The 72,089-nt window shown below is 36.1% G+C and overlaps 2 protein-coding genes and 1 long non-coding RNA gene across 3 annotated transcripts; 2 read left to right on the top strand and 1 right to left on the bottom strand.

Moving 5' to 3' along the window:
* The first annotated feature begins 15,050 nt into the window (after nucleotides 1-15,050).
* Nucleotides 15,051-19,978, top strand: LOC123267912 (ATP-dependent DNA helicase pif1-like). Its single transcript, XM_044732799.1, has 2 exons — nucleotides 15,051-15,997; nucleotides 19,906-19,978. Exons 1-2 carry the CDS (start codon nucleotides 15,051-15,053, stop codon nucleotides 19,976-19,978), a joined length of 1,020 nt encoding a protein of 339 aa, XP_044588734.1.
* Nucleotides 19,979-21,186: 1,208 nt separating this feature from the next.
* LOC123267911 lies at nucleotides 21,187-26,453 on the top strand. Its single transcript, XM_044732798.1, has 4 exons — nucleotides 21,187-21,676; nucleotides 21,907-22,470; nucleotides 22,529-25,126; nucleotides 25,234-26,453. The coding sequence occupies exons 1-4, from the start codon at nucleotides 21,187-21,189 to the stop codon at nucleotides 26,451-26,453; spliced, it is 4,872 nt and encodes a 1,623-aa protein (XP_044588733.1).
* Nucleotides 26,454-62,811: 36,358 nt separating this feature from the next.
* Nucleotides 62,812-71,728, bottom strand: LOC123267380. Its single transcript, XR_006510023.1, has 3 exons — nucleotides 71,643-71,728; nucleotides 67,367-67,371; nucleotides 62,812-62,823 (listed from the first exon to the last, which is right to left on the bottom strand). It is a non-coding gene; the product is annotated as an uncharacterized LOC123267380 (long non-coding RNA).
* Between the last annotated feature and the right edge of the window lie 361 nt (nucleotides 71,729-72,089).

Here is a 72,089-nt window from a genome sequence, read left to right as displayed (position 1 = left end):
TAGAAAATTGAATTTTCTGTAAAATTATCATTCATATTTTTTCTTTAGGTCTTTAGGTAGTTGTTTACGAGATAATGAGAGAAAAAACAAGAATTCTATGAAAAAATTCGGTTTAGCGGTCCGTACTACCCCAATAGTATGAGTTACGACTTCGCGACAATGGACACTTTTGTAGAGCATTTATTTCTGAGAAAATTCCGGTTTTGGACAAGATTATACCATAAAATGCCTGCAACTTCCCGCTCATTTCGTACCTAAGCGCTTAAAATTGCATTTATGATGTTTTTGAGCTCTTCGAGCTCAAAAATACAGTTTCTGTGTTATTTTGAGCTCTCCGAGCTCAGAGAGATAGCTTTCCTATGCTTTTGAGCTCTTCGAGCTCAAAAATCTTATCAAAGTTCGATAAAACACGATTTTTAAAATTTTCAAACTGCTATAACTTTTAAATGAATTAACCGCTTGCACGCGGTTAGCGGTAATCGGTGTAGTTTTTTGAGCTCTATAAATAATTCTGAACAAAAAAATTGATCTGATGAAAAATTTCGGAGTTATTACAAAAAAAAAAAACACTTTTTTCGATTTTTTTCGACAACGATATCTCACGAACGCATCAACCGATTCTGACACTTTTCGTGGCGATCGATGCGGGTTTTCCAGGTTAAGAGCTTATTAGTTTTTGAGGTCGATCGGTTCAATCAATTCGGAGATATTTAAAAAAAATGAAAAAAAAACAACTTTTTTTTTTCACTTTTTTTGCAATTTCTCGAAATCTACTGGTACGAATCGGTTCCAACTTACAGGAAATCTTAGTTTGGCGAAGACCTTTCGAATGACACCAACTGCGATCAAATCGGTCAAGCCGTTCAAAAGTTATAAGAGGTTTACACACACACACACACACACACACACACACACACACACACACACACACACACACACACTCGGGGCAGAAGAGATACTGCTACCGGGCGCGTCTCCCCGAGCGGATGGGAGAACGCTCGCTGTCCTTGGATGACACTTAATCTATTAGTTGATGAGGTACAGCGGGTAGGAGCCAAGCAAAATAACCAAACAAAATAAGCTCCCGTGGACAAAACTCCCCTTTAATGGGTTGGTCACACTAACTGACCTAGCAAGACGATTGGTTCCTGCTGTAACTCACTGGGAGTGTCCGGAACCTGTATCGTAGTTTCCGACGATGCAGGCCACGGCTGATGTGAGCTTGCTCTGCCGAGGTGAAAGTTGCAGCAGTGGATCAGGAGCCAGCCACTTCGGGCCTTGATCAGGAAGTACGCAGTGAGTGTTAGAGATCGGAATCTTCACCGCTCCGAGCGAATCTAGTCCGTCCGTGTATTCCGGGACTGGCTAAGTGTCAGCTAGGCCTCAGGGAACTGGGGTAGGAGTACTATCTCCGAGGGTACACCCGTTCCTAGTTATGGCAACCCGCTCCACTCCGTACGATGCGCTGGTAAATCAAAAAAGTATGAGTAGAAATATGGAAACAAACAAGAGTCAAAACGGGGCTCACGCCCAGCAAGCAGCTATCGTAGCAAGCGCTGAGATGAAGAGGGCACAAGCGCTGGAACACCTTGATAAGCTTACTAGAGAGCTGCATGAGTTTGTTAAGTCTAAAGTCAACATCCACAAAGAGATCAAGACGAAGACAACCGGTGTAGTCAACGCCCTTCAAAGGTTCAGAACACTTGATGACGGATGGCAGGCACAACAACGGCAAACTCCCAATGTCACACCGAAGAAGAGCAGACAACCTGCCGCAGACACCGTCGAAGAGATGGACACCGGTGCCGAAGGCGATGGTGAATCTCTAACAGAAGACAGAAGCGACACTGGTGTCAGGTCTGGGAAGAGGAAAGACCGTAACTCTCCTGACCCAACGGTCAACCAAGTAATGAAGAAAAAGGACACAAAACCAAGTCCTCCGAAAGAAGTGGCGGCACGGAGTGCCAAAAATAAGGAGGTCGACGCGTGGCAAAAAGTAGAGTCGAAGAAGAGAAGGTCGGAGCAGGATCACCTCCCAAAGCAATTGCCGAAGGAGCCACGACCGGAACCTAAGCGGAAAAAATCGCGCAAATGGATCAGACCTGACGCGCTGATAATCCGCCCTGCCGAAAAAGAGAAGTATTCCGAGATATTGCGCCGCATAAAGCGTGATGTCCCAGCAGACCAGGTTCGAAATACCGTCGAGAAGATCCGCAGGACAATGACCGGAGATATGCTGATCACGTTGTCAAGGAAAAGTGCTGACAAAGGCCAAGCCTTGCAGAGGACCATCACAGGAATTCTTTAAGACGATGCTAAGGTAGTCTGTAAAGGTCCACAGGAGACCATTGAGATTCGAGACATCGACGAAGAAACGACGAAGGAAGAGATCCAGGCCGCCCTGAAAGAGGAAGTTGGAAAAGATCATGAGATACCTCTAGAAGGAATAAAAATCCGTAAGGCTTTCAGAGGTACGCAGACGGCTGCAGTCACTTTACCTATGACCATCGCGCGAAAATTAGTGGAAGGAACCGGCAAGATCCATGTCGGGTGGGTTAACTGCCGAATCAAAGCGACGACGAGACCTATCCAATGCTTTAAATGCTGGCACTTTGGACATGTTGGGCCCCAATGTAAAAGCCAAGTAGACCGATCTAAACTCTGCATCAGATGTGGACAAGAAGGGCACCGTATCGCGGACTGTAAAAATTCTGCCAAGTGTGCAATATGTGCTGACCAGCAAGGAGCAAAGGACGTGGCTCACCATGCCGGCACCTACAGATGCCCGGTATATCAGGAGGCGCTCCAGAAGTTGACGAACAAACAAGCATGAGGATATTGCAGCTCAACCTCAACCATTGTGAAGCAGCGCATGACCTGCTCATGCAATCTGTGCGAGAATTAGAGCTGGACTTGGTACTGATAGCAGAGCCATATAAACACCTGAGTACCCAACCCTGGGAATCTGACAGCACATCCAAAGCTGTCATCTGGTCATGTGGCAAGCTTTCTTTCCAAAATACAGTCGACAACAGCAATGTCGGCTTTGTAGCAGTATCAGTAGAAGGCATCCGCTTCTATAGCTGCTACGCACCACCTAGCCTCTCCATTGTTGACTTCACTGATTTCCTGGATCGACTAACCGAAGATGCGAAGCAATACCATCCAGTAGCGATAGCCGGAGACTTCAACTCCTGGGCAGTTGACTGGGGCAGCAAACATACAAACGCACGAGGGAAAGCACTACTGGAGGCCTTTACTACACTAGATGTGGTTTTGCTCAACAGTGGTGATACGCCGACCAACACCAAAGGTGACGCAAGCTCAATTGTAGACCTCACTTTTGTCAGTAATAGCCTTGCCAGAGGCGACTGCAACTGGAAAGTGTTGGACATCTACACTGCCAGCGACCATCATGCGATATTCTGGGAAATATCAAGCGACCAGAACCCCAAGAGACCAGTCAAGCAGTCTAACATCGTTGGTTGGAAGGTAAAATCTTTTGACCCAGAAGCATTACTAATAGCCCTCGATGGTGATCCGATCAACACTGGATGTGCAGAAGAACAGACTAAGGACCTGATGAGGAGAGTAACACATGCTTGTGATGCCAGTATGCCTCGTAAACGTGGCATAAATTCGAGACCTTCGGTGCATTGGTGGAACGACCACATCAGCGTCCTCCGTAAAGAGTGTCATAAGAAAAGAAGAATCTCTCAGCGCGGCTATCAACGGCCCAACTCAGTGGAGCTGATCGCAGAGTACAAAAAGGCGCGTCGTGAACTGAATAAAGCCATCAAAGAGAGCAAAAGAAGATGCTGGAAAGAGCTTATATACGAGGTGGATAAAGACGTGTGGGGTAGGCCTTATAAGGTGGTTATGACCCACCTGAAAAAACAACAAATGCCATCACCTACGTGTCCTCAACTTCTTCAGAAAATCGTCACTGCACTGTTTCCACAGCAACGCAACTACGATTACCAGTTGGCGCCAGGCAAATTGGACGACATCCCACCTGTCACTGAAGAAGAACTGCTGGAGGCTTGTAACCGTGTAGGGAATAATAAATAATAGTTTAAAAAAACTAAAAACACGCTTTTTATAGAAAACCAAACTAAAAAATAGAAAATAAATTTTAATAAATTTAAATTAAGAATAGTGTTAAAAATTTCAATAAATATAAATTAATAATAGTGTAAATAAAAAAATGTATTTTATTTTAAAAAAAGCGTGGGGTGCTTTTTAAGATATCAAAATGATAATCACTCTACTCATATCTGTCAATAAAATATTTATAACTATTGACACCATGCACCCCACGCTTTTTTTAAAATAAAATACATTTTTTATTTACACTATTATTAATTTATATTTATTGAAATTTTTAACACTATTCTTAATTTAAATTTATTAAAATTTATTTTCTATTTTTTAGTTTGGTTTTCTATAAAAAGCGTGTTTTTAGTTTTTTTAAACTATTATTTATTTTTTACTTTTTAGTTTGGTTTATTTATAAAAGCGTGATTTTTTAGTTTTTTTAAACTATTATTTGTTGATTATCAAAAATATTCAGGCGCGCAAATTACCCACGGAGAGTTACATACTGACAAACTGACATACAAGTGAAGCTAATATAAAGCGTGTAAAAAACCTACGGAGGAAAACACCTGGTTTCGAAATATAACTTCGGGATGGTCATCAGAGGATTCCGGGTTGATGTACGGGTTTATCTGTGCCATTCCCGATGAAAACCTACGGAGGAAAACACCTGGTTTCGAGATATAACTTCGGGATAGTCATCAGAGGATTCCGGGTTGATGTACGGGTTTATCTGTGCCATTCCCGATGAAAACCTACGGAAGAAAACACCTGGTTTCGAGATATAACTTCGGGATGGTCATCAGAGGATTCCAGGTTGATGTACGGGTTTATCTGTGCCATTCCCGATGAAAACCTACGGAGGAAAACACCTGGTTTCGAGATATAACTTCGGGATGGTCATCAGAGGATTCCGGGTTGATGTACGGGTTTATCTGTGCCATTCCCGATGAAAACCTACGGAGGAAAACACCTGGTTTCGAGATATAACTTCGGGATGGTCATCAGAGTATGACTTGGAAGGTCATCACCTGGGTTCTAGGTTGATAATAATCAAAATTTAAATAATATCATTATGGTAGTCTCTTTATGCGAAGGAGAGTTACATACTGACAAACTGACAAACTGACAAACTGACAAACTGACAAACTGACAAACTGACAAACTGACATACAAGTGAAGCTAATAAAAAGCGTGTAAAAAAGCGTGTAATAAAGCGCCGGGATTGGACGGAATCCCTAATTTAGCCTTGAAAACCATCATAAAGGCAGCTCCAACATTATTCCTAGACGCTTATAATGCATGCCTCAAGGAGGGGACTTTTCCTCGTAAGTGGAAACAGCAACGATTGGTACTGTTACCTAAAGGGAAGAAACCACCAGAAGAACTGTCATCTTACCGACCACTTTGCATGCTGGATACGGCGGGTAAGATACTTGAGCGCATAATTCATCAACGAATAGATGCAGTAGTCGACCCACTCCTGGCAGACAACCAGTATGGATTTCGGAAAGGACGATCAACCCTGGACGCGATCAATCTGGTTGTTAGCACGGCTAAAGAAGCGATCGCAGGAACCAGATGGAAGGGTGGCACAAAGAAGTATTGCCTGGTGGCGGCATTAGACATTAAAAACGCCTTCAATTCCGCCAACTGGAACTGCATCATGCAAGCTCTTCGAGAGAAAAACGTTCCAGAATACCTGTGTAGAATAGTGGCCAGCTATTTCACCGATAGAGTTCTTAAATACGACACGAAGAATGGTCTAAAAAAGTACGATATTACAGGAGGTGTACCCCAGGGCTCTGTACTTGGTCCACTGCTGTGGAATATCATGTACGATGGCCTATTGAGATTGAAATTGCCAAGAAGTGTAAAACTCGTAGCATATGCAGACGACGTAGCCGTAGTAATCGTCGCTAAACACCTTGACGAAATTAACAACATGTTCGACATCACCTTCGAGCAAGTCCATCGGTGGATGAATACGGTAAACCTGCATCTGGCTACACACAAAACTGAGGCAGTGCTTATATCCAGCAGAAAAGTGTTAGAGACCATCAAGCTGAAAGTCGGCGAACAAGAAATCACATCACAACCTTACATCCGATATTTGGGAGTGATACTTGATGCCCGTCTCAACTTTAAACAGCAAGTGGAACACGTCAGTGCCAAAGCGTCAGTAGTGAGGGCTAGTCTCGCACGATTGATGCCGAACGTCGGAGGGCCAAAGCAGAGCAGGAGACTACTACTATCATCAGTTGTCACAACGGTGCTCGCATATGGAATATCCATTTGGGCAGACGCGCTGAAGTTGCAAGAATCATGGAGAAAAGCTGGACCAGTATATCGACTGAGCGCTGTAAGACTAGCCAGTGCATTCCGCACGATATCAGAAGTAGCAGTGTGTGTCATTTCCGGAACTCTGCCGCTTAGAGTTCTAGCTGAGGAAAGACGGAACCTTTACCAACGAAAGAGGTCAACCACACTAAGTGCCGAGGAACTCAGAGCTGAAGAACGGCAGAACAGCATCGCACGATGGCAATCGCAGTGGGACGCCGCGACAACAGGGAGATGGACACACCGTCTCATACCAAGGATTAACGTTTGGCTTAACCGGAATCACGGCGAGGCCAACTACTATCTGACCCAGATGTTGTCAGGACACGGCTGTTTCCGGGAGTACCTTTATCGCTTTAAGCACGATAATTCCCCAGAGTGTCCGTCTTGCCCAAGAGTTGCTGAAAATGCGGAGCACGTTTTCTTTGAGTGCCCTCGTTTTAACCCACAGCGTGATGAGTTAGAGAAGATCCTGAACAAGAAAATCACACCAGAGTCAATAGTAGAAGAAATGCTGTCATCCGAAGCTGCCTGAAACGCCACAAGCACGTTTACCACCGAAGTGCTTACAGAGCTGCGTTCCATTGAAAGAAAAAGGGCAAATGACAGAAACTAGAAGGAAGGAAAAATAACACCTTAGCCACCAGAAGGAATAGCAGTAGCTAGATCCTCCCCTCACGAAGTAATGCCTGACGGCGGTTTCCATGAGGGATTAGAGGAAAGAAGAAAAGGGGTTTAGGGTTTAGTGGGTAGGGGCGTTAGCGTTGAGTTTTAGTATGACGCTGCGTCGAGTCGCCACATATCCAGGCCGAACAGCTATGCCTGGAATCCGTAAAAAGGATTCCCCCCCCTAAGATAAAAAAAAAAAAAAAAAAAAAACACACACACACACACACGTCCGTAGGTTCTGCTTTTATACCCTACATGTGTTCTCCGGGTAGTGCGAAATGAATAACACCAACAACAATATGGAAATGTCACAGAACTTTCAAACATTGTCTACAGTACAGGGGTTAGATACCTCAGTGCCGGGGAGGGAAGGCGTGCAAACGGGCCTGAACTCGTCGTTATCAAGCGACCGTTACGACAGCGGAGTGGACCCCATGGCTCTGCTGTCTGGAAATGCTACAGGGAGAACGAAAAAACTCCGGATGGAAGAAGATGAACAGCGATTAAAAGTTCCTCCTAAAAGTGGAGGACCTTTTGCTCCCGTCAATATTCAAACCTACCGAGGAAGGATTAACTCTGCACTGACCGTCACTGGCCAACAGTCGCCAATGGAGCAGCTTGGCAGCAAGATCGAAGAGTTAGCTGACTTCATCAAAGACAAGAAGAATCTCCACCATGAGATCAGGAAATTGGTTACCTCCATCACTACGGCATATAGGCTGGCCAACAAATCTCCAGGCATGTCGGCGTCATCGACCCAAACAACCCTAGGCCTGACCAAAAAACCACAGCCACTCTTGGTCACTCCTAAAAAACCACCACAGCAAGGAAAAGACAACAGCAAGAAGAGGCAGCTGTCCACGCTCAGCCCTTCTTCAGCAATTCACAAGCCAGCATAAAAAAAGACAGCCCGGGATGATACCTGGACCAAAGTGACTCGGCAAAACAAGAAAAAGAAAGAACAGGAGCCAGCGGCTCAATATGCTACAGCCCAAAACCAACCAAGCAATGGTGGCTCCAAGAAACCGAGGAGAAAGAAGACAAGAACTAAGGCTGTGCTTTTCCAACCAGCTGAAGGGCAAACATACGCCGATCTCCTCAAAGAAATCAAGGCCAAGGTAAGCCCTGTCGAGACGGGCGTAGACATAAAGTCTATTAAAAAAACGAAATACGGAGGCTTTCTCCTTGAAATGGCTCAAAAGACCGAAGACAGCGAGGCTTTCAGCGAGGCAGTAAAGTCAGCCACTGCAAACATCGGCACGGTCAAGACGCTAACACCAACAACAACGATCGAGATCCTCGACTTGGATGAAATCTCTACCGAGAGCGAAGTCCGTGAAGCACTCAAACGTGAATTCACTGACAGCCTGGAGGTCAAACGGGTAAATTTGATAAAACCGACATCACGAGGAAATCGGGCAGCCTTCGCGAAGTAGACGATGCCTCTTTATTCAATTCGCCTTCTGCGAAGTAGACGAGGCCAGTGCGATTAAGGCCCTTGACAAGGCCCGTATAATGATCGGTTGGGTGAACTGTCGTATACGCCAAATTGCAAAAGTAACACGCTGTTTTAAATGTCTTGGTTTTGGACACCAAACACGTCAGTGTGCAGGACCAGACAGAAGCAGGTGCTGCTACAAATGTGGCGGAGAGAACCACAAGGCCGTAAACTGAACGGAGAAGCCAAAATGCTTCCTTTGTGTTCCGGACAAAATGCCCAGGATGGTCTATACCATATTTCTGGCACTAGAGCTTACAAGGCATTTCGCACAGTACTTGCAGAAGCCACGAGAGGGCATAAATGACACGCATACTACAAGGCAACCTGAATAGGTGCGCCTTGGCGCAAAACCTGCTGCGCCAGCGTGTCTTTAAAGATAAAATCAACGTCTGCTTTATCTGCGAGCAATATCTAAACATCGAAGGTAAAACATGGTTCGCCGACGAAACTGGCACGGCAGCAATTTGGATTGTGAACACAACGAACGTTACCATCAGCAACAGCGAAAGTGGAGCAGGTTTTGTCTGGATTCAAACCCCTACAACCTACTTCATGAGCGTCTATCTCTCACCTAACGAAGGGATTAGTGTGTTCCGACAGAAACTGGCAAATATAGAAGATGCGGTCACTAAGTTCGACGGCGAAGTCATCGTAGCCGAAGACTTCAACGCTAAATCGGCTGAGTGGGGCGCTGCTTTCTCCGATACTAGAGGTTACGAGGTCGCTGACGTCGCGGCTAGACTCAACCTCATAGTGCTGAACACCGGAAGTACCACGATCTTTAGAAGACCAGGGTACCAAGAATCCATTCTCGACATTTCGTTGGTGACTCCAAGGACTACCAACATGATCGAAGACTGGACTGTATCCGAAGAATACAGTGGCAGTGATTACCAGTTCGTAACATTAAACGTCGGATTGGTATATGCTCCGGTTTTACAACGCGAACTTTCTAAGCGGAAGTGGAATGCCAAGAGGCTTGATCCAAAGGCATTGCGAGCTTCACTTGCACGAAACTGGTCTATCCTTCAGAACAACCCGACTCCGGATACCTGCAGCGAGACGGAAAAGGCAGTGCTAAATACCATGAAGGAGATTACTGCCACATGTGACGCTTCTATGCCGCGGCTGAAAAATCAGAGTTTTCACAGGCCGGCGTACTGGTGGTCAACAGACATTGCAGAACTTCGCAAAATATGCCGCAAGCTACGTCGCCGCGCAACGAGAGCCTCGAAACGCTTCCCAAGCCAGGACTTGTATTCAAAAGAGTACAAGTAGGCCAAAAAGACGCTAAACCGAGCCATCAAAGCAAGAAAAGCGATGTTATGGAAAGAGATCTGTAATGATCTCGACAAGGACATCTGGGGTAAAGCCTACCAAATTGTCACCAAACGACTTGGAAAGGCTTCACCAGAAGCGCCGAAGTCTCCTACCTTAATGGACAGCATTGTAGCGGAGCTTTTCTCCAAACACCTGCCGCGGGAGATGAAACACTACGCAAAAAACAGCGAAGTAACACCCTTCACAACTAAGGAACTACAAGCCGCGGCTAAGACACTCAAAACAGGAAAAGCACCTGGACCTGATGACATCCCGGCATCGGTGATCAAGATTGTAGCCCTGGAATACCCAGACATACTCTTGAACACCTACAACGCATACTTGGTAACTGGCACGTTTCCCGCGGTCTGGAAGCGGCAGAGATTGGTTCTCTTTGCCTTTGCCAGAGTAAGTAGAGCTAACAGGCTTTGCAGACGACGTTGCGGCCACTATAGTGGTAGACAGCGTAGAAGAGGCCGAAATGCTAGTTCGGGAAACTATTGACGCTGTCGAGACTTGGCTTGATAAGCATCACCTGAAACTTGCCAAACAGAAAACCGAGATGGTCGTTTTGACACGTCAAAAATGGTTCCCAAAACCATTCGCTGTGAACATGGAAGAAACAACACTGACGTCAACAAGGGCCCTGCGCTATCTAGGGGTAATGATAGACGAGAAACTATTTTTCTGCGAACACCTCGACAGTGCATGCAAGAAAGCCAGCAAGACAGTGTCTAGCCTAGCACGAATTATAGCCAACACCATGGGACCAAGAACAAAAAAGAGAAGAGTTCTTCTAGAAGCAGTCCACTCGGTACTGCTTTATGGAGCGGAGATATGGGCAGACATATTAAAGCAGAAGACCTACCGGCGAAAGATAGCAGCAGTACAAGGGCAAGGCGCTCTCAGGGTTGCCTGCGCCTACCGCAAAGTTTCCGAAGCACTATATTGGTCATTGCGGGAGCCGCGTCCATCGACCTATTAGCGTTCAAAAGAGCAAAACTATATGACGCTAAAAAAAGTGACGAAAACATGAAGGACGCAAGAACAAGGATAAAGGCGGAAACGCAGCAAGAGTGGCAGGACCGATGGACATCGGGAGAGACGGGCAAATGGTCGGCGCACCTGATTCCAAACATCAATTGACAGGACATGGGCAGTCCAATGCCTATCTTTTCAAGATGGGTTTGCACAGCACACCAACGTGCAAATACTGCCCAGACAAAATTGACAACGCCGAGCACACGTTTTTCGAGTCCATGTTTTTCGATCACATGTGATCGGTGGGAGGACGACAGAATCAGCACCGAAGAAACAATATGCACCACGCTCTCCCCTAAGAGCTTGGTAACCTGCATAATCAAAAAAGAAGAAAACTGGTCAGCTGTCGCAGCCTACGCGCAGCGTCTTTTAAAAGAAAAAATCACAGAAAGGGATTAGAAACCAGTAGTAACAAGAAGTAGGTGTCGTGAGACACAACATGGACTGGATTGAAGTAATGCTAACGTGGTCCCGATTCAGTCTTCCCTGTAACATCTATGGGGAAAGGAGAGAGGAGGATGTTTTGTCGATATTGTTGCAAAATAAAATTGATTTCTGAGTCCGACATACCCAGACAAACAACTAGTCTTGGCACCAACACCAAGTCCTGGCATACGTAAATGTATTTTACGTCCTCTATAAAAAAAAAAAAAAAAAAAAACACACACACACACACATGTATATATATACGTACAGACGTACGGACATCATCGTAAAAATAGTCAGGGAAGCTTCTTAGGGCTTTAAAACGTCGAGATCTGTTGAAACCTCGATTTTTGCAAAACGGGGTAAAACCAATATCTTCCCGATTTTTCGAAAATCTTCGATTTTCTTAGCGGGTAGTTAAAAATCTGGAAAACGGTTGACCCTAAAGGCCTTCCCTGCAACTTCCTGCTAATTCCATAAATAAGCTCTTGAAATTGCACTTATTTCGAGCTCTCTGAGCTCATAGAGTAAGCTGTTCTAAGCTTTTGAGCTCTTAGAGCTCAAAAGTCTAATAAAAATTTTATAAAACAGTATTTTTTGAATTTTCAAACTGCAATAATTTCTAAATGAATGAATTGATTTTCACGCGGTTGGCAGTATTCCACGCAGTTTTTCAGAATCTATGATATACTTTTGAACACAAACTGATCAAACCGAAAATCTATATTGTGATAATGATATCATTATGACGTAAAAGTGATGTAAGTGCAAAACCGGAGAAAGATCGGATTTCACTAACTACAGACCGATCTGCATCCAATCAGCTATTGCTAAACTATTTGAAAAAATAATTCTACCTCAAGTAACATCAGCTTTCAAAAACATTATCACATCCAAACAACACGGATTTATTAATGGCAGATCCATTTCAACAAACTTGTACCTATACGTAAATTACATAATCAATGCCATGAACCAGGGCCTAGATGTTTATATATTATACACTGATTTTAGCAAAGCTTTTGACCTGGTCGATCATGAGATATTGTTAGACAAACTCCACCACTATGGAGTTACTGGTACTGCCCTGAATTGGTTCCGCTCATATTTAACGGGTAGATCTCTGCAGATGAGAGTGAATGGTCAGATCTCTGATGAATACAGTGTGAATTCTGGCGCTCCTCAAGGCTCTCATCTAAGACCTATACTTTTTAACATCTTTATCAATGACATAGCTGACAACCTTGATTTCGAATACCTACTATATATTGATGACATGAAAATATTCAGAAAAATAAATAGCGAGACTGACCATCGTATAATTCAGCTGGATATTGACAAATTGCACAGTTGGTGCCATAAGAATAAACTCAACTTGAACATCAATAAATGCGCAATAATGATATTCACCAGATCACATGGCTACAGGACGCATAATTATAATATTAATGGACAACAATTGCCGAACTCTTCCTCGATCAAGGATCTTGGGATTACCTTCGATACTAAACTTACTTTCTCAGTACACATTGACAAGATTGTCTCGCAAGCTTACAAAGTTCTTGGGTATATCCTCAGATCCGGGAAAGACTTTAAAAACAACCACACATTGGTTCATCTTTTCAACTCCTTATTCAGACCGATCCTTGAATACGGATCAATAGTATGGTCTCCTGCTACGAATATAATGATAAGTAAAATAGAAAAAATCCAATGCAAGCTCTGCAAATACATTGGATACCGTCTACGTTCAAGGAATATTGACGATATTTACAGTCAGTACAAGATAAATAGTATGCAGAGTCGTAGACAGTGCGCTGACCTAATCCACTTTTACAAAACAATCAATGGACATCGACTCTCCTGAAATCTTGGAACAGTTTAGTTTCATCTGCTCAAGACCAGATCTGAGATCTCGAAGGCTGCTGTACTTAATAAAAACAACAAAAAACTACGTGTGTTATGGACCAATAAACATAATTGCGGACTTAGTTAATTATCACTGTACTGATTTAGATTACTTCGGCGGTTCACTCTCCTCCTTTGCATCTAATGTAAAAAACTTATTACTACTCCATTAGTCTATTAATCTGTGCAATAACTTCTTATCTTTATATTTTTTCTAGTTCATGCACAAAAATAATGCTATCTAATCATTTAATTATTTAATCTTGTAAAAAACTTATATGTATATAGCCGATCGGCGTTTATTCTATTTGAAATGAATAAATAAATAAATATTATAGACCATTTTAATAATTTTCCGGAATTTTATTGGAAACAAAATATAATTTCGTACTACAATGTTTGTCTTTTAATACATGTAATTAATATTATTTTTGAATAAATATTAATTAAAAAGATATTTTCACTAGGTTAAATAATAACCCTTCAGTACCCTCGCTATGAGAATTTTTCTCACGCAACAACATTCAACTTATAGGATGTCGCTGCAGTGCAAGTGAGACACTAAAAAGAACGTGGGTACTGAAGGGATAAATAATGAAATATTTTATAAGAAACATATATTTTAAATAAATAATTGAAATATTTTATAATTATCGATTGTAAACTATTGATACTTGGCAACTCCAAAATTAGTTGATTCAGAAAATCTTAAATAATATTGAATTAAATTCATATGATAATTAATGATTTTATATTTATACGGTATAGCTAAATTTTTACTATAATAAAACCTTTCAGATTGTTTTTAACATTTTTCTTCGATTGTTTTTGCATTTTTAACTTCCCGCTAAGAAAATCAAAGATTTTCGAAAAATCGGAAAGATATCCACAGATTCGGTAGAATCTGGCGCAAAGTTCCGTTCAAATCCATTGTAAACGGAGCGCCAGACTACTGAGTGTGTTTACCGTAAGCAGAACGATATTTTAAGGTTGCAAAATGTTATTCATTCTACAGACATTTTTTTTCTTCAATGATACTCTATAATAATACGTTAAATGTTATATTATCAATATTAATTAATAATGGTCTTTGAAAATAATAAATTATATTTAAAATTAATTAAATTCACTGGCACAAACTATAGCGACCCAGATTTTTAGATCCTGACTTTTTTCTTATGGAGAAAGTGACATGCCACAGACTAAATAATTCGAGAATCCATGGTGATCCTTCTATAGATGGGAAACTACAGTTAGTAAAAGATATTTCACAGCTTGCACCTACACCCGCCAGGGTGCGCTGGAATTATTTCTACATAAACTGTAGCTTCAAGTGGATAGTTTGTTATGAAAAATGCAGCCAATGCGAGATTTGGTACCAATTGTCAATTTTTATTATAATTACAAAAAATACTATAATTCGAACAAAAACAGTTTCACTGTAAAAAATCGCGCCAAGTCCACGTTCATAAGACTTTTAAGAAAAAAAAATTTTTTTTTCTTTACAAAAAGATATAAAATGAAAATATTAAAAAATCCAAGTAACCGATATGATTGTATATAATTTTTGGAAATTAAAAAACATTTTGTTGTAAATTTAAAAATTAAAGAAATAATTTTGGAACGTACTTGGTGTGCGTCGTTGTGTATGTCAAACTTTTTTTCAGTCTTAGTAGATAGATTTTACGAATTTCATAAAAAGTAAAATATTTTGCTCTGTTATTTTGCAACCATAATATAAGATTCAATGACTGATGATATATTGCATCAACATCGTACACGGTGTAACGACCTAGCGATAACATTCAGCGACGATATGTACAATGAAGCATTGATTGCTATTGAGGATCTTTGCATTATCATTGCCAACTTACCACTCAGTCATTTCAGTATGAATTCGCCAAATCGAGGTGCAACTGATTTAATGAACACTGAAATGAATCGTGAAATGCAGTACAATACTGTAGAAACGGCGGCGATTGTTACTCGCAATGTCCCACTAATGAATGAGGAACAAAGAACCATTTACGACCGCATTATGCTCGCAGTTTCAGCAGGACAAGGTGGGTTCTTCTTTTTAGGTGCACCAGGTGGAACTGGCAAGACATTCCTTATTTCGCTAATTCTCGCGAAAATACGATCCAATAATGGCATCGCATTGGCCGTTGCATCATCGGGCGTTGCGGCAACTTTATTGGATGGAGGCAGAACAGCTCATTCAGTATTCAAGCTACCACTAAATATTCAAAATAACCCTGACTCAGTGTGCAACATAAAAAAACAATCGTCCATAGCCACAGTGCTGAAACAGTGTAAAATTATCATCTGGGATGAATGTGCCATGGCACACAAACATTCGCTTGAGGCGTTGAACAGGACATTGAAAGATATTAAAAACAACGACAAACTATTTGGTGGCACTCTGTTAGTTCTTTCAGGTGACTTCAGACAAACACTTCCCGTCATTTCAAATTCAACATCCGCTGATGAAATCAACGCCTGCTTAAAATCATCGACATTGTGGCGTAATGTTGAAATAGTACAGCTGAAAGTAAATATGCGCGTTCAAATGCTTCAAGATCCATCCGCTGAAACATTCTCAAAACAACTCTTAGATATCGGCGATGGAAAAGTCACTATAGCTGAAACTGGATACATAAAATTAGCGAATGATTTCTGCACAATCATTGATTCGCAAGATGCTCTCATTGAACAAATATTTCCCGATGTACACACGAATTACATAAATCTCGAGTGGCTTGCAGAAAGAGCAATGTTAGCTGCAAAAAATGTGGACGTTGACATTTTAAATCTGAAGATACAACAGTTATTGCCAGGGGACTTGGTATCATATAAATTTATTGATACAGTTTGCGATGACACTGAAGCTGTAAATTTTCCAACAGAGTTTTTGAACTCACTATATTTGCCAGGCATGCCACCACATAACTTACAATTGAAGGTTGGATCTCCAATTATTTTGCTTCGTAATTTGAACCCGCCACGGCTATGCAACGGTACGCGATTAGTCATTAAAAAATTAATGAAAAACGTTATCGAAGGCACCATTTTAAATGGCAAGTTTCGAATTGAAAATATATTGATACTACGAATACCTATTATACCCACAGATGTGCCAATTCAATCTAAGCGTATTCAATTTCCGATTAGATTGGCATTTGTAATGACTATTAATAAATCCCAAGGCCAAACAATGTCTGTTTGTGGCTTAGATTTGAGCACACCATGTTTTTCACACGGACAATTATACGTTGCATGCTCTCGAGTGGGTAAACCATCAAGTTTGTTTGTATTAGCTAAAGACGGGCTAACAAAAAATATTGTTCACGCTGCAGCATTAAGAGATTAATATTATGTAATTAATTAATTATATAAATAATTATTACTTTTAATAAATTAAAACAATTAATGTTTGGTGTTTTGTTATTTTTAAACAACATTCCCTCATCGTTCACAGTGCTCCAGGCCTTTTTCACTCATATTCCACATCCTTATACACTTCCAATAAGTTAGTAATATTTTTTCTACACTAGAAATTCTCTAGAAATTATTCACATGGCAAAACAACGTTTGCCGGGTCAGCTAGTATATAATATATATAATATATATATATATAAATATATATATATATATATATATATATATATATATATATATATATATATATATATATATATATATATATGCTATATATATATATCCTAGCGGTTTCTCGCCCGCTTCGCTGGGCGAATTGAAAAGGAAATAAATTAAATTTTATGTTTTATTTTTATTTATTTTTTTTCATATTTTCAATATCTCAAATTTCTTTTCTATATCTCATGTGTTTAGAAAATGCAATGCTTTTAATCTGTTACATTTTCGCAATTCCGTAATGAGAACAATTCATCGATTATGTGATCAGCAAAAATAAAATGTATGTAAAATTCTTAGTCCGTTGACTGAATAGCTATATGTAATGTTAAATTTTGGAAACGTTACAATGACTTTTTTGCCGCTGCCAAAGAGACAATTGTTGTAAGAAAATATCACTATTAAGTAAGAAAAATATTTAAATCCGTTGACCTTGGAGGCCATCCCGGTATTTGTCTGTTTCTCTTGAGATTCTATCAAATTTTATATTTGTAGTAACTGTATTTAAAGAATATGAATTTTTTGACAATTATCATTCCCGCACTCCTATGTGGGGGAGGAACTTCGTAAGATCCTATTCGAGATGATTTTTACATTATAAATAAAAGATTCCAACAAAACTTTGAGTCTATAAAAACTATCGATTGGAAATGAGAAATTTTCATTGTTAACGCCCCCGCAATCCCTATCGGAAGTAGAATTTTTCGGAATCCGTTTTGAGATGATCTCCTCATGACAAATGAAAGATTCCGAACTAATTTCAAGTTTGTAAAAGTTACAGTTTGAAAATGGAAATTTGAAATTCTAACACCCAGCCCCGCAATCCCTGTTGGAAATAGAATTTATTGAAATCCGTTTTGAGACGATCTCTACATGACAAATAAAAGATTCTTACCAAATTTACAGCTTTTAGAAGCTATATTTTGGAAATTAAGATTTTTTTTTGTCAACACCCACCCTCGCAATCCTTATTGGGTGTGATTCGTCGTTAAATCCGCTCTTAGATTATTTCTATACTACATGTAGAAGATTTTTACCAAATTTGGAGTCTATGAGAGCTATATTTTACAAACGGTAAATTTTCATTATCAACGCCCCCGCAATCCCTTAACTGAACTAGACATCATACACGAAGATTCTCACCGAATTTGGAGTCTGTAGAAGTTACAGTTTGGAAATGAAAATTTTAGATTTTAACACCCACCTCCGCAATTCCTATCGGAAGTAGACTTTATTGAAATACATTTTGAGGTGATCTCTACATAAGAGATAAAAAATTTCTACCAAATTTAGAGTTTTTAGAAGCTATATTTTGGAAATTAAGATTTTTTATGGTTAACACTCACCCCCACGATCCTTATTGGAGTTGATTCGTTGTAAAATCCATTATTAGATCATTTTTATATCACATATAGAAGACCTCTACTAAATTTGGAGTTTATAGGAGCTATAGCTTGGAAATTAAAAATTTGAATTGTTAACACCCACCCCCGCAAACTCCTGTGAGGTATCTTAAAATTCGTTCCTATATTATTTCTACATCTCTTAGCGAAAATTCCTACCCAATTGGAGTCTGTAGGAGCTATAGATTGAAAATTAAAATTTTTCATTGTTAATATCCACCCCCGCAACCCCCTGTGGGTTGAGATATCCTAAAATTCGTTTATAAATTATTTTTACATCACTTACAGAAAATTCCTACAAAATTTTGAGTCTGTAGGAGCTATAGTTTGGAAACTTTGAATTTTCATTGTTAACGCCCACCCCCGCAATCCATATTGGGAGTAGATTGTCATAAAATCCGCTCATAGATCATTTCTACATCACATATAGGAGATTTCTACTAAATTTGGAGTCGATAGGAGCTATAGTTTAAAAATGGGAATTTTCCATTGTCAACGCCCCCGCAACCCCCCTTGTGAGTGGAATTTCGTAAAATCCGTTCTTAGCTGACCTCTACTCGGCGAAAGGAATATTCCTACAAAATTTCAAATCTCTACGCCTTATGTTTCCAGAGATATCGTGATGAGTCAATATATAGGTGGAAATCTCTTATATATAGATATATATATATATAGATATATATATATATGTCAGTAAGTCAGGAATAATTGTTGGAGTATCAGAATTATCGTGTACGTTCATTTTTGTTATTACAATCAAATTAATATGCGGAGTTACAATATGTCAATTAATAAAAATGAGTAAAATAGATTCGTATTGCAGGAATAAACACAATCATTAATTATCACTTATCACTAACACAACAATACACAAAATACGATAAGATGTTAAATTGCTTTGCAATACACTCAGACTTAGGAGGATAACGAATTCGTGATCACCAGGACGTCTGTACGATCTCGATTCCAGAATAAGACTGTCTTCTCAAAGATTCTCAAAAAATATGACAACTGCATATTTCCTTTTCCCTTGGTAATTTATGATATCCCTATCGTCCTGTGACCACGACTACGTTGACAACCATGTGTCGACCTAGGTCTAAGCCTACCGCAATAAAACAATTTAGTTAAACTTATTTTTACAACCATACTCGAAGTAAGGGTACATTCTTTAATTATTGAGGATTACAAAAATATTACTACTCTAAAGAATATTCCCATCAGATTGCCAGAGAAATACTCCACTGTACTTTACTCTCCGACGTATATATATATATATATATATATATATATAAATACATACATATATAAACTTTTGAACTAATGGTATTTTCTGAACCAGGTTGACGAACTGAGTCAGAAAATAGCAAAATTTTTCAAAATTTGCGTCATGAGGACAAATACAATAGTTAGATTTCTATGAAATCTACTAATTACCCGGGAAAAAATCAGCATGCATGATAATACATGAGTCATGTATGATCATGCACGATTGTGCTAGGTAATACTCAATTTGTACTTTTAAACATGTGTTATTTCGCAAAGGTCTGTCATGACTATGCATGATCATTCACAACCGTACTCGACTGTGCATGACTGTGTACCATCAGAACTGTAAGTTCATGTATGAATCTGCATGTATGGCCTTGTATGGCCATACAAAAAACTTGCTTGATCATGCATGATTCATGCTTGGTAGAGCTTGATCATGCATAAAGTCGTTTAACACAGTGGGGACTATCATGCACGACTGTACATCCCTTGAACAGTCATACATAATTCATGCTTGACCAAGCTCGATCAGGCATGACCATTTGTGATTGAATAGAATAAGAAGAATGGCTTTGTACGATCATTCATGATCAGGCTTGGCCAAGCGTGACTTTTTCCGTGACCAAAATCAATACCACTGTTCAGTGAACAGGCCCACTTAGTGAGCACTACGTCACTGTGGGCTCCCCAAATTTACAATACGCACCTGACAAGCGCTCATTCCCGCTAATTTTCACACGCTTGCGCCAATCGACCGCTCGATCACGCCACATGTATTGAATTTTACTATTGGCTATCGATGTCGACATCAATAGAACGAATTATTGATTGGCTATCGCTCTCGCTGGACATGCGCATTAGCCTTCTTCTCCAAGTCAACGAGGAAGAAGACGAATTATCTTTATTATCTTTCGCTTCTACGCTTTCGCTGCATCAAGTCGCCATTAGTATTTCTTTACTTTCGTTTTTTGTTAATAAACCGCATTTCGCTTATTTTATAATTTAAATTGCTTAAATTAACCGCTAATTATTCGCTTTAATTTGTTATAGGTAAATTGTGTTAACAGTGCATTTATTTCACCGCTTTTTCAGTGCCGGCAAAGTGTTCAACCACGTGTCAACCGGCTTCGCTTTTGCAACCCACGCTGTAATTTACAAATCCGCTTTTATCTTAACAACCCGCTATTAAGAATATTAAATATTGAGTGTAATTAATGTAAATAAATTACTAGTGTTATTTTTGATAATAATTTACGCGTTTTAATTGAGATATCCAACCCTAAACCTGATCCCCGCTTTTCCGCTCTTTCTGTAATTATTCATTGGTCCCTCGAGCCGGATCAGGCTGGCTCTATCTCAATTAAATTAATTAATTATACCGCTAAAAATTGTGCTGTGTTAAGTGAAGTGTAATCCCGCTAGGAAAGGTCGAGTGTCAGGAGCATCGCAGAGCACATCGGGTGCTGCTCCTGGTAGTCATTCGTACACCGGTACGCTGAACTTTCCGCTTTAATTGACTGAAAACTCGATCTCGGTCCTACATTAAACACCGCAATGCAGTTTGAAACTGCTATTGCTATGCAAAAGCAGTACCTGGATGCTTTGTATGCCATGGTGGATCGCTTAACTAACGAGGAGCTTAACTCGCTTACGATCACCGCCATTGAGTCAGTGGCAACACAAAGCTCCAAGATTTGGCTGGACATCACTAACTTAAACTCGCTGATCTTTGAGACGTACCCGGAAGTACTTGAACACGAGTACCACGTCGGGAATCATTATACTAACGCTCACGCCACCTATGCAATCTTGGAGACCCGCATAGCCACCCGCAAAGACGTCATTCAGCAGGAGATTGATGCCAGAGAAGCCGCACAAACGCAACAAAACCTGGCTATGCACAGCACCGCCTTCTTGGGAGGCTCATCGGGTACTGGACTCCCAAAAATTAAGCTCCAGAGCTTCTCTGGAGACTTTAAGCGCTGGGGATCATTTAGTCAGCTATTCTCTGACATTGTTATTGACAATGCTCTTCTTAAAAACAGTCAGAAGATGCATTATTTGAAAACCTTCACAGAAAAGGAAGCCCACCAGCTTATTGGAAACATGTCATCCACTGATGATTCATTTGAGCCCGCTTGGAATCTCCTGAAGAGCCGCTATTCGAATCCTCGCCGCGTAGTGGCATCACATCTTGAAGATCTATTGGTAGGAGAGTCAGTTCCCGCACGATCAGCCGCGAAATTAGACGCCTTGCTTTTATCCAATCAAAAGCTTTGGACTCCATCAAGGCTCAAGGAGTTCCAGTTGACAACTGGGACTTAATGATCATTCACCTGACGCTGCGCCGCTTGCCACCCGCTGTAAGAGAGGACTGGGAGACTAGTCTTGGGTTAACTGATATCATGCCGACCTATACGCAACTTCACGAGTTCCTCAAGTCCAAAGTCAGAGCTTGGGAGAACTTGGAGCCAGCTTCTGAGCCCAAGAAGCAACCTGAAAATCATAAATCAGGTGGGTCCCGCAACGACAAACAACCGAAGACAAGATCTTCATACACCGCTGCTCAATACAAGGGAAAGCCCAGGAGAAATTGCCCGCTGTGCCCGGAGGAGCACTACATGCTGTTTTGCCCGACATTCAAGGCCGCTACTGTGGAGGAACGAATCGACATTGTCGAGAAATACCGCTTGTGCTACAATTGCTTGGGCCCACATCGTGTAGCTGATTGTAAGACTGCTCAGGGCTGCAGGAAGTGCAGTCTACGCCATCACACTTCTATTCACCGAGAAGTACCGCCTAAATCAGCTTCACCGCAACAAGTTGACACCGCACAAGGTAACTAAAAGTTCCATCAGACCGCTTATAACTCAACATTAACTGTTGATTATTTCAGATTCGCTTTCCGCTCAAGTATTACTAGCTACCGCCTTAGTCCAGGTCCGCCCGCATCATGGCAATCCAATCACCGCCAGAGTCTTGATTGATCAAGGTTCAGAGCTCTCATTTATGAGACAGACGCTCTTCAAGAAGCTCGGACAACCGCTACAGCGTGACATGGTCATGCTCAAGGGCATCGGCAATGTCTCCGCAGGAAGCTCACTAGGTGTGAGCACAATTGAGCTTCGTTCGCTGTGTACGACCGCATCAATGCATGTCAGCATGCATATTCTACCAACACTGACGGTAGATCTTCCATCGTTCGTGATCGCTGATCCGAAATGGCCGCATCTTGAGAATCTCAAGCTCGCTGACCCGCAGTATCTACAGCCACGCCCTGTAGATATTATTCTAGGTGCATCACCAGCCGCACAGATCATGAACGCAGAGATTCAACGAGGACCTCGCAATGCTCCTATTGCACAATCCACCACGCTTGGTTGGATCGTCTATGGGGCTGTCACCGCTAAACACGCTTCAACATCACACGCAGCACTACATGCGTCAGTAGATACTGAATTACAAGACGCTATCGCTAAGTTTTGGGAACAGGAAGAAGTTCCATCAGGAAGTTCACCGCTCAACACCGCTGAAGAAGACGAATGTGAAATTCACTTTCGTCAAACGCATTATCGACAGCCTGATGGACGCTACGTAGTGAGATTACCGCTTAAGGCCCTTGAGAGTCAACTTGGCGACTCTATCAACGCAGCTATGGGGTCACTCCGCAGATTAATAACTCGCTTGTCGCGAGAAAAAGAATATTCTGACATGTATCGTGCATTCATGGCAGAATACATTCAACTAGGACACATGGTACGAGTACCAGTCAACGAATTGCCCGCAAACGCTTATTTCTTGCCTCACCATGGGGTATTGAAGCTTGATAGTGCCACTACGAAGCTCCGCACAGTGTTCAATGGTTCCTGTGCAACATCTACAGGAATTTCATTGAACGACATTCTCCACGCAGGACCCAAAACGCAAATTGACATTTTTGATGTGATGTTGAGAATCCGTTGCAGCAGGATTCTATTCGCTACTGACATCACCAAGATGTTCAGACAGATTGAGGTCGACTCGCTTGATTGGCCGCTTCAGTGCATTCTCTGGATAGATGAGAATGACTTAATAGACGCTTACTGTCTCAAGACAGTCACATACGGAACCGCTAGTGCACCTTTTGACGCTGTACGTGTGCTTATCCAACTAGTAAAGGATGAAGGACACCGCTTTCCGCTAGCTGTTGCTCCAATGTTGAAAACACGCTACGTAGATGATATCTACGGTGGAGCAGACAACGAAGAAGACGCTATCAAGGCTGCAGTACAAACAAAAGCTCTGTGTGCAGCAGGCTGCTTCCCGCTTGCCAAATGGGCTAGCAATAGCCCACGGTTACTCGCTGAAGTAGCTCCAGAAAAGCAGCTGGATACACCGCTTAAAGAAATCAGTGATGCACCAGTAAAAGTCCTGGGCATGTACTGGAATTCACGCACTGACGCTCTCCAGTTCAAGTACACGCTACCGACAGAGACGCCCAAGACAAAAAGAGCTATTTTGTCTGAAATCGCTAAGCTGTATGATCCGCTAGGACTTCTTGCACCAATAGTCGTCAAAGCCAAGATCTTTATGCAAGATCTGTGGCTAGATAGAGTGTCATGGGATGAACAATTGTCACCATCACTCATTCACAAATGGACTGGATACCGCGAGGATCTTCGAAACATCGAATCCATCCGCATTCCACGCTGGAATAATATAGCACCTGGAGCAACTATGGAATTGCACGGGTTCTCAGACGCTTCGCAGAACGCTATGGCTGCCGCTGTGTATTTGAGAGTCACTGACGCTGATGGGAACACAAAAGTCTCACTTCTGTGTTCAAAAACGCAAGTAGCACCGCTGAAGACTATGACAATTCCACGCTTGGAATTATCAGCCGCATGGTTGTTAACACAACTGATACTTCATGTTAAAGAAGTTCAGTCACTTGGAAATGTCAGGATAAATCTCTGGACTGACTCCGCCGTGACTCTCGCATGGATTAAAAGTCCAGCAACCCGCTGGAAGACATTCGTCCGCAATAGAGTGGGAAAAATCCAAGAAACGCTTCGAGATGTCTCCTGGAAATTTATTCCAGGAAAACAAAACCCAGCTGACTGCGCTTCAAGAGGTATACCTACGCTAAAACTAAAGCAACACGCTCTCTGGTGGCATGGACCTACGTGGCTTCATGAACCAGAATCCTCTTGGCCCACTCTTGAGCCTCCAACCGACAACGCAACGCATCGAGAAGAACGCCAAGGTCTGACATTAGTAACTTGGAAAGCAGAAAATTGCCTTCTCCAACAATTACTATCGCATTACTCGCAGCTGTTTCCATTACTTAGGAAGCTCAGCATCTGGCATCGTGTCATCGACCGCTTCAAAAGAGTTCCACAATCTTCGCTGGCCTACCCGCTTACTCCATCAGACCTGGAGCGCGCTAAATTGACTTTGATTAAGTTCACTCAAGGACAATATTTCGCTAGAGAGATTCATACGTTTCAAGATGGTGATGATCTGCCAAAAACAACAGCATCACTACGCTGACGCCGTTCATCGCTCATCAGGGCGTCCTGAGAGTCGGTGGCCGCTTAAAAAACGCATTATTGGACCCAGAAGAGAAGCATCCAGCAATACTGCCGAGACATTCACCGCTTACATCAATATTGATTGATGATTCGCACCGCAAAACGCTTCACGGAGGTACTCAGCTCACGCTCGCTGAATTACGCAAAGCTGTCTGGATCATTGGAGGCCGTGTTCCAGTCAGATCCTTTATTCTACGCTGTGTAATTTGCACGAGACATCGTGGAGAACGCGCTCAACAGCTGATGGGTCAACTACCTGCCGCACGAGTACAGCCAACTCGAGCCTTTTTGCATACAGGACTCGATTATGCTGGACCCATCACGCTAAAAACGTTTCAAGGACGTGGAGCAAAAACATACAAAGGCTGGATTGCTGTCTTTGTATGCATGTTCAGCTCAGCTGTTCATCTAGAGCTAGTCACTGACTACACCGCTGCCGCTTTCATCGCCGCTTATCGCCGCTTCACTAGTCGCCGAGGTATCTGCCACACGCTATATTCTGACTGTGGAACCAATTTCGTAGGAGCAGAAAAAGAGCTGAAACGACTATTCGCAGCAGGATCTCGCACATTACGAGAATTATCAAGTCTGATCGCGCAAGATGGCACGAACTGGAAATTCAATCCGCCTGGAGCTCCACATTTTGGAGGAAAATGGGAAGCCGCTGTGAAATCTATTAAATTTCACCTCCGAAGAACAATCGGAGACTCGCTATTGACGCTTGAGCAGTATTCGACGCTACTGGCTCAAATTGAAGCCATATTGAATTCCAGACCGCTTACACCGCTTAATGAAGATCCTGCTGACCTGGCTGTATTAACTCCAGGTCATTTCTTAATCGGACAGTCATTGACCGCAGTCCCAGAGCCATCGCTGACAGATTTACAACCTGCTCGGCTCTCGCACTGGGAACAAGTCCAGCAAATGGTGCAACATTTCTGGAAACGCTACTACCAGGACTGTATCCACCGCTACCAGGCCATTTCAAAGTGGCATCATCAACGCAACCAGATCAAAGTGGGTTCAGTTGTACTGATCACCACTGAGGATCTTCCGCCAACCAAGTGGCCATTAGCCAAAGTGATTGCTGTCCACCCAGGAGCAGATGGACAAATCCGCGTGGTAACTGTGAAGACAGTTAACACAGAGCTGGTACGCCCAATTACAAAGCTTTGTGTCTTGCCACTGACGCATGAAGAGGATGATCTTGTCGACGCAGCCGCCAACGCCGGGGAGAATGTTCAGTGAACAGGCCCACTTAGTGAGCACTACGTCACTGTGGGCTCCCCAAATTTACAATACGCACCTGACAAGCGCTCATTCCCGCTAATTTTCACACGCTTGCGCCAATCGACCGCTCGATCACGCCACATGTATTGAATTTTACTATTGGCTATCGATGTCGACATCAATAGAACGAATTATTGATTGGCTATCGCTCTCGCTGGACATGCGCATTAGCCTTCTTCTCCAAGTCAACGAGGAAGAAGACGAATTATCTTTATTATCTTTCGCTTCTACGCTTTCGCTGCATCAAGTCGCCATTAGTATTTCTTTACTTTCGTTTTTTGTTAATAAACCGCATTTCGCTTATTTTATAATTTAAATTGCTTAAATTAACCGCTAATTATTCGCTTTAATTTGTTATAGGTAAATTGTGTTAACAGTGCATTTATTTCACCGCTTTTTCAGTGCCGGCAAAGTGTTCAACCACGTGTCAACCGGCTTCGCTTTTGCAACCCACGCTGTAATTTACAAATCCGCTTTTATCTTAACAACCCGCTATTAAGAATATTAAATATTGAGTGTAATTAATGTAAATAAATTACTAGTGTTATTTTTGATAATAATTTACGCGTTTTAATTGAGATATCCAACCCTAAACCTGATCCCCGCTTTTCCGCTCTCTCTGTAATTATTCAACCACACACGATACCATCATGAATTTGATTCTTAATGTTCTGAAAGTTTGAAAATTCGATAAGAAAATTATTATTATGTTATAATTTTTTATATATTGACTCAAATTTAAAGTCTCTTTTCCCTCAAGTATGATTACTAAAAAAGTTATTCTTATTTGATTTTATGTATTACGAAAAAGTTCAATTTGTTTTACAACTAATAGTTATAAAAAAAGTGTTGTTTCGGAATTATCATACAAAGCCATACATGATCAGGTAGGGTAACGCTCACTTATTTAGCTTAATAACAAATGGTCATATGTGATTGAGCTTGGTCAATCTTGAATAGTGCACGATCAGGCTTGATCAAGCAAAATTCTTGTATGGTCATACAAGGCCATACTCCTTTATATAGGCTCATGCACGACCTCTTAGTTCTCACAGTATACATTCATACACGGTCAAGTATGGTTGAGTATTATCATGTATAGTTACGCCTGATCGTGCACAATCACGCATGCTGAAAAGTACATGATTGAGTATGATCTTACACGATCATGCATTATGATTATATATAAATCATGCATGATCATATCTGCTTCATACTTGATCAAGCATGATCACGTGTGTTTATTTTTTCCGAAGGAAAGAAAAAATTAGAAAATTCGTTTTAATTGCATAAAGTTATGCAATATTCAAATTTTTACCATTCTCTGAAATTTTCAAGTTTACTTAAATATATTACAAACTACTATACTCATTAGAATCGTTCTAGATCTATTTCGAAGGAAAAGTTTTTGATAGTAAAAAAAATTATTTTTTGTAAAATAAATAACCGCAGAATTTTGCAATTTGAAGAATAGAAATAATCAAAATCATGTTTTTTTTTGGCTCAATTTTTCGTTCTATAATATTTCTAACTAATCTTATAAAATCCTGAAACTCCAAATAAGAGATTTTTTTGTTTTCAGAATTAGGAATTTTTTTGAATTGAAAGGAAAAAAATTTTATTTTTAAGTTTTTATTGTTTTTAAAAAATAAATTGTAACATTATTTGTAACACAAACTTTGTAACATTATTTGTTGTAGAGATTCAGCATATTTTGATTTTTCATTCGGTTTTTTTTTGTCGAAGATGTTTTTTTTTTTTTTTTTTTCATTGCTTTAAATTAAAAAGTTATTATTTGATTAACTTTATTTATTGCAAGAAAAAATTTTTTCTTATTAAAAAAATTCATTTCTGAAAATACAAAAAAACAAATCTTGAAAACTTCAGGATCGTGGGAGGTCAGTTAGAGATGCTATATAAAAAAATTAATACTAACAAAAATGTACAAAATTCATTTATAAATACTTTCGACTTTACTTTTTCTCGTGAAAAATATATTTTTTTAAAAAACATGTACATTAAATAGAATTTATTTCAAACTAAATCATTACTAATATCGTACTCAAGACACAATCACTGTAACGACGAACAAAAAATATAATATGTAGTAAAAATCTTTTCAAGTATTGTGGCGGATCAGCGTAGTGGTTTATCGTTCATGCTTCATGACTCATGAAGTGAAAGAGTGAAAGACTTCATGAGTGAAAGAAATAATCGATTGCTACTAAATAGTGAAAGACTAAAGCCATGATGAACAGAAGAAATTTTTTTGTCAACTAAAATTTTTTTATCGCGATAAAAATGCTTGGTCATGTATGATTGCTCATGAATATTTGCTCGGCATGTAAAAGCTTGATCATGCTTCATCACATATGGTCATGAATGATCATACAAGCCCTTGCACGGCAAATATACATGCATGATCATTAGGGTGGCCCAAAAAAACCGACTATTTTTTTTTTTGAGTCTCGGGTGAAAAAAATGTTAGTTTTTGATGTTTTAAGAGCCCTCTCCAAAGGACAGCTTAAAAAAAAATTTTTAAGAGGTCACTCCAAATTTTTTAAAATTTCAAAAATCGTAAAAAATCTAACTTGTTTTTTTTTAATTTTTTTTTTTCGTTACGGTATAATTTTATAGACTAAAAAAAAAAATAAGTTTCTGAAAATTTCAGTTCAAAATTTAAATTTTGAAAGGTTGCTCATAATTTTTTTCAATTTATAAGTGTATTAGTTTAGATTTTTTCGAGCGGCCTTTTACAATTTAAATTAAAATTCCATGCATTTTTTTTTTTATTTAGTACCATAATCGATAAAAATACATCATAAGATGAACTAAAAATCAAGCACAATATAGAAAAAATAATTTTTTTTAATTTAATAATTTTATTTAATAAACTTCCAAGCATGAATTCGAATCCCAGGCTGGTCTTAGAAACTAGCTTGGTTGAGATTTGAACCTTGGCACGTAGGTTGAGATTTTTTCAAACCAAAAAAATCCCACCATACCACTCCCAACAGTTAAAGTCGGCGATATGACTAATTAAAGAAAAAAAAAAAAAAATTATGAGCGACCTTTCAAAATTTAAATTTTGAACTGAAACTTTCAGAAACTTATTTTTTTTTGGTCTATAAAATTATACCGTAACGAGAAAAAAAATTTTAAAAAAAAATTCGATTTTTGATGATTTTTGAAATTTAAAAAAATTTGGAGCGACCTCTTAAAAATTTTTTTTTAAGCTGTCCTTTGGAGAGGGCTCTTAAAACATAAAAAACTATAGTATATTGTGTGACTAGGGATGAAAGAAAACGATTTCAGACCAGAGTGAAGTTGCCTGCCCGAGCGAAGCGAGGGCTGGCATCACTCGGTCTGAAATCGTATTTCATCCCGCGTCACACATTATATTTTTCATATGTTGCATTAAAAATGCTAGTTTCAATGTCTGGAGCCAACCAGAACTAGATAGTTTCCAGACGAATAGCGAAAATACCATTTTATTATAAAACTTATAATAAAATCGAAAGTAATAGTTTATTTTTTATCAAACATTATTCGTAAATTGAATAGTTTTCTTTTGTCATTCTTATTTATGCTTAATAACAGAATTATAATATGTCAGTACAGTTAACGGTTAGAATGACAATTATAAAGGTATAAAATAAACAAACAATTGATAGGATTGAAAATAAAGCTGCAACTTCATTTCGCGGACAGAAAATCGTCATTTTCTGTCCGCCGGGAAGAAATAATTAATTCCTGCCCGGCACAGTCGCATTGGTCTGAAATTATCTAGTTTCGGTTGGCTCAACAGGCATTGAAACTCGCATTTTCAATGCAGGTTATATGAAAACATTTTTTCACTCGAGACTAAAAAAAAAAAAATAGTCGGTTTTTTTGGGCCACCCTAATGATCATGCATGAAATTAACGCCTGATCATACATGTTCATGCATGATGATTTTTTCCTGGGATGATTTTATGAACAACCCAGTGAACACATGACTTCAATATGACGTCATTTATAAGTCATAGGAATGTCACAATATTTTACGTAAATATGACGTAAAATTGACCTGTCTTGTGATCCAATTATGATGTAAAAATATATGATATATTTTTGACATCATACTGATGTAAGTTTATTACTTCTCTATGATGTAACGGAAATGACTTAGATATTACGTACAACTGACATAATATATAAACTACAATATTACGTAACATTAATGCCATCATTGTATGTCATAAAGACGTAAGTTTAACATCATGCATTTACATCAGTGACAAGTCACGGTTGTACGTAATCTTGACGTAAGTTTAACATCATGCGTTTACATCAGTGACAAGTCACGGTTGTACGTAATCTTGACGTAAGATTAATATCATGTGTTTACATCAGTGACAAGTCACGGTCGTACGTAATACCGATACCATTTGTGAGTCATTATTTAACATCAATAATTTGTCACAATTGTACATAATACTGACGTAATTTGAAAGTCGTTTTCTAAATCAGTGACAAACGATTATTTTCCATAATATTGATAAAATTTGGGGGATGTATTTTTTTAATATTATCGATTGATCAAAATTTATCAAATATAAAACTTCTTTAACAAGATGTCTAATTTACAATTAATCGCTAAATATTACTCGGGGAAAAATGATCAGATCTGATCAGATATGAACAGGCATGAGTCTTCAGGTCTGATCAGATATGAAAAATGACCGGGTCTGATCAGACCTGGCCAGGCATGTTCATGTCTGATCAGATCTGTTCATGTCTGACTCGATTAGGTCCATAAAAAAAAAAAAAAAAGAATGGTACCGACGGGGATTCGAATCATGTACATTGCGCTCTTCAGACTGATACTTTACCTATAGACCCAATGACTTATCTTAACTCTTGTGTACCTTTCAAACTACTTTAAGTAATTTAAATTTTATACATGACTTATCCTTATAGTTAACGGAGTTCTATACTTAATTTATCAATTATTAATAATTAATTATACACAGTAAAAAATTTCGCGTCGTTGCGTCAAAAAATTTTGTGTTAAAAATTTTGATGTTAAATATTTAACACTTTTTTGTGTTGATTTGACAGAATAAATGTTAAATTTACACATAAAAGTGTTAAATATTTAACAGAAAAATTTTTAACACTAAGATTTTTGACGCAATGACGCAAAATTTTTTACTGTGAATATTAGAGTGATTTATTTGGGACGGCTATGTATTTTTTTCGCTCCATTAACATTTGGATCTATGTAAAGTAAAAAAAAATTTCTTCAAGGTTTATTCCGTAATTATAATTTTATTGTTTTCTTCTAAAATTGAAGTTTTTTTAAATTAAAACGTATAGGAAATGAAGAATTATTTGTGTGTTCTACATATCAGCCTTTGACACTACTGCAATGGACCAAGGCGTAGCTTAAGATAATAACAGACACCTTGAAAGGACTTATCGCCTATCGATATCAACTGATATATTTTGGTATTTTTATGCTATCAAACTCAAACTTTTACTAAATAATCTTATTTTTTGCGTATTCAATGGAACACAGTAAAAAATTTTATGTCATTGCGTCAAAATTTGTAACGGGGTGGTTAGCCCTGTCCAATTGGTCACCCCTTTCCTCTTTGAAAAGGGCGCCACTGGGATTTTATACTCGGTGTCCCAGAAACCGGGGAGCATGAGAAGGAAAGATCGGGTCGTGAGAAGTTGAGAAAGGCTGAAAAATTAATACTGAGAAACAATTATTAACAATTTAATTATTTATTCAATATAAACAATTTTATTTTAACAAAATTCCTTAATAATATTACCCTTAAAATTAACCTATCAATTACTTAATTGTGAGGACCTCTCACCTACGCAGGCACTTGCCAAAACTTATAACTAAATATCCTTAAATTCTTTCAACTATAGATCATTACGCATCTATCTTCTTAATTTCTTAACTCTACATAGACCATTACGCATCTATCCTTAATTTCCTAATTCAATCATAGACCATTACGCATCTAGATTCCTAATTTCTAAATTTAATCATAGACCATTACGCATCTAGATTCTTAATTTCTTAAACCCTCGTCCAACTGACGGAATAACAAACAACATGTTTTACCCAATAAAAACTTCTTAATTATTCAATTATCTGAACTAATTTCACATAAACAACCTCGTCTACCTGACGGAATACCATATAATCTTATTCAATTCCATATAAAATCATCCACCGGACGTTAACTTCATTTCTCAAATTTTCTTAAATAAAATTTTAACCAATTTTCCTTAAATAAATTTAATCTCCAGATTAACTAAATTTACCAAATTCACCAAATTTTCTTATCGAATTTATCTAATAAATTATCCTTAATTCAATCAATTATTTAATAATTGATTTAGCACTTTTCTAACTTAAACAATTCATTTACATTTATCCACCGGCCTAAATTTAATTTTCCAAAACTTTACAATACTATCATAATCTACTAAATTTTACGCCAACACTTGTTTACTGCAAATAAATTTTACTACATTACATAATCACTAAATTTCTGTACTAGTTCACTTACTAAATTTTCTACTAATATTTTCAATTAATAAATTCTACTGAACTCATTACAGGATTTACTAAATTTAATCTTCCTAGACAAAATTCTAAACATCAACTATTCGAATCCTAAGCGTCTCAATACAACTCTTAACTACATACATTCTAGAATGACCTTCACTGACTTAATTACGCATTTTCATTTCTTATTCAAATTTACTTTTCTTTGTATCTCGAAAATTCTTAACTAAAATTAATTTATCATAGCCAACAGGCCTATAATAAATTACTTATAAATTCTCTACAGTAAATTCACAAATAAACTATTAATCTCATTCTTTTAAAATAAATATCCAATAACAAAAACTAGCTAAATGACCTTGGCGCATGAATTTCTAAAGTACAAAACTTGCTAATATAAAAATGACCGCTCGAGAAATTAATTTTAATTATTTCAGCCTCTTAATTAAATTAATAATCAATTTTGGCCTAAATTAATCGAAAATACCTGGAGACTCAACTATTGTTTTATCCAACGACGACTGATACTCCGGTCCAACTTGGCTGGCTCCGCCGCTTGGCGTCTTGTCGTCTCAAACCACTATGTTAGCTTCCGGTCAGGGCTTGTCCAATTCCAAATACCGTAATAAACTCCTCAGTAGTTGCTTTCTATCGTTGGCGTTCAAAACTGCACTCTCTTGACTTATCTAATCTCAACAAGGTCACTGATTCACAAAAGGCAAAAGGCCACTGGCTTCCAGAAGGGAAAAAGCCTCGATGTTTTTCGTGCTCGCTCTTTTATAACCCTCAGCTCAGGCTCTCGAACTTTCCTATTGTTATGCCCCGCTTCATTTTCCGGGAACAGTAGTGGGGACTTGATTACCACGCCCGGTGACAAGTCGAAACTCTTGTCAAAAATCGAAAAGTAAGGGAAAACCCTTACCTACCGTGCGTCAATTATCGGGGTCGATAATGACCCCGGGAAGTTCGATTTTCCCTGTTACAAATTCATCGTTAAAAATCATCGTTTAGGCATGGAAAATTAAAAAGTTCATGCTTATATAAGCCGAAATTTTTGATGAAAGTTGTACATATAAAATTTATAAGAGGATAGAAACTGATACGTCATACGGAACAAATTCATTTTAAAAATAGAACTGCAGTCTATAGTTCGATAAAATTTTTCTTCCAGACTTAAAATATCATTTAAGAGGGCAAATTATGCATGAACAGTTCTTGTCAGCTGATATATGGAGTTTTAATCCTTTTCTATTAGGCTAGAACACACATGATCAGACATGGACAGGTCTGATCAGGTCTGAGCGTATTTAACGCTTCAGACATGAACAGGCTTGGACAGATCTGATCAGGTCTGAGCATATTTAATGCTTCAGATATGAACAGACATGAGCAGGCATGAACAGGCTTGATCAGATCTGATCAGGTTTGAGCGTATTTAATGCTTCAGACATGAACAGACATAAGCAGGCATGAACAGTCTTGATCAGGTCTGAGCGTATTTAATGCTTCAGACATGAACAGACATGAGCAGGCATGAACAGGCTTGATCAGGTCTGAGCGTATTTAATGCTTCAGACATGAACAGGCATGAACAGACATGAGCACCCAGTGAACACATGACTTTAATATGACGTCATTTATAAGTCATAGGAATGTCACAATATTTTACGTAAATATGACGTACAATTGACCTGTCTTGTGATCCAATTATGATGTAAAAATATATGATATAATTTTGACATCGTACTGATGTAAGTTTCTTACTTCTCTATGATATCACGGAAATGACTTAGATATTACGTACAATTGACATAATATATAAACTACAATATTACGTTACATTAATGCCATCATTGTATGTCATAACGACGTAAGTTTAATATCATGCATTTACATCAGTGACCAGTCACGGTTGTACGTACTCTTGACGTAAGTTTAACATCATTCGTTTACATCAGTGACGTCACGGTTGTACGTATTCTTGACGTAAGTTTAACATCTTTCGTTTACATCAGTGACAAGTCACGGTTGTACGTAATCTTGACGTAAGTTTAACATCAAGCGTTTACATCAGTAACAAGTTCCGTTTGTACGTAATCTTGACATAAGATTAATATCATGTGTTTACATCAGTGACAAGTCACGGTCGTACATAATACCGATACCGTTTGTGAGTCATTATTTAACGTAATATGTCACAACTGTACATAATACTGACGTAATTTGAAAGTCATTTTCTAAATCAGTGACAAACCATTATTTTCTATAATATTGATAAAATTTGGGGGATATATTTTTTCAATATTATCGATTTATCAAAATTTATCAAGTATAAAACTTCTTTAACAAGATGTCTAATTTACAATTAATCGCTAAATATTAGTAAAAATTGGTTTGAAATGTTGTAAGAATCAGAAAAGAGGTGAACAGTTAATTTAGGCCGGTACTTTGCAAATTTAAGTCCGTTTTTAATAATAAAAATTTATAATTTCTTAATATTAATGAATATATCTAACATATTAGAAAATAACATACAAAACATTTTTCATTTACGTTTTTAAGAAAAATACATATAAATTAAATACATGTGGGATATAAATTTTTTATATTTATGCTTGTATGTTTTCATACACTGCAGAAAAAACATCTTGACTCAAAGGTAAATTTCTTTGGACCAAGAATATATTAAAGATGACTGAAAATTCCGTGAATAAAGTCAAAATTTCTTGAGACTAAAACACTTCTTCATTCTCCAATATAACTTTGGCCTCCGTAAAAATTTTCTTGGTGCAAGAAATACTTTTTTTTCAGTGCTCATGTTACTCATTTATATTTTTTTCATGAATTTAGGTACTTTTATCCATTGTAAAAATATTTTCAGCTTCATTCAATATAAATGACTTAGTGTGAAAATGATAACAAAATACCGAGTTCAATTTATGTGGCATGAACTCTAAATTTTTAAACCGTCAAGCGAGTAAACGTATAATTTCATATGATTTTGCGTCAAGAAATTAAATGTCAGTCATTTAAATATTGCACTATTACTTGAAAAATAATTTTTTGAAATTAGTGCTGCTACTTATGAAACATTGTATTAGAAATAATTCAATCAGTTCATGATTGTCATTGACGAGACTAATAGTATTTTACATCAAGTTTCATAATGTTGTTAGTATGTTAAATAAAAGAAATTCAAATTTCGAAAAAAATTGAAATTAAAAAGAAATATAGATTAAAAAAATGTTATTCTTAGAAGAGTTGAAATTAAAAAAAAATCTAAATTTCGTAAATTGAAATTTTGAAGAAGAAAAATCCAAATAAAAAATACTAAATTTATGGAAAAAATTGAATAAAAAAAAAAAATTCGAGTCTGGAGAAATCAAATAAGTATTAAAAAAATATTCGTGACACGGATATATCGTTTACTCTGAAAAAATTTCGCTCAACCATGTAAAGTTCTCTGTGTCCGCTTTTACACGAAAATTTTTGAAACTGTAAGAGTAAATCAAGTTTTATAAAAATTTATAAATTGCCTATTCATTATCGCAAGTTTCACTAGCGAGCCTTTAATAAGAGTTTTACAATGTTTTATAGAACTTTATAAAATTTCATGAGCTTTTAATGAAATTGTATAAATTATTAGACTTGAATTGTATACAATTCCAACTCTTAAAATCCATTTAATATCAGAAAAAATTATGAAATAAGCATTTATCGTTATGTAAGAGTTAACACATAAGTTAGGTATTACGAGACATGAACCGTTACTTGGACAAGTGAGCAGCGTTCCAGACTTCGACACGTGAGGACCCGAGTTCAAGCCCAACATACCTCAAGATTTTTTCATCAAGTATTTACATATATCTTGTGTTTCCAAGTTCGCAATAAGTCCACAATACTATAATTGATTTCGAAATTTTAATTTTTTTATATTTGAGAAATTTTTTTTTTAATATTTTTTCTGAGGTACAATTTTTACATCACTTTTACGTCATAATGACATCATTATCATGATATAGACATCACAGGTACATCATATTGACGTCATAAATGTCATTAAGACATAATACTGACGTCATGACTACGTCATATTTTTACGTCAGAATCTTACGTCAGGAAGTGTGAAATAATGAGTCACATATGACTCATTCGTGACTTATATCTTACGTAAATCCTGACATAGCCCAATGTCATTTTGACTTCACATTGACGTAAACGTGTTTACTGGGCAGTAGGGTGTCCGTTATTTCCCAAGTTGAATTTTTTTTCGCGATCGCCCCCTGGATTTTTAGTTCTTGACCTAAAAAAAAATATCTTACACAAATAAGCTCTTAATTACCAAATTGAACCGTAACGAAGTCGAGTTACATTTCCCATTTAAATAACATGGGAATTTGGAACTTTTTTCAATTATTTTTTTTTCTTCAAAAAAAATGTCACCACGATTATGATCGGTGCATATTCTGATGAGAAATTGAATGCTCTACAAAAAAGTTCTCTTATAATTTTTCGATAAAATCATTCCTTTAGAAGTTATTTGTGGTTAAAGTTGTGTTTATAGTTATTATCATAGTTTTGCAGTCTTGTTATAAAGTTTTTTGTCTTATAATCATTTATTTTATCTATTAATGTTCCAAAAATTTTATCAAAATGATTAATAGTTACAGTAACGTTAACAATACGATGTATTTAATACATTTTTAATAATATTGCCGCTTATTTGTATTTTTTCTGTCTCTATTCACATTTATTTGTTAAGCAATTTTTAGTCGCATTATGATAAGTATTCATGAATTTGTTTGTTTTTGTTTTCATGAATAATTTGCACTAAATATTGTTTTTGTTCTTTTTTATGCGTTAAATTGTTGATGTATTTTTGAGTTCATCGAAGCGCTCTTTCGGCTACATCGTTAACAATTGTAGATTATTAACAATGTCTAATCCTTCCAAACAATCATTATTGGTGGCTCATGTCTCAAAGTTAATCTCTAGCAATTTTTATTTATGTTGAATCAAAAAAAAATTTTCATCGAATTTGAATTAATAAAAATTAATTTATTTAAGAAAGAAATCAATATCTTTTTTTTGAATTGATAATTTCATTATCTGCATTAACTATATAGCGTTCAGGGGGAATCAAAATCGAAATTTTCATCACATTTTAATAATTTAACGTAGTTGGATCCTGCAAGACATATTTCAAGAAAATTATGAAATTTTTTTTATTGAAAGATAATTATATTAATGATTCACCACCAAAATTTCAGATCAATTCACCACATTGTTTTTAAGCAATGAATTTTCGAAATTGCAACATTTACATGCACAGGTATAGAAAGATGGTGAAGTTATATAACTTTTATATGTGAAGTTATATACTATAGTATGAAGTTATATACTATAGTATGAAATTATTTGCATCACTCGAGTGGTATGGAAGATTTCATACTAACTTTACCATCTCTCTACACCTCTGCGTATAAATGATGCAATTTCGAAAATTAATTTCTCAAAAACGGTGTGGTGAATCGATCTGAAATTTTGGTAGTGAATTGTTAATATATTTATCTTTTGATAAAAAAAATTTCATAATTTTCTTGGAATATGCCTTGCAGAACCCAACTGTCTTAATCATTTTTCGTTTTACGTGAAGTTATGTATTTGAATCGAAAAAAGTCAAATCAGCTTTTTCACCAGTTAAACACCACAGATGGTTTTTGAATTTGTGCAATACTGCCTCAGAAATTTTCTTAACGGTCGTCCTGTAATGATACAGTCTTTATGTAATTTATGTTTGGTATAGAGCTGATGCTGCAAGAAGTGCCAAAAACCAAAATGATACATAAATAAATACTATGAATGAACAAATATCCAAAAGATTTTGTTGCTTTTCAAGATCTAACTCGAAAATGTCCCGAAAAATATATATTTTCAGTGAATAAATCGCTTTTGACATCTAGCGTGCATGGTGAAATGCAACTGGTTTATAAAATTTGATTTCATTGGCACTCTAATAATACAACTAAAAATTGCTTAACAAATAAATGTGAATAGAGACAGAAAAAATACAAATAAGCGGCAATATTATTAAAAATGTATTAAATACATCGTATTGTTAACGTTACTGTAACTATTAATCATTTTGATAAAATTTTTGGAACATTAATAGATAAAATAAATGATTATAAGACAAAAAACTTTATAACAAGACTGCAAAACTATGATAATAACTATAAACACAACTTTAACCACAAATAACTTCTAAAGGAATGATTTTATCGAAAAATTATAAGAGAACTTTTTTGTAGAGCATTCAATTTCTCATCAGAATATGCACCGATCATAATCGTGGTGACATTTTTTTTGAAGAAAAAAAAATAATTGAAAAAAGTTCCAAATTCCCATGTTATTTAAATGGGAAATGTAACTCGACTTCGTTACGGTTCAATTTGGTAATTAAGAGCTTATTTGTGTAAGATATTTTTTTTTAGGCCAAGAACTAAAAATCAAGGGGGCGATCGCGAAAAAAAAATCAATTTGGGAAATAACGGACCCCCTAATGAGCAGGCATGAACAGGCTTGATCAGGTCTGAGCGTATTTAACGGTTCAGACATGAACAGGCATAGACAGGTCTGATCAGGCCTAATTTCAGGCCTGATCATATATGAACAGGCTTGATCAGGTCGGATTTCAGGTCTGATCAGATATGAACAGGTCTGATCAGTCCTGATCATTTTTTCCCGGGTAGTGAAAATTGGTTTAAAATTTAGTAAGAATCAGGAAGAGGTAAACAGCTGATTTAAGCCGGTACCTTGCAAATTTAAGTCCGTTCTTAATAACAAAAATTTATATCTTGACTCAAAGGTAATTTCTTTGGACCAAGAATATATTAGAGATGACTGAAAATTTCGTAAATGAAGTCAAAATTTCTTGACACTAAAACACTTCTTGCTCCAATATAACTTCGGCCTCCGTCAAAATTTTCTTGGTGCAAGAAATACTTTTTTTTCGGTGCATATATTTCTCACTTATATTTTTTCGATGAATTTAGGCACTTTTATCCATTGTAAAAATATTTTCGACTTCATTCAGTATAAATGACTTGGTGTGAAACTGATAACAAAATACCGAGTTCAATTTATGTGGCATGAACTCTAAATTTTTAAACCGTCAAGCGAGTAAACATATAATTTCTTATGATTTCGCGTCAAGAAATTAAATGTCAGTCATTTAAATATTGCACTATTACTTGAAAAATAATTTTCTGACATTAGTGCTGCTACTTATGAAACATTGTATTTGAAAAAATTCAAACAGTTCCATGATTGTTATTGACGAGACTAATAGTATTTTATACAGTAAAAAATTTTGCGTCATTGCATCAAAAACTTTAGTGTTAAAAATTTTTGTGTTAAATATTTAACTTTTGTGAGTGTAAATTTAACATTTATTGTGTTAAATCAACATAAAAAAATGTTAAATATTCAACATAAAAATTTTTAACACAAAATTTTTTGACTCAATGACGCAAAATTTTTTTACTGTGTACATCAAGTTTCATAATGTTGTTAGTATGTTAAATCCAAACAAAAACAGTTTCACTGTAAAAAAAAATCGCGCCAAGTCCACGTTCATAAGACTATTAAGAAAAAAAAATTTGTTTTTTTCTTTACAAAAAGATATAAAATAAAAAAATAAAAAATCCAAGTAACCGATATGATTGTATTTGATTTTCGGAAATTAAAAAAAATTTTATTGTAAATTTGAAAATTAAAAAAAAAATTTTGGAACGTATTTAGTGTGCATGGTTGCAAAATATTTTACTTTTAATGAAATTCGTAAAATCTATTTACTAGGACTTTAAAAAATTTAAATACACAATGACGCACACCAAGTACGTTCTAAAATTTTTTTTAATTTTCAAATTTACAATAAAATTTTTTAATTTCCGAAAATCAAATACAATCATATCGGTTACTTGAATTTTTTATTTTTATTTTATATCTTTTTGTAAAGAAATAAGAAATTTTTTTTTCTTAATAGTCTTATGAACGTGGACTTGGCGCGATTTTTTTTTACAGTGAAACTGTTTTTGTTCGGATTTTAGCATTTTTTGTAATTATAATAAAAATTTACAATTGGTACCAACTTAAATCTCGCGTTGGCTGAATTTTTTATAGCAAACTATCCTCTTGAAGCTACAGTTTATGTAAAAACAATTCCAGCGCACCCTGGCGGATGTAGATGCAAGCTGTGAAATGTATTTTTTTAACTGTACTTTCCCATCTATTGGAAGATTACCATGCATTCTCGAATTATTTAGTCTGTGGCATGTCACTTTTTACATAGAAAAAAAGTCAGGATCGAAATTTTTGAGCTTGCTATAGTTGGTGCTGATAAAATTTAATAATTTCAAGTAGATTAATTATTATAATTGAATATAATTAATTAATATCAGTAAAATAAAGCATGAATTACTGTTATAATATAAAATTTAGGAACAAGAAGTACCGTAGAATTAAATAAAATTTTGCAACCTTAAAATACTGTTCTGCTTACAGTAAACATAGTCGGTAGTCTGGCGCTCCGTTTACAACGGATTTGAACGGAACTTGGCGCCAGATTCTACCGAATCTGTGGATTAAAGAAATTCAAATTTCGAAAAAAATTGAAATTAAAAAGAAATATAGATTAAAAAAATGGTATACTTAAAAGAGTTGAAATTAAAAAAAAAATCTAAATTTTGTAAAATGAAATTTTGAAGAAGAAAAATCCAAATGAAAAATACTAAATTTTCGGAAAAAATTAAATAAAAAAAAATTCGAGTCTTGAGAAATCAATAAGTATTAAAAAATATTCAAATGACACGGATACATCGTTTACTCTGAAAAAATTTCACTCTGTGAAAGTTCTCTGTGTCCGCAGAGAGTCTAAAGTTCTCTGTGTCCGCTTTTAGACGAAAATTCTTGAAAGTGTAAGATTCAATCAATTTTTATGAAAATTTATAAATTGCCTATTCATTACCGCAAGTTTCACTAGCTAGCCTCTTATAAGAGTTTTTACAAAGTTTTATAGAACTTTATAAAATTTCATGAGTTTAATGAAATTGTATAAATTATTAGACTTGAATTTTATACGATTCCAGCTCTTAAAATCCATTTAATCTCAGAAAAAATTATGAAATAAGCATTTTTTGTCATGTAAGGCTTATCACATAAGTTATTTACTACGTGACATGAACCGTTACTTGGACAAGTGAGCAGCGTTCCAGACTCCGATACGTGAGGACCCAAGTTCGAACCCAGCATATTTCAGGATTTTTTCATCAAGTATCAACATATAACTAGTGTTTCAAACTTTGTAATAAGTCCACAACACTATAATTAATTTCAAAATTGCCATCTTTTTATCTTTGAGAAATTTTTTTTTAAATATTTTTTCTGAGGTACAATTTTTACATCACTTACATCACTTTTACGTCATAATGACATCATTATCATGATATAGACATCACAGGTATGTCATATTGACGTCATAAATGTCATTGAGACATAATACTGACGTCATGACTACGTCATATTTTTACGTCAAGAAGTGTGAAATAATGAGTCACATATGACTCATTCGTGACTTGTATCTTACGTAAATCCTGACATAGCCCAATGTCATTTTGACGTCACATTGACGTAAACGTGTTTACTGGGAATTGAAAAAATGGATATTTAAATTTTAGGAAAATTGAATAGATGAAAATTTGAATAAATGCCCATCAATAAAAATGAAATCTGTACAAATGGACATTTGTAAAAATGAACATTTTTAAAAATGGACAAATGATTTAAATTTAATTAATTTACAGACGAATAATTATAAAGTTGATAAATTATCAAATTAGGGTTTTTGGCGTGCGTAAGTTAAAAGGATGTCAGAAGAGCTGGGAACTCGGCTACCAAGACATCTTCTTTATAGGTTTTAGCGGAAAACGCTAAAATATCAATTAGCTTACCAAATATTAGTTCATCAAACTCGATTTTCCGCAAAAACCTGCGAAGATGTCTTGGTAGCCGAATTCCCAACTCTTCTGACTTCATTTCAGTCTATTATTTGATGAACTATTTGATATTTTAGCGTTCTCCGAAAAAACCCACGACGGAGATGTCTTGGTAGCCGAGTTCCCAACTCTTCTGACTTCATTTCAGTCTATTATTTGATGAACTATTTGATATTTTAGCGTCCTCCGAAAAAACCCACGACGGAGATGTCTTGGTAGCCGAGTTCCCAGCTCTTCTGACATCATTTCAGTTGAATATTTGATGAGCTCATTGATATTTTAGCGTTTTCCGCTAAAGCCTACGAAGAAGATGTCTTGGTAGCCCACTTTCCAGCTCTTCTGACATCATCTCAACCTAATACTTGATGAACTAATTGATATTTTAGCGTTTTCCGCAAAAACCTACGAAGATGTCTTGGTAGCCGAGTTCCCAGCTCTTCTGACACCATTTAAGTCTAATATTTGATGAAATGATTGATATTTTAGCGTTTTCCGCTAAAACCTACGGAGGAGATGTCTTGGTAGCCGAGTTTCCAGCTCTTCCGACATCATTTCAGTCTACTATTTGATAAGCTAATTGATATTTTAGCGTTTTCCGCTAAAATCTACGAAGAAGATGTCTTGGTAGCCGAGTTCCCGGCTCTTCTGACATCCTTTTAACTTACGCACGCCAAAAACCCTAATTTTATAATTTATCAACTTTATAATAATAATGATGGAGGTTTTACTTGTATCACCTGGGCAGTGTTTTACAAGGGAGGGTGGGGTATTATTTCTCACTTCCCTTTGTTTCATAAAACACTTTTTTCCCAGCTCTACTTTGTATTTACTACCATCATTATTATCACTTCATTATACTCACTACTTCTTTTGACCCCACCCCCCTGCATGTCGGGATTTTTCCATTTCCAACATACACTTCTTAATGCGGCTGTGGACCGACTTATGCCTTCTGTACCGCATTCACCCTGGTCCTTATCACTCGGGTATTGGAACAGAAACATGGGGAAACCACAGAGAAAACCCATGTTAGTACAGTCGGAGCTGGGTTAAGTCTATTGATAAGAAATTCATTGAATTTGCTTTAATATGGCTCTTTACCTTAAGATGGACGGTGGCGTTGTTTGCTCGGTGGGTCTTATATACGTGACTGAATAAAGTAGTCAGTACTTGTCTCGGATAGCTTAACTGGTAGAGCCCTTGGTGCGTAACCGAGAGATCTGGGTTCGATTCCCAGTCTGGGCTGTCTGATTATTTTTTCAATTACGGAAAAATTCCCACTGAGTAAGTCCTCCTTTCCCCTATCCGTTCTTTCCCAACTCCCTTAAAATTTGCTTTAATATGGCAAGCGATTGATAAGAAATTCTTCTTTATCGACCACTGGAGCATTAGGCCCCTCTCCTAGTGTGCAGAGATCCCTCGCGCTAGCCAACGCTGACTAGAGTGATCACTCATTCAAGTTGTTGCTTAAATGGGTGATCACTCAAGTCAGACGTGTGCCGCCCGGCTATCTCTGCCACCTCCAGAGGCTGGCAACATAACGCACATATTTTTATTTATAATCACTGAAAAATATTGATGCATGCCGGGATCGAACCCGGGTCCCACTCTTTCGAAAAGCGGGCACCGAACCGACCAGGCTATTGCCAGCCTCTTCATCAACTTTATAATTATTTGTCATTAAATTTAAATCATTTGTTCATTGTTTTAAATGTTCATTTTTACGAATGTCCATTTTTATGAATGTTTATTTTTACTCATTTCCATCTAAGTAAGTATTTTTTTATCAAAGTTCATTTATTCAAATGTCCATTTGTACAGATTTCATTTTTATTGATGTCTTTTTATATTATTATCCATTTTCATAAAAGTCCATTTACCCTGGCGGATTCGTGGTCACGATAAAATGATCGTCAAACGACGGTGAATGCACCGTGAATTCACAGTGTTGATAAATGATCGTCGCTTGACTATCGAACGACCGTCGTTTGACAGTGCCTGACGAGTATCGTTGTGAAAATTTTTCACTATTACTTTATGATTTTTATTCTGTATAGTTATTATACTTCACTCGTCGAAAAACAAAATTTTTACTTGGTTACCCCGATTTTTTACCTAAGCAAAAATCATAGATCATCAATCGATCGTCTATCATTTGACAGTCATTCGAAAACATATAAATTGTCAAAAAACCGTAACTCGGTGGTGGATGCACAGTGGTCTGTAAGTGAAACGAGCGTATAATGTCGGTAAGTTAGAAATTCTTACAAGTCAACAATAAGTAAGTGCTGACTATGTTTTTTTCTATTTCATTAAAAATTCTCAAAGTAAATAAAAAGATAGGCAAATGAGAATTTTCAGTAAATACTCGGGATGAAAAATTTGAAAAAAAATTAAATTATTGTAATTTTGTTTATTTCAAAGTAAAATCATAAAAAATTAATCAGATTACATACAATCAACAGAGATCCATCATTTCAATACTTTTCAGAAGAGTTTATGACCTACAGCAAGTGTTGAATTTTTTTTATAGTTTTAAATGAAGAACCATAATACTTTTTGTTTATGACAAATGTAATAATAACTATTGTTTTTTTTAATCGGGAAATATTTTTTTCAACAATTCATTAGTTAATAAATTATCATTCATTTTCAACTCAACTTTTAACATATTTTCTATACCTCTAATATTTTCACTGTAATTCTACAAATTCGGATCCATTATTAAGGATTTGAGTTTTTTATTAGACGAAAATTTTAATTTCAAAATTACGGCAAAATTGTTTATTATCAAGGAAAATTATTATGAGATATTTTTTTTTTTTAATTAAATTTTAAGCAATTTCTTTTTCAGAATTTTTTTTATACAATTAATAATTTCACCGTAATTTCAAAATTAAGATTTTCATAATTATCAAAAATTTGAATCATTAATTACGATTATTATTTTGAATTTTTATCTGTAAAATGAAAAAAAAATGACTAAGTTTTGACACCTTATGAGGTGACTAAATAAAATTTTCGGACAGTGTCTCAGATAGCTTAACTGGTAGAGCGTTGGGCGCGCAACTGAAGAATCCGGGTTCGAGTCCCAGTCTGAACTGTCAGAATTATTATTTTTATTTTATTGTTTGTGACAGTAACGTGAATTTTCCGTGATTTGACAGTATATTGAGCGTACAGTGTCGGTCATAATGTCGTAGGTTCACTTGCGTACATTCATCTTTTCTGCACTCACAGTCGATACATCAACTGTCTTAAAACAGACGTTTATTACTCACTTCTCTATTACTTGGAGGTGCATAACTAATGTTTGCATCGTGAAATCACCGTATATATTTGATAAATTTATAGCAGACGTCTTTCACAATGGTATCCGATGCTGACTAACAAATTGCTCAATAAAATCGAATCTTATACGGTGAAACGACCGTGAATTAACCATGCTTTCACCGTGTTGCCGAAACCGCCAGGGTAACAAAATGTCCATTAATCTATTTTTTCATTTGAACTCTTTATCAAATACTTGTATTTCCATTCGGAGATATTTTCAAAAATAGGGATTTCATTTTTTTCAGATGGCCATTAGTGCAATTGTATATTTATAATTATTTTCTTTTTTATTAATATTCATTGATATTAACATCTAATTTTACTTAAGTACTTTTATTGTTATTTTCAAAAAATCAAATGTCCATTTTTAGAAATTTCCATTTGCATTTATTCAAATGTCCATAAATACACATTTCCAATAATACAGAAGCAATACAAACAGGGATAAATTAATGCCACGCATAGTAAATAACTATCGCTAAAAAATATCAAATCCAATTTACGATAAAGATACAACCGTTACTAAATTTTTTTTAGTCTCTTAATAATATAAATTAATTTTTGACATATAACCAGATTTACGTGGACAAAACAAAATAAATAAATAAACAAATTTTGCTTATCCCTAAATTCGAATCTATTTATAACTACTTCGAAAATTTATCATAGTAAATAAGCTATTTTAGAAAAGCTGTAACGCGGGTGGTTAGCCCGGTCCAATTGGTCACCCCTTTCCTCTTTTGAAAAGGGCGCCACTGGGATTTTATACACGGTGTCCCAGAAACCGGGGTAGCATGAGAAGGGAAAGATCGGGTCGTGAGAAGTCTGGGAGAAGGCTGTAAATCAATGCTGAGAAACAATTATTAACAATAACAATGAAATTATTTATTCAATATAAACAATTAAAATTAACAAATTTTATCAACAATATTACCCTTAAAATTAACTTAAATGTGAAAACCTCTCACCTACGCAGCAACTTGCCAAAAAAAATCTTACAAACTAAACATTACTTGTCTTCTTAATCATAGATCATTACGCATCTATCATCTAAACTCCTTATTTATCTAAGACCTCGTCAATCTGACAAAATACCATATAACATCCTAATTTACCTCGTCAACCTGACGGACCACCATATAACATCATAATTTACCAATTTCCATATAAAATCGTCCTCCGACGCTAACTTAATTCCGAAAATTTTCTAATTATTCATACATCTTAATTACCAATAAACTGAATCTCAAAACTTCGTATTCTCCAAATTTACCAGAATTACGCCTAACAATTTCTTAATACAAAATTCCGACCTTCAATTTTAATTCATTAAATTCATTTTCAACTTACTTAACTAAATTTTCTACTAAAATTATCAATCAATTTATTCTACTAAACTCACTAATTTATTTCATTTCTAAATCTCCACTAAATCCACAGATTCGGTAGAATCTGGCGCCAAGTTCCGTTCAAATCTGCTGTAAACGGAGCGCCAGACTACCGACTGTGTTTACTGTAATCAGAACGGTATTTTGAGGTTGCAAAATTTTATTTAATTCTACGGTACTTTTTTTTCCTAAATTGTATATTATAACAGTAATTCATACTTTATTTGACTGTTATTAATTAATTATATTCACTTATAACAATTAATCTACTTGAAATTATTAAATTTAATCAGCACAAACTATAGCAACGCAAAAATTTCGATCCTGACTTTTTTTTCGATGGGCAAAGTGATCTGCCACAGACTAAATAATTCGAGAATGCATAGTAATCCTTCATTAGATGGGAAACTACAATTAAAAATAGATATTTCACAGCTTGCATCTACGCCCGCCAGGGTGCGCTGGAATTATTTTTACATAAACTGTAGTTTCAAGGGGATAGTTTGCTATAAAAAATGCAACCAACGCGAGATTTAATTAAGTTGGTACCAATTTTAAATTTTTATTATAATTACAAAAAATACTAAAATCCGAATAAAAACAGTTTCATTGTGCGTCATTGTGTATTTCAATTTTTTTAAATTTTGCAACCGCGCACACTAAATACGTTCCAAACTTTTTTTCTTAATTTTTAAATTTATAACAAAATTTTTTTTAATTTCCGAAAATCATAAACAATCATATCGGTTACTTGGATTTTTTAATTTTATTATTTTATATATTTTTGTAAAGAAAAAAACAAATTTTTTTTTCTTAATAGTCTTATGAACGTGGACTTGGCGCGATTTTTTTACAGTGAAACTGTTTTTGTTCGGATAATCTTTTCTAAATCCACTAAATAATTTTATTGACAAAGTTCATTACTCATCTTCTAAATTTACTAAATTTCTCAATAAGTTTATTCGCTAAATTAACTACTTTAATTAAATTTAGCCCACCGGCCTAAATTTAATTCTACCAAAAAAAACTCTTAAATTCAACTACTGTAATCCTAAAGCGTCTCAACAAAATTTTCAACCATAGAACTTTCTGGAATGACCTTCACTAACTTAATTGCACCGTTTCATTTATTATTCAGATTTTTGTCTTGCAAATTCTTAATTAAACTTAATTTATTATAGCCAAAAGGCCTATGATAAATTACCAATAAATTTTCTACTGATAAATTAATAAACAATCAATTAAATTCATTTTTCAATATAAGTTTCCAGCGACAAAACTAACTAATTGACCTTGACGAATGAATTACTTAAATCAAACCAACTAATGTAAAGTAGCTACTCGAGACAGTATATCTTTTCAAAGTTTCACCTCAATTATTTTAACCTCTTAAATAAATTAAATATCAAAATTGGCCTAAAATAATTGAAAATACCTGGACTTAATTATTGTTATTATTCAACGACGACTGCTGCTCCAGTCCAACTTGGCGGGATCATCTGCTTGGCGTATCGTCGTCTCGAACTAAGCTGTGGCCTCCGGTCAGAGTTTGTCCAATCCCAATTGACACAGAAAAATTCCTCCGTCGTTGCTCTCTATCCTCGACATCCAAAACTGCACTGTACTGATTTAAACTGGCTCAGAACAAAGGTCACTAATCTAAAAGGCAAAAGGCCACTGGCTTCCAGAAGGGAAAAAAGCCTCGATGTCTCTGTTGTCGGCCCTTTTATAACCCTCGAACTCCAGCTTTCCAACTTTCCTATTGTTACGCCCCGCTTCATTTTTCGGGGACAGTAGTGGGGACTTTTGATTTGCACGCCCGGTGACAAGTCGAAACTCTTGTCAAAAATCGAAAGGTAAGGGAAAGCCCTTACCTACCGTGCGTCAATTATGGGGTCGATAATGACCCCGGGAAGTTCGATTTTCCCTGTTACAAAACATATGAAACATTGAAAAGGCAGAACTTCAGGTCAAGACCTTTCCAACGATACCAAATTTAACTATAAAAACCCATTTTATCATATAAACTAGAAATTTTAATAGCGCGCTACGCGCTTCCGACCTTCGATTTTAATTCTTAATCCTCCTTAAATAAATTCTAAGCGATATTTCTTAATTAAATTCTGTCTCGAAAATTCCTAACTAAAATTAATTTATTATAGCCAACAGGCCTATAATAAATTACTAATAAATTCTTTACCAATAAATTAACAATTTATCCACTAAATATAAAAGTTCAGCGACAAAACTAACTACTTAACCTTGACAATAAAAACTAAAGTACGAATTCTTTAATATAAAAATGACGGCTTGAGAAATTAAATTTAATTATTTCAGCCTCTTAATTAAATCAATAATCAAATCTGGTCTACAATAATCGAAAATACCTGGAGACTCAATTATTGCTTTATTCAACGACGACTGATACTCCGATACAACTTGGCGGGCTTAGCTGCTTAGCGTCTTGTCGTCTTGAACCAGGGTGCGGCAGGGTTGTCCAATTCCAAAATTGCCCTGATAACTTCCTCTGCAGTTGCTCTTTATTGTCGACGTCCAAATTTGCACTCTATTGACTTAAACTGATCTCAACAAGGTCACTGATTCACAAGGACAAAAGGCCACTGGCTTCCAGAAGGAAAAAAGCCTCGATGTCCCTCCTGTCGGCTCTTTTATAACCCTCCAACTCCGGCTCTCGAACTTTCCTATTGTTATGCCCCGCTTTATTTTACGGGGACTGTAGTGGGGACTTTCGATTAGCACGCCCGGTGACAAGTCGAAACTACTTGTCAAAAATCGAAAGGTAAGGGAAAGCCCTGACCTACCGTGCGTTAATTAAGTGGTCGATAATGACCCCGGGGAGTTCGATTTTCCCTGTTACAATCTGATCAGACTTGCACAGTCAGAGATGTGATAATTTTTTCTTTGATGAAAAAAATTTTTTTGGTCATCACAAAATATGCAAAATTATTTTTATCATTATGTTTAAATAATTCTGAAATACAAAATTTGTTACATTTCCTATGGGATTTTTTGGTCTGCTCTGCTCCGGCCTAATATTAAAATCATTACTTATTTTATTATTTAAATAAATGTGATGTTATAATGAGATTCGGTTAAATAAATAAATTAGGACTATCAAAATATATTATAAAATCGATTTTTATATTATATTTATGATAAACTTATTTGATACGTTATGTACTTCATAGAATTTTTGTCACATAAGATAGCAGCACAGCAGGCGGTAACTTCAAAGCGCACGCATATCACCAAAGTTAAGCATTGAGCGTGGTTAGTAGTTGAATGGGTGACTATTGGTGTTACAGCTGTACAATTACATGTAATCATTTTCAACTTTCCGCTAAGAAAATCAATGATTTTCGAAAAATCGGGAAGTTATTGGTTTTACCCCGTTTTGCAAAATCGAGGTTTCAACAGATCTCGACGTTTTGGAGCCCTAAAAAACTTTCCTGACTATTTTTACGATGATGTCCGTACGTCTGTATATATATTAGAGTGTGTCATATTTAGGCGATATTTTTTTTTTACTGCTATACCAGAAAATCTGGTAGTATATAGAAAATAAAAAATTATGCCGCTGAGCTAAAAGTTTTAAGTCCAATAGCGGCTTAGCTCATCAAAAAATTCGATTTCCCATTTAAATAACACAAGAAAAATTTTTTTTTGTTTCAAGTGGACTTTTCGTTATTAAAAAAATTTTTTTTCGAAAAACCTTCTTATGGTTTTTGTAGGAAATTAAATTCTCTACAAAAATATTTCTCTGGACGAAGACTGTAGAACCACTATTTTCGAAGTTATAGCCTGTTAAACGGTAACATTTAAAAAAATACACGTTAAATTCCATATAATTTTCAATTTATTACTCTTACATGAATAATTTAATTTACTGTACATTTTTTAGTATTAAAATTTTTAATTAAAGTATTGACTCGTTTCAATATAACAGTCTAAGTCAAATTATTATTAAATAGTTATTACTATTGTGAAATAATAACACTTATGGATTGAAATCATATTTTCACGCATATTTAAAGCAATATATTCCTCAAAAATTTATCTGTTTCAAGAACAATTTTCACTCAGCTGGATAGAGGCTTCGGGACTCTGCCACATTTGTATTTTCATTGTATTAGTATACATAAAAGCATGGTATTGTGCGCCTTCAGCAATTTAGGCTCCTCGACAGGATTTAGAATTTATGAAAGATTTACTGAATTATAAAAAAATAAATAAAAATATTTCAGAAGTAGCGTCAAAAAAATTCAGTAATCACTTATGGTATTTATCTGAACAACTTATTTGTTTGTCATTATTTGATAATAATGTTAGCGCAGAAATCAAATTAAAATTAATTGAATCGATTCAGAAAAAAAAAGTCAAATTAAAGACTTTAAACGATTTAATGTAAAAAATATTAATATTAATTCCTTACTAAACAAAGAATTGTATGAATTTGCATCAGAAGAGTCGATGATTATTTTTAAAAGGTTGGAACTCCCAACTGATTTTTTAAATTTACATCCTGATCAGTGGATATCTGACAAAAGTTACAAAATGTGCCTCAAAATTTTAAAAAATTTACACGTTGTTAATGATACTGCGGAACGGGCGGTCCAATTGATGGAAGTCTACAATAAAAGCTTAACTGCTGATGAAGAGCAGAAACAGTACTTATTGCAAGTTGTAGCTATGCACAGGAAAAAATTTACAAATGCTAACAAGCAGACGTTAATGTTACCATTTTTAGATAAATGAAAAAATGAAATTTTTTGTAATTATAACGATTAATTAATAATAATTTGACTTAGATTATTATATTGAAACGAGTCAATACTTTAATTAAAAATTTTAATGCTCAAAAATGTACAATAAGATCTCGACGTTTTGGGGTCCTAGGAAGCTTCCCTGAATGTTTTCGCGATGATGTCCGTGTGTATGTATGTATGTATGTATGTATGTATGTATGTGTGTGTGTGTGTGTGTGTGTGTGTGTGTGTGTGTGTGTGTGTGTGTGTGTGTGTTTTTGTAAAGAGGTACGAAAAAAGATCTTCAAAAGACACCGGTATCGTTAACTCTGCCGCCCATCTTCCGGCAGATATCGATAGTCGGTAGTGTGGAGATTTTTACCCACTAAAAAAAACATTCCTCTTCCCCTCTCCCCTAGATGGTACGGGGAGGACTGGATTGGAACCGCGTTAGCATTACTTCAATCCAGTCGTGCTGCGTCTCACGACGCCTACTCCTGGCTACTGGTCCCTTTCTGCGATTTTGTCTTTCAGGAGGTGCTGTGCATAAACTGCAACAGCTGACCAGTTTTCCTCTTGTTTGATCATATAGGTCACCAGGCTTGAGGGGGAGAGCCTGGTGCCTATGATCTCTTCAGTGTTTCTTCTGTAGTCCTTCCATCGAGCACACTCGAAGAATGTGTGTTGGAGTCGTCGATTTTATCCGGGCAGTATTTGCACGTTGGTGTGCTGTGCAAACCCATCTTGAAAAGATAGGCATTGAACTGCCCATGTCCCGTCAATAGCTGGGTCAGGAAAAAGTCCGTATCCCCGTGCTTCCGAGAGAGCCAGACGTTGATGTTTGGGATCAGGCGCGCCGTCCATCTGCCCGTCTCTCCCGATGTCCATCGGTCCTGCCACTCTTGCTGCGTTTCCGCCTTTATCCTCGTTCTTGCGTCCTTCATGTTATCATCACTGTCTTTAGCGTCATAGAGTTTTGCTCTTTCGAACGCTAATAGGTCGATGGGCGCGGCTCCTGCAATGACCAATACAGCCGCTTCGGAAACTGTGCGGTAGGCGCAGGCAACCCTGAGAGCGCCTCGCCGCTGTACTGCTGCGATCTTTCGCCGGTAGGTCTTCTGCTTTAATATGTCTGCCCATATCTCCGCTCCATAAAGCAGTACCGAGTGGACTGCTTCTAGAAGAACTCTTCTCTTTTTTGTTCTTGGTCCCATGGTGTTGGTCATAATTCGTGCTAGGCTAGACACAGTCTTGCTGGCTTTCTTGCATGCACTGTCGAGGTGTTCACGGAAAGATAGTTTCTCGTCTATCATTACCCCTAGATACCGCAGGGCCCTTGTTGACGTCAGCGTTGTTCCTCCCATGTCCATAGCGAATGGTTTTGGAAACCATTTTTGACGGGTCAAAACGACCATCTCGGTTTTCTGTTTGGCGAGTTTCAGGTGATGCTTATCGAGCCAAGTCTCGACGGTGTCGATGGTTTCCCGAACTAGCAGTTCGGCCTCTTCCACGCTGTCCGCCACTATAGTGGCTGCAACGTCGTCTGCAAAGCCTGTTAGCTCTACTTGCTCTGGCAACGGGATTTCAAGAAGCTCGTCGTAGTCTGCGTTCCATAGATCAGGCCCCATTATTGAGCCTTGCGGCACGCCAGCCGTTATGGCGTATTCTTGTGGGCCTTCAGTAGTTTCCACTATTAGCTTTCTATCGTCAAGGTAGTTGTCGACTAGTGCCAGATTTTCTGGCTCCGCGTCAAACTTGTGCTCCAGAGCGTCTAAAATGTCTCCCCAATTTGCGCTGTTAAATGCGTTTTGACATCTAGCGTGAGGAGAAGACATACTTTACGAGCTTTGAGGCTACCAGACCATGCTTGTGTTGCTGTCTTTATGACTTTCTTGATCGCTCCGACTGTCGAATGACCTTTCCGGAAGCCATGCTGGTTGGTGGCAAAACCTCCAGCACGGTCGATGTCGTCGCGAAGTCTCCCTTGTATGAGCTTCTCGAGCAGTTTTCCAGCAATGTCTAGCATACAGAGTGGTCTAAACGACGAAGGTGTTATGGGGTTCCCTTACCTTTGTCTAAGAGAACCAATCTCTGCCGTTTCCAGACCGCGGAAAAGGTGCCAGTTGCTAAGCATGCGTTGTAGGTGTTCAGGAGTAAGTCTGGGTATTCCAGGGCTATAATCTTGATCACCGATGCCGGGATGCCATCAGGTCCAGGTGCCTTTCCTGTTTTGGGTGACTTGGCCGCGTCTTGTAGTTCCTTAGTTGTGAAGGGCGTTACTTCGTTGTTTTTAGTGTAGTGTTTCTTCTCCCGCGGCGGGTGTTTGGGGAAAAGCTCCGCTACGATGCTATCCATTAAGGCTGGAGACTTCGGCGCCTCTGGTGAAGCCTTTCCAAGTCGTTTGGCGACAATTTGGTAGGCTTTACCCCAGATGTCATTGTCGAGATCGTTGCAGATCTCTTTCCACAACTTTGCTTTACTTGCTTTGATGGCTCGATTTAGCATCTTTTTGGCCTGCTTGTACTCTTTTGAATACAAGTCCTGGCTTGGGGAGCGTTTGGCGGCTCTCGTTGCGCGGCGACGTAGTTGATGGCACATTTTGCGAAGTTCCGCTATGTCTGTTGACCACCAGTACGCCGGCCTGCGAAAACTCCGGTTTTTCAACCGCGGCATAGAGGCGTCACATGCGGCGGAAATCTCCTTCATCGTATTTAGTACTGTCCTTTCTGTCTCGCTGCAAGTATCCGGAGTCGGGTTGTTCTGAAGGGTAGACCAGCTCCGTGCAAGTGAAGCTCGCAGTGCCTCTGGATCAAGCTTCCTGACATTCCACTTTCGCTTAGAAAGGTCGTGTTGTGGTACCGGAGCAGATGCCAATCCAACGTTAAATGTCACGAACTGGTGATCACTGCCACTGTATTTTTCGGATACTGTCCAGTTTTCAATCATGTTGGCAATTTTTGGAGTCGCCAACGAAATGTCGAGGATGGACTCTTGGTACCCCGGTCTTCTGAAAGTCGTGGTGCTCCCAGTATTTAGCACTATGAGGTCGAGTCTAGCCACGACGTCAGCGACCTCGTTGCCTCTGGTGTCGGAGAAATCAGCGCCCCATTCAGCCGATTTAGCATTGAAGTCACCAGCTACGATAACTTCGCCGTCGAACTTAGTGACCGCATCTTCTATATTTGCGAGTTTCTGTCGGAACACACTAATCCCTTCGTTAGGTGAGAGATAGACGCTCATGAAGTAGGTTGTGGGGGTTTGAATCCAGACAAAACCTGCTCCACCTCCGCTGTTGTTGACGGTAACGTTCTTTGTGTTCACAATCCAAATTGCTGCCGTGCCTGTTTCGTCTGCGAACCATGTTTTACCTTCGATGTTTAGATATTGCTCGCAGATAAAGCAGACATCAATTTTATCTTCGAAAACACGCTGGCGCAGCAGGTTTTGCGCCAAGGCGCACCTATTCAGGTTGCCTTGTAGTATGCGTGTCATTTCTGACCTTTCATGGCTTCTGCAAGTGCTTTGCGGAATGCCTTACACGCTCCAGTGCCAGAAATATGGCATAGACTATCCTGGGCATCTTTGTCCGAAGCACAAAGGAAGCATTTTAACTTCTCCGTGCAGTTTACGGCCTTGTGGTTCTCTCCGCCACATTTGTAGCAGCACCTGCTTCTGTCTGGTCCCGCACACTGACGTGTTTGGTGTCCATAACCAAGACATTTAAAACAACGTGTTACTTTTACTACTGGGCGTATACGACAGTTCACCAAACCGATCCGTATACGGGCCTTGTCAAGGGCCTTAATCGCATTGGGCTCGTCTAGTTCGCAGAAGGCTGCCCGATTACCTCGTGGTGTGGGTTTTGTCAAATTTACCCGTTTGACCTCAGGTTGTCAGTGAATTCACGTTTGAGTGCTTCACGGACTTCGCTCTCGGTAGAGATTTCATCTAAGTCGAGGATCTCGATCGTTGTTGTTGGTGTTAGCGTCTTGACTGTGCCGATGTTTGCAGTGGCTGCCCTTACTGCATCGGTGAATGCCTTGCTGTCTTCGGACTTTCGAGCCATTTCAAGGAGAACGCCTCCGTGTTTCGTCTTTTTAATAGACCTTATGTCTACGCCCGTCTCGACAGGGCTTACCTTGGCCTTGATTTCCTTCAGGAGATCGGCGTATGTTCGCCCTTCAGCTGGTTGGACTAGGACAGCTTTAGTTCTTGTCTTCTTCCTCCTTGGTTTCTTGGAGCCACCGCTGTTTGGCTGGTCTTGGGCTGTAGCAGTTTGAGTCACTGGCTCCTGTTCTTTCTTTTTCTTGTTTTGCCGAGTCACTTTGGTCCAGATATCATCCCGGGCTGTCTTTTTCTGTGCTGGCTTGTCAATATCTGAGGAAGGGCTGGGCGTGGACAGCGGCCTCTTCTTGTTGCCATCTCCTTGCTGTGGTAATTTCTTAGGAGTGGTCAGAGGTGGCTGTGATTTTTTGTTCAGACTCGGAGATGTTTGAGTCGTTGACGCCGACTTCGTTGGTGATTTGTTGGCCAGCCTATATGCCGTACTAATAGACGAAACCAATTTTCTGATCTCATGGTGAAGATTCTTTTTGTCTTTTATGAAGTCGGCTAACTCATCAATCTTGTTGCCGAGCCTCTCCATTGGTGACTGTTGGCCGGTGACGGTCGGTAGAGAGTTCATTCTTCCTCGGTGGGTTTGATTAGTGGCAGGAGCAAAAGGTCCTCCACTTTTTGAAGGAATGTTGCTCAGCTGTCCGTTCTCTGCCATCTGGGCTGATTTCGTACTCCCTGTAACCTTGCTAGCATTGCTAGACAGCAGAGCCATGGGGTCTACTCCACTGTTCAAACGGTCGCTTGATAACGACAAGTTTAGGCCCGTTTGCACGCCTTCTCTCGCCGGCACTGAGGTATCCATCCTCTGTACTGTAAGTGTGTGTGTGTGTGTGTGTGTGTGTGTGTGTGTGTGTGTGTGTGTGTGTGTGTGTGTGTGTGTGTGTGTGTGTGTGTGTGTGTGTATGTATGTATGTATGTAACCCTTTTATAACTTTTGAACGGCTTGACCGATTTCATCGCGGTTGGCGCCATTCGAAAGGGTTTGATCAAACTTAGATTTTGAATACACCGATTCGGACCAGTAGATTTTGAGAAATCTTAAAAAAACTACAAAAAAAAATTTTTTGAAATGTGGTTTTTTTAGAATTACTTTTAAATGGCTTCACCGATCAATTCCAAAATCTAATCAGATCTTAAGATAAAAAAACCACGTCAATCATCTTAAGTCCGGTCAAAATCGATTGATTCGTTCGTGAGTTATCGTTGTCGAAAGAAAACCAAAAAAAGTGTTTTTTCGTAATTACTTTGAAATCTAACTATTGCATTGGTCCTCATGACGGAACTTTTGAAAAATTTTTCTATATTTCGACTCAGCTCGTCAAGCGGATTCAGAAAATGCATATGGTTCAAAAGTTTATATATTGTAACGTCCACGTTTTCAAAAATTATAATAAATAAAAAAAAAATTTATTTGTCCCCGGCTCGAAATTTGCTCGCCGGAGTCCAGGGTCATAAACGGGGATTACATTATCAATAACAAAATAATAAACGAAACACTTTATTTTAAATAAATCAAAGAAAAAAAGAAAAACCTCTTTATTGGCCTGATCATGTTAATAAACGATATAAACAATATAAACAAATTAAACAATATAAACAATATATTAAGACACTCTTTTCACACATACTCGCGATTCAAAATCGCGAACTAACTGTCAAGAGCTGGTTCCCCGCTTTCCCAGGAGACTAGCCGTCACCCCTGGGCCTAAATCTCTACCCTGAGAGCGAATGGAGAGTGTCCTCTTCGCCCCCACCTACACGGCTTATGATCACCTACCGTACCTCAGCTGAAGGCTTCGGCACAGGGAGAAGCACTTTCATCCGGTCGGTTCATGATACTTACCTGGGCCTTGGTCAGACTCCAGGTAGAGTATCATCCTCTGGAATTACTTGGTGAAGAGTATTCGCCCGAGTAATTCTCCCGAGAAAGAACTGCTTGCTTTATCGAGCCAAATTTTGGCGTTTATCATTTTTCCCCCAACTCTCTTGTAACGAAACGGAAGAGTCGTTTTAGACACCTATCCGGTGTCCTCGAACTAGCATTCAAAAATAATTATTTATTATTTTAATCGCAATTTCCTTCATTTTCTATCCATTCGTCTTGCCAAATTCTAAGTTTTTATTTTTGAAACTCAAATCTTTATTATTTTAATCGCAATTTCCTTCATTCTCTATCCATTCGTTTCGTCAAATTCACAATTCTTTATTATTTTAATCGCAATTTCCTTCATTATATATCCATTCGTTGATTTTTCCATACTAAATTGTCCTCTGGACTTATAAAATTTTCGCTTACCTAATTTATTTCTTACAAAATAATAATCGTCATTTCTTTCATTTTATATCCATTCATCACTTTCCCATACTAAATCTTGTTCGGAACTTAGAATAATTTTCCCAGTCTTTTAATTTCTTTTACAATTAATTCGTTCGGCTTGGTAATAATTTCTCACACGCTTAATTTCTTAATTTTAATCATACCTTCAGTAACAATAATATAAAATTATTAACTAAATAAATACAATAATTAAATAATAATCGCCGCACTAATAACAATAATTGTTTCTATTAATTTTTAAGTAATTAACAAAAAATAAACTAAAATACTCAAATACAAAAAGTAAAATCTGGGTCATAATATGTATGTATTTATATATATATACGATATAATCGGCATTGTCTCTTCTCTAACTTCCGTAATTCTATACGGATCTCAATAAAACGTAACATACTTATTCTTAGGACGATTTCCGAGGTTAAGTTCTAAGATGAGCCAAATCTGTCGATTAGTTGAGAAATGAGAGCAATTCAAAAATTTTCAAAAATCGCAAAAAATTTTCACTTTTACCTTATTTCCGTGCAATAACAATGGAACGCGACATCCTATCAGATTTCTGTAAATTGCATTTGAAAGCTTATTTAATAAGCTGCAATTTGTGTACTTATTTATTTCTCCAAATTAAATAGTTTAGGAATAATAGCAATTAAAAATTTTTAAAAATCGCAAAAATTTTCACTTTCACCATATTTTCGTGCAATTACAATTGAACGCGATATCTTATCAAAATTCTATAAATGGCTTCTGAAAGCTTATTAAATAAGCTTTAATTTGTGTATTTCATTATCAGTCTAGGCCAAAAATCACCTGCTTTCTCAGACAGATTTAATGAAATTTTACTTTTGCATTCGTTTTGACGGCTTTGATGTTTAATCAAACAGAAATTTATTTTTTTTTTTCGTATGCAACCCTAGTAGTATTTTTATTATTCGCCATGAAATCTACTTCCATTTCGGCTGCCGAATGGCCTTTTTTTTGTTTTAACCCGGCTCAAAAAATCTTTAAAATAAAAATTTTTCAAATTCCGTACGTGCGACAATAACTTCATCCTTTCTGATTAAAAAACAATTTGGGTTTTTATTTTCAGATGATCTGTTTTTGAGTTATCGAACCGACCGTGGAGGGGGTATTTTTTTTCTAGTGCTCTACGAGATTGTTAATAACTTTGTAATAATTAAATATTTTTTAATAAAAATTTAGGGTAATAATCTTTAATGTACCCTTAATAAAATAAAAAAAATCCGATCCCCAAATTCCTTTACTTTCCCTGTCAAAAAAATTCCCGAAAATCACCTCTTTTTTTCGATCGTCACAGTGGTGTTCCCCCTTAAAAAAACACTTTTTTTGAGAATTTTCGTTAACGGATTCTTTTCATCACATCAACTGATTTTGATGCAGTTTGCAGTGTTCGACGTCGTTTTTTTAGTTTAAGAGCTAATTAGATTTTGGAATTGATCCTTATATCTGTTTAAAAGTTATTCCAAGAAAAGATTTTTTTGAAAATTTTATTGTTGAGATTTCTCAAAATCTACTTGTCCGAATCAGTTTAAATGGTACAGAAAATCTAAGTTTAGTGAAGCCTTTTCAAACGCCGCTGAAATAGTTCAAATCGGTCAAGCCATTCAAAAGTTATGAGAGGGTTACATTCATCCACACACAGACATAATAGCATCCTTGTCAGAATAGCTTCCTCAGACCTTCAAACGTAAGAGATCTGATGAGAACTCGATTTTCAAAAACAGGGGTGAACCAATAACTTACCAATTTTTTAAAAATCATCGATTTTTATAGCGGGAAGTTAAAAAAGCAATAATTTCGACTTAGTTTTGAGGTATTAGAACTTCCTAGAACTATCATTTAAAAAAATTTTTCCCTGAAAATTTAATCAATTATCTCAACTGAATTTCCGGGTTTAGCTTGGGCTGAATCTTGATTGTTTGATCTCTTTTGAGCATCGGTTTAACCAAATCGAATCATTGGGGCAAGCCTCGCTCCAGATTTAGCCCAGTATACTATAGTAACTTCCGAAGGCTGGAGTTAATAATATCACACCATGGGTCGAAGCTTGAGCCAGACGTGACTACCCAAGACTTGGTTGACTCGGTTTAATAATACTACACCAATAAGCCAAGCCTCAGTCCGGGCTTGGCCCAATGGTTTACGTGGACTGTTACGTTTGGGCGACAATAACACAATTAATTTAATAGTTTCTTAAATTCGAAACTAATCACTGAAGATTATATGTCTCTGGAGGCGGAAACCGCGTCTGTTGGTAATTGCATACGAAAACGCGTACGCGAATTGAATGGATGCCGAATAGTTAAATTTTTCATATATTTTTTTATTTACCAGGATACAAAAGTATATACATACAAGGTATGCACCTATAGAGGTGTTACATTTAACACCTGTATATAGCCCTGTGAAAAGTTAATTAATAATAACCAAGCTTATCTTGAAACAAGTATCATTCACAAATATGTAATAAAATACAATATAATATGAAATACGTGATTTAGTGCTTACGTGTTACAATCCACTTTATAATTTTTTTCTTATTAATCTTATTTTTTAAGTTTAAAGTCTTTAATGTTTGTGGTAATTGGTTATAGTACTTAATTGCTACATACTGTGGGAGTACTTTTCCACTCTCGAAAATTTTGCGTCAACCACCGTACTCTTTGGGCCACAAAATCCCTTCCCCGGCATTCAAGGGGCTCATGACGTCACGGGACCCCAAGAACAACGCTAAGTGTTAGCAAAGGCTAGCACCCTCAAGAGTCAAGGGGCACGAGGCAGACTTTCCTCAGCCTCTGAGATACACACATCTACGGGTTACTACACTTATCATATTTTCCTTTACTTAACGTATCGTATTATTGTAACCGCGAAGTACCATCTTGACATTAATACTTATACACGAACTTAATCTATTGTATCGTTTTACTGATAACTATATTCTACGGGATTGATTAATTATTGTGAAACTTTATTAACTTCATTCGAATATTGTAAAGAGTATAGTTATAACTTGAATAAATTATTAAATTAAAGAAATAGATTACTACAATACTTAGAGTTCTTACATGATATATTTTTATTAATCTTTGGTAACTGCAAGGGCTTAGCCCTGGCTTTACCTTTGTAGTTGTTATATTCTTTTTTACAATAATAATAATGATAACATAATGATTCTACTATAAATTTTTTATCAATACCTAGTATTGAAGTATTATCATCTTTATTATCACATAGAAATCGAATTAATTTATTTTGTATTCTTGCCAGTACATTAATTGCGTTTTTATAGCTGCTCCCCCAAGAAATTATACCATAGTTGACTATACTATCAAACAGTGCATAGTATATCATCTTCAAGTTCTTTTTGTTCATTACGTTTCTTAGTTTGAAGAAAATAAATAAAAAATATCTAGTTTTTCTTACAACCTCTTTAATATGATTATACCATCTCATATGACAGTCAAAGATCAATCCCAAATATTTACAGCTATCAACTCTATTAATAACCTTATCATAAATTTTTAATACAAACTTATCTGGTATGCTATCTTTATATGAACCAAAGGTTATGTAATTTGTCTTATCTACATTTAAAGTTAAAAAGTTATTGCACATCCAATTCCCTATTTTATCGAGTTGATCAGACATTTTCAATTGTGCTTCCTTCCAGGTCTTACTCGTACACTTAATTATTGTATCATCAGCATATGCAGCCAGACAGTTTTGAGGAAGTACTTTAAACATATCATCTATCTATATATATATAAGAGATTCCCACCTATATATTGACTCATCACGATATCTCTGGAACCATAAGGCGTAGCGACTTGAAATTTGGTAGGAATATTCCTTTCGCCGAGTAGAGGTCAGCTAAGAACGGATTTTACGAAATTCCACCCACAAGGGGGGTTGCAGGGGCGTTAACAATAGAAAATTCCCATTTTTAACCTATAGCTCCTACAGACTCCTAATTTTGTATGAATTTTGTGTAAGTGATGTAAAAATAATTTATGAACGAATTTTACGATATCCCACTCCACAGAGGAGTGCGGGGATGGGTCTTAACAATGAAAATTTTAAATTTCCGAGCTGTACCTCCTATAGGCTCCAAATTTAATTTGGTATCATGTACTTGAAATGGAAATATTTACAGTCAACGCTCTCTGTATTTGACTCGCCCGTACAGGACCATTCTCTGTATTTGACTCGTCCTTGTCCATAAGAGCTGTGTAAAATCGTCAAATACAGAGGAAGAATGTGGTCAAATACAGAGAGCGGTCAAATACAGAGAGGTCCAATACAGAGAGCGTCGACTGTACAACGAAGAAAGAAATAGGCCTATGGGTATTTTGGCTAGGTAATTTATTTTTAACGTGATGGATGATAATATTTAAAATTAAAATATGTATATATATATATATATATATATATATATATATATATATATATATATATATATATATATATATATATGTATATATATATATATATATATATATATATAAGAGATTTCCACCTATATATTGATTCATCACGATATCTCTGGAACCATGAGGCGTAGAGACTTGAAATTTGGTAGGAATATTCTTTGCGCCGAGTAGAGGTCAGCTAAGAACGGATTTTACGAAATTCCACCCACAAGGGGTGTTGCGGAGGCGTCAACAATGCAAAATTCCCGTTGTTAAACTATAGCTCCTACACGCTCTAAATTTGGTAGGAATCTCCTATATGTGATGTAGAAATTATCTATGAGCGGATTTTATGATAACTCATCCCCAATAAAGATTGCGGGGTAGGGGTTAACAATGAAAATAAAAAATTTCTAAACTATAGCTCCTATAGGTTTCAAATTTGGTAGGAATCATTTATATGTGATCCAGAAATGATCTAATAGTGGATTTTATAACAACCTCCTCCAAATATGGATTGCGGTGCTAACAATGAAAATTTTAAATTTCTAAGCTAAAGCTCCCATAGGATCTAAATTTGGTAAGAATCTGCTATGTTTGAGGTAGAAATGATCTAAAAGCGTATTTAATGATAACCTACTCCAAATATGGATTTCGGGGGTGGGTGTTAACAATTACAATTTTAAATTTCCGAGCTATAGCTCCTACAGACTCCAAATTCGCCGAGAGTCTTCTATGTGTGATGTCGAAGTGATCTAAATGAGGATTTCAATAAATTCTACTTTCAATAGCGATTGCGGGGGTGAGTGTTAGAATTTTCAATTTCAATTTCCAAACTGTAACTTTTATAGACTCTAAATTTGGTAGAAATCTTCCGGTATAATTTTCCTGTCAAGTTCAGCTAAGAATGGATTTTATTAAATTCCTCCCCCAAAGGGGTTTGCGACGGTGTTAACAATGAAAAATTCCCGTTCTTAAACTATAGTTTCTATCGACTCCAAATTTGGTAGGAATCTTCTGTAAGAAATATAGAAATAATCTATAAACGAATTTTACGATATCTCACCCCACAGGGGTTGCGGGGATGGGTATAAACAATGAAAATTTTGAATTTTAAAGTTGTAGCTCTTACAGACTCCAAATTTTGTAGGAACTTTCTGTAAGTGATGGAAAAATAATTTATGAACGAATTCTACGATATTCTACCTCAAAGACAATTGCGGGGGCGTTAACAATAAAAAATTTCCGTTTGTAAACTACAGCTTCCATAGATTCCAAATTGGGTAAGAATTTTCTGTAAGAGATGTAGAAATAATATACGAACGAATTTCACGATGGTTCACCTCACAGGGGTTTGTGGGGGTAGTTGTTAACAAATAAAATGTTTATTTTCCAAGCTATAGTTCCAACAGACCCCAAATTTAGTAAGAGTCTTCTACATATAATATAGAAATTATTTAAGAACGGACTTTACAACGAATTACCTCCAATAAGGATCGCGGGGGTGAGTGTTAACAATAAAAAATCCTAATTTCCAAAATATAGCTTCTAAAAACTCTAAATTTGGTAAAAATCTTTTATTTCTCATGCAGAGATCATCTCACAATGAACTTCAATAAAGACTATTTCCGATAGGAATTGCGGGGATGGGTAATAAAATCTAAAATTTTAATTTCCAAACTGTAACTTCTACAGACTCTAAATTTGGTGAGAATCTTCGTGTATGATGTCAAGTTCAGTTAAGAATGGATTTTCTCGAATTCTAACCCTAGAAGGGATTACGGGGGTGTTAACAATGAAAATCTCTCATTTCCAAACAAAAGTTTCTATGGACTTGAAGTTTTGTTGAAACCTTTTGTTTATAATGTAGAAATTTTCTCGAATAGGATCTTATGAAATTCCTCTCCCATATAGGAGTGTGGAAGTGATAATTGTCAAAAAATTTATACTTTTCAAATACAGTTCCTACAGATATAGAATTTGATAAAATTTCAAGAGAAACAGGAACTTACGAGAATGGCCTCCAAGGCCAACGGATTTAAATATTTTCCTTTTTTAATAATTATATTTTCTCACAATAATCGTCTCTTTGGCAGCGGCATAAAAAGTCATTGTAAGGTTTCCAAAATTTAACTTTACATGTAGCTATTCACTCAACGGACTAAGAATTTTACATACATTTTATTTTTGCTGATCACATAACCCATGAATTGTTCTTATTACCGGATCGCGGGAACGTAACAGATTGAAATGAATGCATTTTCTAAGCACTTGAGATGTGAAAAAGGAATTTGGCTATTTATTCTAAGAGAATTCGTTAAAAACATGTACAAATAAGTTTCTATGAAAAATTGATGTCACGGAGGAAATTTAAATTAACGGCAAAATTCGTCACGCTTTAAGCTAGCCAAATTTCAACTTCACTTATGAGACGTGCAATTACTTTAACTGAAACTTTTAATGATCATTTCAAATTTTTTTCTTCGTTTCAGTCATTATTCATTTTTGGAAAAAAACCACTGGAATGTCATAGTGATTGCACATTAAAATTTACAATGAATATTAGCTAGAATAATCACAGGGATAAAAGGTACGGGCCAATCTGATGAAATTTGAAATCTGTACAAATCTAAACAATACTCCCATTAAATTTCAAGTCTAGATCTCTAAAAATACAATTCTATGAAGTGCCCAGCGGAGCGGGTGGGTAACAGCTAGTTTATATATATATTATGAAAAGTAGCGGTCCCAAAACTGTGCCTTGCGGTACCCCAATTTGAACTTTACATGTCTTGCTTTTTACATCCCTAAATTTAACTACTTGTTTTCTATTTGTAAGATAGTTACGTATTAAATCAACAGCAACACCTCTGATACCACATTTACACAATTTCTCCAGTAATATAGTATGATTTACGGTGTCGAAAGCTTTCGCTAAATCTAGAAAAGCTATTACTATTGAATTATTTAAGTCGAGATTCGTGTAAATAAAATTAGTGACATCTACAATCGTATCTTTTGTGCCTTTATTCTTTATGAAACCATACTGACTATTATCTTAATTAATTAATTTATGTTAAAAACATGTTGCAAAGCCTTGTGCCAAACTTTCAGTTCTTAGCGTCTCCATCTACGTATGTGCCTTGCACAAGATCGTGTCACAAAAGAAACTAACTCAAGAATTGTATATAACTTGCTCATGATATAATACATTGCTGGTTTCTGACGGAATTCTTGCTCTAGAAACTTAATTGGCTCGATAGGTTTCAAGAAATTAAAAAAATGAAGTCTTTCAAAAAGCGTTTCTTAAATATATTTCAAGTATGCTTATTGATCCCATCTAAAAGTCATTTAGCTCTTTCTTTCAAAAAACATCATAGGATGAACCAAAATTGACGAAAATTGGTTGATTCAATCGACAAATACGACAGTTCAAGAATCAAAAAACAAGTGATTGTTAAATGATTTTTAGATTCTTGAGCTCGTAAAGTTGAAAAGTGTATTCATAATTCTATATTTGAGCGTAAATAATTTTATAATAGAGCAACAGATAGACATCAGAGCTGTATGAGCTAAAAACTAACAGAAAGTTCCAATATTGGCCAACAGTATGTACTATTTTCCAGATTTTTTTACTGGACTGAGTCGTAAAATATTCTCATTTTGAACAATATTAGCTTCACGACAATAGTATGTTGTATAACTAGGGATGAAACAAGACTATTCCAGGCGGAAGAAGGAGTTGCGCCTGAGCAAAGCAAGGGCAGGCAACCACTCAAAGTCTGAAATCATGTTTCATCCCGCGTCACACACTAGATTTTCCATATAATCTGCATTAAAAGTACGAGTTTTAATTTCTGAAGCCAACCAAAACTAGAAAATTTCAGACTTATAGCGAATAAGAAATGACCGTTATAAAGGTTTTAAATAAACAAAAGATACTTTGACAGGATCGAAAACAGGGCTGCAACTTTATTCAGCGGATCGAAAACCATAGGTTTCTGCCCGCGGGAAAAAACAGTCGCATTCGTCAAGTTGAAATTGACTAGTTTCGGGTGGCTCAACAGGCATTGAAACTCGGTTTCAATACAGGTTACATATAAAAAATTTACATGATGCGTGATTGAGTTTTTTTAATGAAAAAACTTTGATAGTGTGAAGATTAATTTTCGTCGCTGTAATTCCAGAGTAAAGTTAAAGTAATTTTATAATTTTTTCTTAGCCAACAACAATTTTTGGCCTGAGTGATTGTGGTTTACAGAATATAAACCGAAAATTCGAAGACATGATTATGATCAATTTCGGTTACCAAGAACGAACAACAGTTGTGTTATGAGTGACTGGATTAAGGTTATTATAATGGAAATGTTTTTCGCTAAGCAAAAAATAGCTTGCAAGCGTCAATTTTTAGTGTGTAACAGAACCTTTTAAACACACATTTTGTAGAAGGGGTATACCTGATGAGAGGTGGAGCCCAACGCGTTTGAATTCTTAATGTAGCGGTATCGTTCAGTTAGGAGATTGGTGGGGAGTCATCTGCCTAACAAATCTACGATACAACCTAATGCACTGTACAACAGTTTGCCGGCAGACGAAATGGGTTTAAAAGAGCGGGTTTCAATTTGTTCAGAGTTTGAATTGTGCTAATTTTAGAAAAATGATTTATAGTTATTTCCCTTAATATAATTTTATTTGTGCATCACTAATTGAATCGGTCGTAGTAAGCTATTTTTGTAAATAATATGTTATCTATCATAAAATCATATTAAAAACGTTATTTACATGTGTTATGAGTTATATATATGAATAATTTTATTAATCAACAATAAACAATTCAACAGATAAGTAGATTGTTTACATTTGGTGTTTCATAATTCAAATATCATTTTAAACAATAATATAATGGTTTGTGATCATTTGTTTTTGTATGGAGAAAGCGTGTAAAGACTTTACGGATTTATAGTGGGGAATCATGTCAATATATTAATATTTTAATTACTAAAACTTATAATTATGAACTACTTCATTTGGATAAATTTACATGTATGAAATTTGTGATAATTTAAAATTGGTTTTGATTAAAAACAACGTTTTACGTCAATAACATTCCAGAAAACAAAATTTTTCGAGTGTGACATCCGCCGATGAGTTTTCAATTTTAGAGATTTTCGTTTCATTAAAAGACAAATTCACCGAAAATTTTAACTCTAAATAAGATTACTCTTTACAGTTTTTGATTTTCATAATTTTTAAATCAATTTTTTTGAATCAAATAATTTTAATTAAAGTACGAACAACATAAAAACTTAAGTTTTAGAAATCTTCAACTTTGTAATGGAACTATATACTTTTGATTATTAATAGTTATAAACTTATAAGTATGATCGAAGTGCGGAAAGCAATTGATCTGTTTTTGAGAAATGTATTGAGTCAATTCTTGAAACTTTTTCTTAATTCTGAGAACTTTTAACACAGAATAAGTTTAATTCATAATTAAATACGAAAAAAGGAAAAATGTTTGGCAATGTGTGTGTTTTATAGACTTATGGGTTTTTTTGAATACGTAATAATTTTTTCTGTGGATTTCAATCCTTCAAATCTGTTAAATTATTTACTTTTTTCTATATTCTATTGATTTGAAATCGAAACTTCGTAATCGTAGAATTCATTACTTAAAATCTATCAGCCCCCACGGAAAAAATATATATGAAAACATTGGATGTTGTTGGACAAGCAACGATTCAAAAAACTTATATCTAATTTACATTTTTTTTCGCTGAAAACGTATACTAAAATTTTTCATATGTTTTCTTAGATGGTTTTGTATATCCGTTCACATATGATAAAATATATAAATTATTGCTATCGAAAACGGACTAAAACCGGCAAGTTAACAGCTTAAGTAAGCCATTTATTGTCACCGTTTCATGAAAAATTTCAAAGTTTCATAAACGCTCGAAAAAAAAATATAAATCAGATGTATTGGCATATAAACTTTTTATATTTTAGCTTATAAGTTTTCATATGTTTGCATGAAAATTGTTTCATTAATGCTTGCATGAAATTAAATCGGAATATTGTTTAACTTCATTTAAACAGTTTTTTTTTAATTATTTCTAAAATATATTCCATCATAATATTCTATTAAATTGCTGTTTAAGTTTCTGTAAAAGTCAATGCGATATTTGGAGCAAACAGATTGAATTGTATTGATTGAAAGAAACGTGATTATTTAAAAAAAAATCCAGTAAATATTCAAAGATAGTAGTTTTAATAAAGATATCATTCATTGGTTTACAACGACAATAATGATATATTTTGTGTAAAAAATTCTCAGGCTTCAGAAAAAAATGTCAAAATTCATTCATCCATCAGTGCAAATCTAGAAACGATGTTTTTCGTATTTTTCTTGACATTATTTCTGTTCGTAAAAATTCATTAAAAAAAAAAAAAAAAAGAAAAAAAAACAATTGGCAATTGTCAAAATAAAAAAATCCATCAACATAAGATGCCACATAAAGATGTTTAATCAAAAAAGAGAATCGATATGTAAACCTCGAATTACATTAGGATTTGATTACAACATATGTCTTGTAGATAATGGCGACGGATTCGGTAAAATATATTGGAATTTTTTACATTAATTGATTCATAGATTTATTTTCAGCTTGCAAACATTTTATTTTCAATTATAATGTTGCATTTGCATGTTTGTGTAATTAATGGCTCATTATGTTGGAATTTTTCTCTTACATTTTCAAAGTACTTTTAAAAATTAGAGTATTACTTTATTTTATCCATACATTTATTGGCTTTTCTGTATTTTTGTATTGTATGGATAAACTACAATCATAAAGTCTATCTTCTCGTCCAAATTTCAAGTAATATATGAATTATTGCTTCTGATTTATGACCTAGGGCGTTTTATTTGAATCGTTAATATTTTCTTGCAGGTAAAAGTATCAGGCATTATTATGAATCGATTTGGTTATATTATTATTATCATCAATACTTTTCTGGTAGCTACCTGGTGCATAGTAATTTATGGTTGTATGTATACCTGGGAAAAAAAGATTAAACAAAGTCTGGGTAGATCTCGCTATAAATGGCTAGATCAAATATTTTAATTTTTTGAATTGTTGAATAAATTTATTGAATGCATTATTTATTAATGTGACTAGAGTTTAAGTAAATTTAATTATTTAAAAGAATCCTTCAATCGCCCCAGTAGTTGAACATTAAACTGTGACAGGCAGCAGTACTTGAACACCTCTGTACCAGAACTTGAACAATCATTTAGTATGGCTTTAGACACTTTGTGTTAAAATAAAAATAAAAGATTTTAAGCCCAAAAATAAGTATTTATTATAAATGACATTAAAGTTAGCAGTCACTTGACTATTTTTTAATTTTTTTTTAACAAATAAATAAATTTGTTCCAGAAAATTATTTTTAAAAAATTGCATTTTTAATTTTTTTAAATTTCTAAATGTCAATTTTTTTTTATAATTTTTTTGTTACTATACGATTAAATGTATTTTTTAAAACACTTAAAAATATTTATTTAACATTGAGTTAGACAGTTCAAGTACTACAGTCACGTAAAAATGAGAGACGGTATACTTGAACACACGGCGCTATGTCGTTCAACTTTTGGGTCCTACATTTGAAATTGGGAGGTATACTTGAACAGTTAAATTAAATATAAAAAAATAATTAAAACACCTTATTAACAACAGAATATTTTGCAAAATGATCTATATTTTTGATTGGTTAAGTTTTTTTGTTGAATGCTCAAATATTTTGGGTTATTTCGCCATTTTTCTATTGTGGTGGTGAGTATCATTTTCATTCAAAAATGGATACTAATCGACACTTTGAATGATCCGTCATTAGATATTGAATAAAATATAATATTTAGCTTTAACATTAAAAAATATTTCTTGTTAAGAAAAAAAATTTTTATCCCCAAATTATCGAAAAAATTGTGCTTTAATGCTCCTTAAATGTTTTTGATGTATGTAATAATTATTTAAAACAATATTTGACTAACCTAATATTTAAAATACATAATAGATATGATAATGCTAAGTGCGCAGGCGCTAGAAAAAAAATTTTTTCAAAAAAAAAAAACAATCGTTTACAAAAAAAAAAAAAAATTTACCTTAATTTTCGAATTTTTTTGTTTGTCGTTTTTTTTTATTCGAATTTACTGATGAGCCGAGGCAAATTGAGTGCAAAACAAAAAAAAATATATTTTTCATTTTTCTGAAAATTGCAACACGAAAATGGATAAAAACTTATTGCTTTAATTTTTTCAAAATTTTGATTACTCGGGGCGAAAAAACTACTGAATGGATCGATCTGAAAATTTACAGGGTTCTTAGGAGTACATTGAAGTGTGAAAATTCCTGCAATGTCTAGCTTCCTCGTCGATATTTGTTAAGATACAGTCGATCAACCAAAATAAGGGAAAAAGTCACTTTTTTCAACTTTTTTTTTTAACGCGGTACCGTACACCGATAAGATTTTTTTTTCTAATATTTTTTTATAGGATTTCATTGGGAATTTTTTCCAGTTTGCAAAACTGT

The sequence above is a fragment of the Cotesia glomerata genome, linkage group LG6 (assembly GCF_020080835.1).
Source record: "Cotesia glomerata isolate CgM1 linkage group LG6, MPM_Cglom_v2.3, whole genome shotgun sequence".
NCBI lineage: Eukaryota > Metazoa > Arthropoda > Insecta > Hymenoptera > Braconidae > Cotesia > Cotesia glomerata.
This window is presented reverse-complemented; position numbering and strand designations above follow the sequence as displayed.

Coding starts and splice junctions, on each gene's coding strand:
- LOC123267911 (XM_044732798.1), top strand. CDS start 21,187: ATGCAGTTTGAAACTGCTATTGCTATGCAAAAGCAGTACCTGGATGCT. Junction 21,677..21,906: donor CAATGCTCTTCTTAAAAACA/GTCAGAAGATGC, acceptor TCCAATCAAAAG/CTTTGGACTCCATCAAGGCT. Junction 25,127..25,233: donor GATTCATACGTTTCAAGATG/GTGATGATCTGC, acceptor TATTGGACCCAG/AAGAGAAGCATCCAGCAATA.
- LOC123267912 (XM_044732799.1), top strand. CDS start 15,051: ATGACTGATGATATATTGCATCAACATCGTACACGGTGTAACGACCTA. Junction 15,998..19,905: donor TTCTGCACAATCATTGATTC/GCAAGATGCTCT, acceptor TATTTCGCAAAG/GTCTGTCATGACTATGCATG.